Below are 51,480 nucleotides of genomic sequence, written 5' to 3'. Positions count from 1 at the left end.
CTGACACCCAGTGTACATCGTCAATACATCAAATCACTAACAGTGGGCTGTAATTCCATAAGTGAATGGGTAGGCATACGGGTATTTCAAATTAACTGATCAGTCAGTCCTTATAAATGTTTTTACCAACCCTCGTTATTACTCCTTAAGTCTTGGCCTAATGCTAAAAGTCTTTATTTGTATTTTGTCCCTCTGTGGTCTTGGCTGCCAGATATTCTGTAGTGGCAGAGTGGTCCCAATCCAGCACTAAAGAGCCCTGCATCATGGAGTCCTCACACACAGAGTTCAGCTGATAAGCCCATGTCATTATCCCTGCTCAGAAGATAAGCTGCTGACAGAAGTGACTCACCTGCTGCACCTTTTATATGCTGCTGAAGAGTCAGGTGTTCTCTCAAACACAGAAGGGAATGATTAGAACTAATTCAGTCATAAAGGGGCAATGGAAATTTCCAGGAACTTTAAATTCTCACAATACAGTATATACTCTGGAGTATAAACAGTATCTACTTTTCATACTGTACATTCTATAGTATTATGTGGCTATATACAGTGTCTATATGGCAAATACACATGCAATGAGTGATCAGCATTGAGTCACATTTACGTTGATGTGTGTCTACAAGAGTAAGTCTGTAAATTAAGCCTTGACATACTGCCCCAAACATCATGCTTTGAATGATTGAACCTTCACTCAAATCTGCCTCCTCCAACAGACTGACAATCTCCTTTAAAAAATGTAGCCTGATTGATTCTTTGGTCTTTCCGACAAGCTACTGTACCCCCTGATAAGGAACATTACTATAATTTATAGTGGTGCTACAAGATTTGACGACAGATTTAAAAGTGCATAGTGACGAGCTAGGACCAACTCTGTATCATCAACTAAACTCACCCATTTTTTGAGGGAAGGATTGAAGGAAGTGGGGCGCAATACAGTATTTGTCCATAAAACTGGCCTCCTGTACATTGGCACCAATATTACGTTAGCAGGGTGACTGCTAACCTGTGCTGAAACACGTCAGGTGATCACAAGCTCAAACATAAGCCTGTTCTATTTTTCACAGGATTCATTCTTTGGTGGTCCATAATCCACTCTGGTTATGTGTGATTCAAAAATTCCTACTTCTTTTATCTCCATCCATCACCTATGACAGGAATTATGGGAAGTGTTTGCTGTTTTGCTCAGAAAGTTTGAATTAAACAGTAGCATGCGCTTTGGCATCCAAACCTGTGGAATTTTCCTTGGGGGGTGTGACGCACTCCTTGCTCCTTAGTTGGCGCAGAATAACGCATTCAGTGAAGTAATCTGGAACGGGGCAAAAATAAGGCCTTTGGCCACAAATACCAAAGATGGGTTTGGCAAAAAGAGGGATGGTCATGCAGAAAAGAGCCTAACCCACACTGTGAAGTATGGTAGTGGATGCGTGATGTTGTAGAGCTGTTTTGCTTCCAAGGGCATGTATCGTGGATTCCATTAAGTACCAGATTTTAGACCAAAACTTTCCTCTTTCAGGAGGCTAAGACTGGCTCTTAGCTGGATCTTCTAGCAGAACAATGATCCAAAATATTCCTCCAAATCCACATGACCACATAATAAAGCTTTTCCAATGGTCATCCCAGGCCCCTGATCTATACCCCACTGAAAACACTGAAGAGGAGCATCCACAAGCAAAGGGTTCTGAGAGAACTGGAAAGATCCATGGAGGAATGGTTTCTGATATCTTGCTGTGTGTTCTCCCACCTCATCAAACATTAGGCCTATAGGAGAAGACTCAATGCTGTTATCTAGGCAAAAGGTTGGTATACAAAGTGCTACACGGAGAGATTAAAATAATTGTGACATCTTTTATATGAGAAAAAAATGATCTTGTGTTAATTTTTTTTGTCATATTACTGAGAATAGAAAACATTGATAATAAAGTAATTTTTTTTTACAGACATGTTTATTCATATTAATTGAAGGCGCCAACCATCCTGATAGTAGTGTATGTAGAGACCTAATGACAACAAAAGTTTCATTTTGGTGGAGAAATTCAGAAAAATGTGTCAGTCTAAAAAAGTAAATTGGATTAGCTCATCCAGGAAATCCTATGACTGACCCCTAACGATAGTGCGAGTACCCCTGTCTTTGGTTTTTCTTTCACTGGTCAGGATGTCTTTTTGGCTGGAGTCAGGGGGAGTGAACAGACACTGTGGATAGGCCCCTCCCTCCACCTACAACTTCTGGTATATCAGGAAGAAACAGGAAAACACATTTACTCCAGGATGGAGGATAGCCTGTCATCTACTTAAATTGGAATGGAATCATCAAAACCTGAACATTCCAGCCAATTTGGTACCCATATTCACTCATGATGCAATTTTTTTTTTCTGAGTGTCAAATTCACATTTAATTTATCTAAGTGAAATATCTGAATGTAAAATATGACTTAGGTCTGCAGAAGGCAGTTGCATCATGGTTTGATATAACACAATGCTGTGAAAAAGTATTTGCCCCTCCTGATTTTCTCTATTATTGCATATTTTACATACTGAATGGTTTTAGATGTGTTTAAAAAAGTATATTAGACAAAAGGAACCTGAGTAAACACTAAACACATTTTTGAAATTATTTAATTTATATAATGAAAAAAGTTATCAAACGCCCATTGTGAAAAAGTAATTGTCCCCTTAGTGACTCAATCAAATAATTAGATTCAGCTGATTGAACACAGCCAGGCTTGATTGGAACCAGCCCTGTTGAATATAAACCTCCCTCATATTTAACCTTACCATCAGAGTGAAGTAGAAACCACAAAGTTTCTACAAGCATACTCTGACATGTTCAATGGAAATTCCAGAATGGATGAGAAAAAAAGTTGTTGAAATATGTTAATCTGGAAAGCGTTACAAAGCCATTTTTTTGGCAACGAAACACCACCGAACCGCAGTGAGAGCCATTATCACCAAATGGAGAACAATTTGAACAATGGGTGTTTGATAACTGTTTAATTATATATTTATCTACAGATCTGAAACCATTCAGTGTAGGAAATATGCAATAATAGAGAAAATCCGGACGGGGGCAAATATGTTTTCACGGCACTGTATATAGTTAAAACTAATAATAGATAATACTGCAATTTCAGCAAAACTACACATGGTCAAAATGTTTGTGTAAAAATCTGGCCTACGTCAGTTACAGTACATAAAAGGCAAGTGTAAGAGAAGAAATAATCAAAAACCCAGTCCAAGCAAGTTATAAAGGTGTCACAGATAACATTCATGTCATTAGATTACGCACTGGATAAGTAAGCTGTGAGCTAAAGGGACATGATGCATTAGTGTGGAGTGTCTTTTGTACTGGGTAATTTAATAGAAAGGTTTAAATCTACTTTTAATTCAAGACAAGGATGGAGAAATGTGGCACATCAACAGGAAATTTGATCACATTAGCTAGTAACAAACAAGGGACATTGCTTCAGCAACATTATGAGAACATCCAACTTAAATTTGTGGCAATGCATAAATTTGCAATTGAGGGGAAATACATTTTCCACAATTTGGTACCATGTCATGTCCATCATATTTAGATTTCTGTGGAATATTATTTACCTTTTCTGGCGTTTAGCAGACACTCTTATCCAAAGTGACTAATCATGCAAACACAAATGCAAAGATCAGGGATCGAAGTGCAATAATTCCCCTGAAAGGAAAAGCAAGCAGTCCCAAGAAAACCAGCAAGTGCAAGAAGTGTAGACTTAATTGGAAATGTGTCCACTATTCTGTTGAACACAAATCAAAAGTTTATTGAAGCAAAAACAAACCTACACAAATTAGCATTAAGATGCATGAAATAAACAATGGCAAAGAACCACAACCCAGATTACCTGAAGCTGGAGAACTGAGGGGTCTGGCGGGTGTATGTGATCTGAGGAACTTCTGAAGATATCTAGGGGCAGACACTTTGGAAGCCTAGTAGGCTAGCATCAAAATTTTAAATTTTAAACGAGTGGAAACAGGTTGCCAGTGGAGAGAGGGTAAACCACATGAACATCAGCATTCTGGATGAGCTGCAGGGCCTGGTGGCAGAGGATCAGTGCCTGAATCAGAATCAGGGTTGAGTAGGTGGAGAAGAACAGCAGATTCCCCCGATGACTGCAATGTGATGTTTGCAGTGTTGCTAATTTTGTCTTCTAGCACCTCAATAAGGCTCACAGTAAAATGTTCTAAGTCAAATCAACTCTTACGGAATACATATGGTCCCAATTACACTAACATGTACATTGTTAGAGTTGAATTAACACTGGACATTTTAGTGTGCTTTTTGCACTATAAGAAGCCAACAGTGGTGTTGCCCATGATGAGACAGGGTTCACATGGGGGGAAAGATATGGCATCAATGTTGAGCATTTCAGTCTTTGACCAGCCATGAAGCTGGAATGGTGGGGATCAAGCAGGTTACCTCTTTCATCTTGAGGCCTCCTTGAAATAACCACTAGCTAAAGATCCCTACCTTAGAAAAGTAGTTCAGATTTGACACCCAGTGTAGACTGCAATGCAGTGGCTATTCAACATTTGGAAATATGGAAATATAAATCAAAACAGTTACGGTACGGTCATTATATCATGAATTTATTACAATTGTTTAATTAATATCTGTACAAATCATTACCGTTATATGTATATATGACATATCAATATATAGTGAGATTCATAATGTTTCGAACAAACATCTTTTTTTTCTTGATTTGGCTCTGTGCTCCACAATTTTAGATTTGTAATCAAACATTACATTACATTACAGGCATTTGGCAGACGCTCTTATCCAGAGCGACGTACAACAAAGTGTATAACCATAACCAGGAACAAGTATGACGAAACCCCTAGAGAGAAGTACCGGTCCAAGTGCAGGGAACAACCGCATAGTTCAACTTGGACCCTGAAGGTTAAACTGATTAACACTAACAACGAGAACGGCAACAACGCAGTCTATGGAAAAAATACAAGCAGTAGTTAAAACAATTAATGCACCTAAGTCACCTACGAAACAGCTGCCTAGTTACAACCCTAAGCTTAACGTCATTTACAGGGGAGTAGGAAGGGATGGGGAGAGGTGCAGCCTGAAAAGGTGAGTCTTTTGAATCGTCGTTTGAAATGGGTCAGTGTCTCAGCTGTTCTGACCTCCACAGGGAGGTCATTCCACCATCGTGGGGCCAGAACAGACAGGAGACGTGTTCTGGAAGTGCAGGTGCGAAGAGGGGGAGGTGCTAGGCGTCCTGAGGTAGCAGAACGGAGGGATCTGGCTGGCATGTAGGGTTTGAATAGCTGGTGGAGGTATGTTGGGGCTGATCCCTTGACTGCCTGGGATTACATGTAGTTAAAGTGTAGCTTCTTAATATTTCATAAAGGGTTTTTATACAGTTTGACTTCACCATGTAGAAATTACGGCACTTTTTATACACAGCCCAGCCGCCCCCCCAAATGACTTAACAAGTGCTTCTGGTTTGTCAGGTGTGTTCAATTGCTTCCCTAGTGCAGGTATAAGTGAGCTTTCTAGTATACATGAGGTTGAGAAATAAGAAAAAAGCATGAGACATAGACCAAACCTTAGGCTTACCAAAAAAGGGACATCACTACAAAGAAAGAGGGCACTTGTGAGCTTGGTAATTGCAAAGGGCCTGGTAAGCTAAGGAAGACCTCTACAGCTGATGACCGAAGAATTTTCATCAGGATTAAAAAAATATCCCCAAACACCTGTCTGACAGATCAGACTTCAGGAGGCAGGTGTGAATGTGTGAATGACGACTCTGCAGAAGTCTGCAGATGACTTCACAAACAGAACTATAGAGGCTACACTGCACTGCAAGATGCAACCCAATCATTAACCACATAAACAGGATGACACGTTACAATTTACTAAGTACTTAAAAGAGTAACTGCAGATTTCTGGAAAAAGGTATTGTGGACAGATGAGACACTGATTCACTTCTATCATAGTGATGGCAAGAGCAAAGTGTGATGGCCAAATTAAAAGCACCTCCCTCATTCATGAAACATGGTGGTGTTATGGTTTGTGCATCCATGACTGCCACGGGTCTGGCTCACCTGTTTTCATTGATGACGTAACTGCTGATAGCAGCAGCAGAATGAATTCTGAAGTATTTTGTCTGCTCAAGTTCAAGCAAATGCCTCCAAGCTCATTGCATGGTGCTTCGTCCTACAGCAAGACAGTGATCCAAACATACTGCTGAAGCAGAAAATGAGTTTTTAAAGCCAAAAACTGGCCAAGTCATTCACCTGATCTGAATCCAACTGAACATGCATTCATCATGTGCTAAAGAGAAAACGTAGTGTAAATCCAGTGTAGTATAATGGGTAAGGAACTGGCCATCTATCCTAAAGGTTGCAGGTTTGATTCCCAGGTAGGACACGACATTGCTTTAATCTATATCCAATGGATGCAATGTGAATGGATAAGAGTGTCTGCTAAATGGCTGTAATGTAATGCAGTACAGGCCCGGCAGAGCAACACCAGCGAAATACTCAGCACCTTGTGATGTTTATGGGTCACAGACTTCAAGCAGATATTGCATGTTTCCAGAAAAATATTTTTTTTCCCACTTTACTGAAGACCCCCTAGGCCACCTGCACAAAGACCCCAGGGTCCTAGGACCCCAGTTTGGAAATCCATACATCAGCTGCCAAGGGAGTACATTTCCCCCCTTCAAGTCAATGGAACCGAAGGCAATGTATCCCTAAAAATGGCAGTGAATAGTATGTTCTATCAATAAACACACAAATGTAGTGAGGGACTGACGGGTAGCTGAATAATGAGTCAAAGACCTGCATCCGATTCGAGGAGAATACACATGCCCTAGCCTGCAAGGCACACTTTCATTATCTCTCATTGGGAGCTGTCCCTTTCACGATTCACAGGAAAAGCATTTGTGGTATTGACTCATATCAATGACAAAGGATAAGTGCTCAGTCATCCTTTCACAGTTAAACCGGTCCTCTGGAATTACAAGAAGCAAATCTGCACCCTGGGGATATAAAACACAGAAGGGCTCTGCGCCAGCATGTCAAAACTTCCTCCAGTTCCAAACTGGCACTACAATAGCTGGAGCAGCTGGCAGCAAAACCTGCTTATTTGGATGGCAGGTATACCATCCCGCCAAGTTAAAGCTTGGTGGGGCGGCATGCCCCATACCTATACAGCACTGAGAGTTTGGCACATATCAGGGGTTCCAACAGAAATATCCACAATGACAACAGACTCTCACCCTCAAAAATATAAACTCCTGTACCTTCTGACCTTGTGCAAAAAGACAGAATTCACAAACAACTTCATACGTCGACACAAGAAGGCACCAAACTTAGGAGGTGATTTAGCGTTTTTTTCCTTCTTTTCTTTGTCTTCTTCTTCTTCTTCTTCCTGCCAAATTACATCATCACAAATGGATTCCCATTGGACATTTAGCTACATCCGCCAATAAAAACATTGGATACACACGCTGAATGGACATGTATATATTTAAACAAATACATTTTTACCTCTGGGACCTTTGAACAACGGAAAGGCTTGGGTTAAAATCCCACCTGAGGCTCAGGCAGACCTCTGACTCGTTATGCAAGCATGTTTGCTAAATAATAATAGTTTCAATCTCTTGCTTTTAAACTGTATAATCATTGTGGGAATTTATACAGTTGTTGTTTATATTTCTGAAATCCATTCTCTATCATTTCACATGCAAACTCCACATTACTGTATATCATCATTTCATGACGACGGATGGATATTGATTGTCTCCCAGTGAGCACAAGCCTGAATATAGATGGTATCTATATGATATGTCTTAAAGGATGGAAATCTTGGTTCACATATGTTTTCACATTAAATAGAATTATTTCTACTTATCACTAATTTTGTTCATGTTTTAACTTGATATAGCCTAGCTATGTCCTAGCTGGCCAGAAAAGGATCACATTTCATCCAAATCTAGTGGGTCTTTCACCGAACATATACAATGTAGATATATGTTACCACCAAGTCGCTCTGTGAAAAACCGGCTAGATTTGGTTGAAATGTAACATTTTTTTAGACCTCATTAGGATGAGAGATAATTTTTTTGCTAAATTTTAAAGGTCTTCGCTGCAGCAAAATTACAAAAGGACTAGAAAATGCAGGAATCAAGTTAAATACAAAATAGACAAAATGAAATCCCAGTACTATAAAGATGCTGTAAATGACTATTTGCACCAGCCCCACAAATTGTGGAAAGGTCTGATGTAGATGGGCTCATCAACCACAATAAAGGCAAAATCTTGTGATATTAGTCTGAATGTTAATGATGTTCTATGCCATGACAAGATAAAGATGGCTAGTCATTTTGATATATTGTTTTATAACTGTGGCCTCATATCTAGTCTCACAGTTACCAAGAACCTCTGGACAGTTTAGTCATTCTTTCACTGAGAAATATTATAATGATAAGAACATATCTCAGGGCATGTTTGAGCTGTGTGTTACTATGGAGGCCAACTTAATTGCTAACTTAATGTGCTCAATGAGGTCTAACAAAGCAACTGGTCTGGATAAGCTTTATCAAGGGTAATGCTTCTCTCAAGACAAACATTTTAACTCATATTATCAATATTTCTGTTTGTGATGGTACATTTCAAGACAATGGCCCCAAACATACTGCAAAAGCCACATAGGAGTTTCAACCCTAAAACTGGAAAATTCTTGACTGCCCAAGCCAATTACCCAATCTGAATGCAATTGAACATACAAATGGACAGTGATGTAATGCAATTCCTTGCATTGCAGGATGAGCAAGCAGTAGGCTGAAATATAATTTTCCTGTATTTGCTAACTGCATTTTTAATGTATTTAACCTTCTTCTGTCGATTAACTGATATAATTCAAGGTTGTATCAATTGTTGACTCCTGATTGTAATTAAGTTTTGTAAATGTAGTTTTGTCCAGAATATCACAGTGTTACAAAGAATTATGGGTAATTCACCGAATGAAGTGTCAGGAAAAGCAGATATAAGAGAAGAACATTGAGGGCGGTGCAAAGGACTTATACGGGACAACCAAATCCTCTCCAATTTGAGCTAGAGCACACATTGAAGTGTGTTAGGTAGTTGCCCAGTGGTTTGAGGGATGTGACGCTGATGTTATCTGTATGTCCTGACCTTCTCAGCAGATCTAATTTAATGTGTCATATTCCTCACATAATTCAGACACTGCCAGACTTGGAGCATACAGCCAGCACTGGCCACATGTGGTAGTGTAGCCTAACACCCCCTCCCACACCCCCCAAGTCACTTTATGGTATATAAGTTTATGTTATACCTATATGATAACATAAACTCCCAACCTCCATGTGCTTAGTATGTGGTTAGTGCCTATCAGAATACATGAGAAAATATAACGGCTACTTTCATGCAGAAATTCACTGTATGAGGACAGAGGACATTAAAGCTGTTAGAGCATGAAATCGATACTGTCTCTTGTTTTAGTGCAATGCAATTTGGTCACAGCTCTGAATGCAAGACATGCTTGAAGGATGACTAATATACACACCCTATTGACGTTAATGCCAACATCATATCCGCTGTTCTCCTTCTTTTATTATTTTCTTTTTTGGGGGTGGGGGGGGGGGGGGGGTGGGGGGAGATGAAAAGCTGATGGGCTGATCTGTATCCCCCTTAGTGGAAGGGCAAAGGGTCTCTCCTTTGATGTGTCATATTCAGAAAACTGAGGGAAGTTCAAAAGTTTCCAAATGACAGATAGTTTACACAAGCAGGGAATTCTATCTCAGTAATTGTGAGCCGCCAGTCAATTCCCCCATAACATTGTAGAGAACAACATAAAGGTAATGCTGATGATGACGAAGATGATAATGATCCTGCAGTGACAGAATAAAGGTATGATGACAAAAGAAACATTGCACAAGAAACGAAAACAGGAAACATAAAACCAGGTTGCATGTTCGCCGTCAAACCCTACAAATTTCATTGGGAAATTTTTACGATTTTCAACATGTACTTACATTGATCTAACCACCCTAAAAACTACAGAATGCCACTCTCCATAATAAAAATATTTACACACAAAGGTGATATTTAGCAAATTGCTATAACCCAGTACATTACATCTTTCCTTGTTTTATATAAGGTTAATGTTCTTTGTACACTGTCCCTGTTTAAATAAACTAAATAAATAAAAATAAAATAAATACTAGCCCACAGTGCCATATACTGTATCCCTAGATCAGTCTGAAGAGGAGCACATTCACTATCCTACCTGCAATATGCCCCAGGTGATTTTGAGTTTGGTATACATGTGATATAGTCATTTCCGAATGTGCACATTAATAAAAAATATATTTAAAAAAGTTTTCCAGGGGTAATAGAAAATAACATCAAGTATTATGTTTATGTAAGATATGCTACCAGGGTATACATTCTGCTGGAGACATTCAACGTGACCATCATGGCACAGTTATACTTAACACTGAATAATAACACTGAGCATTTTACACACAACCCAGGTGCACAGCAATTAGGACTAACTTGTCACCGCTAAAGGGTGTCAATAGCATCTTTCTACTCAGAATTCCACCCTGTCATTTTCCGGCATCAAGTCCAGTACTCTATACTAGGGTTTCCCATTTCAGTCTTTCATCTAACATTACCACTCAGTAGCTGCAGACCCTCACCACAATAAAATAGATTACAATGAATGAATGATATGATTGAGATCTTTACCCAACATCCACTACAGTCCACAGCAGCTATTTCACATATTAGTTCATCAAAGAGGCTGTGTGTGAGGGGGGGAGGGGTCCTTCTAAAACTCTACCCTTACTACTCCCACAGTTTGCCTTATAATTCAGCCAATGTTTTTGTCATGATTTAATGTATTTATTACCACACTGCCAAAAAGAAGGCAAACACAAACATCTCATTGGCCACAGTATATATTTAATCCCATGCTTAAGGGCTTGTTTTAAACAAATCTATATAATCATTCAGTGCACTCCGACACCAGAGCCAAGGCCAGGCAGTGGGCTCACTGTCCTACACAGATCTTTGCCTGTTCCCTAGAACCGCTGCCCAGGTTCCGTCCTACTAAGACAGTCTCTAGACTTCAACCTTCTTAATTAAGCTTTTTAAAGAAAGTAGGGACATTTGTTCTGCTAATTTGAAAAAAACTAGACCTGTAAAGTAGTACATTAAACCAAACAGTTAAAAATTGGATTGATTAACACAAGCTCAATGATGCCAGAGGCAACTCTTGTAAATGAACTAAATACTCATGACCATGTTAATATATGTTTGACTGAAAAGTAGCTTCAATCTGATGAATATAGTGCCTTAAATGAATGGTCTGATTATATTTAACCATGATGGCATCTCTGTTCCTTCAATAGCTGTCGTCATACGTCTTGGTGTTACCTCTGATCCAGATTTCCCATTTGAATCACATATAAAACATCTCCAGTGTTGTTTTTTTTAGGTATATTTAAAAATAATTCTATCACTATACATTGCAGAAAAACTAGTCTATACATATGTTCTTTCAAGATTAGACATCTGTAATGCTATTTTTTCTGGATGTGCAAAATCTTCCCCAACTGATTCAAAATAGAGTTGCTCATATTTGTATTAAATCAAGATTTGAGATTTGACACATCAGCCCAGTGTAAGCTTCTCTTCATTGGCTACCTGTTAAATTTCCAATTGACTTTTCCAGATTCCAAATAGATGCCTTTCTTATCTTTTGAAGCTTTACATGGGTTTGTACCTGGACAACCTTTTTCCCTGTAATCCCACACAAAAACTTGCAGGGAACAGGCCTCCTTGTTACTTCAAGTAGCTAACAGTCCTATAGGTAGCAGTAGAGCCTTCTCCATGTTTGGGGTGCAGACACACTCTATATTTACATAGTCCTAAAACCACATTTTAAGCCTATAGTTCAGGGGCCATAGAGCCTGGTAAACAGTGATGTCACTAGATTACGCATGGTACGTATCTCTGTGTCAAGCTGATCCAGTCATGCTCTGGTGGTGACTATCTCAGGGATGCCCTCATGGCTGTGTTAGCCTCTTATTCCTCCAGCTATAGCTATAGCCTTATTCTAATAGTGTTTTCATTATTGCATACACACACCACTATTGATCCTGCTGTGCTCATCTACATACCCGAACCCGCTAATGATAGTTTCTCTCCTCTTCCCCATTTTGGGCACCTGCCCAGAGCTGTAGCCACAAGACCGATGGTCCACCAGCTCCACTTACATTTCTTACATGAAATCCATTTATATAGCTGTGCATTACACGGAAGTCCCACCAGACAATCAAACCTACAGCCTCAGGGTTATCCTGTAAGCCCAGTTCTCTAGCCATAATGCTACACTACCACCGCAGCTGTCAATAAACACCTTGCATGAACACTATAGATGTAGGACAACATAATGGAAATGCCACCTGAAATAGGACTTGGAAACTAAAATAACTGAATCACAATTATAAAGTCAGTTCTATAAATGAGTAATATTATGTTGTTTGCCAATTAGCAGCATGTGGCAGCAATAAAAAAGGCTATCAAGAACTTTGATTCGTGAGTTTGCAGAAGATGAAGAAACTAAATAGTTCAAACAGACAGTGTATGAATTGCTGGAGCATCAGTCACAAAACATGCAAAATTATTTAGTGTGGCAGGGGGAACAGTGTCGAAAATGATGACAATGTATTCCATCTGCATCAGCAAAGAGGAAAACGATCGCAAGTCAAAGTTAACGACAGAAACAGGCAAACACCAATCAACACAATTCTTGTTATATTGAACGGTATCAAAAGATGAAGAAATCCTGGTCTACTTCATGGTGAGATTTTGGGTATTAAACCCTTTTTATTTACAGTTTTTCAACGCAACAAAACAGCACAAAACACATGCAACTTGTAAAAACAATGCAAAGTATTAAGATGATAAAAAGTGATATTTAAAAAAATTGAAAATACAAAATCAATGGAATATGAACAGAAATGATACATAATGATCACTGCCAACTTCACTTTGAATCAAGCATACACAAAATAAGAAGATATTCAAAAAAACTGGCATATTTTAGAAACTTGCAGAGGCTCATTTCAACACTTTTCCTCATAAAATAGGTTCAACAAAATTTCAGTGCAAGCTACATAAAAAAATCTTTCAAACAGCTTTAGCAAAACTTTGCCAATAGAGGCCTATGTTTTTGTTGACACATCCTGTAAACCTTTCATTTCAATATGTACCTGTGTACCATTATGTACCTGTGTATCCTGCTAACATGTGCAGTCACAGCTAATGTCATTGAAAATGCTCATTTGACAATAGTAGAAGATAAATAACTTAATACTAATACACTAACAATACAGTGAATTCATTTAATCTTAACAGACACACCCATTACAATTCAAGCTCCAAGTGAGTTCCTACGAACACCAGTCAAGAGGGCCATTGATATGATGCATAATAAAAATAAATAGAAATAAAAAATATATATAATGAGCACAAATTTGTGGTCCTTCAGGTTTCCCACTGAAACACAAAACACTTGGGTAAGAAGAATCACTACTGTAGGTTACACGTCTATGTTGGGAAGAATTAACAAAGAAACACTACCTATTGTAAATTATACATTTATGTTAAAGAGCTATGTTTTGGGTAAAACAATGGGCTCCAAGGTATGGATTTTTCCAGTAAAGTGCCAGTTTCCCTTAGGTATTTTGCTGTGTGTTTAAGTAAATAAAACTCAGGCAGAAGGCAAAAGGTGTTTTACAGAAGAAATTAAGAAAATGAACCTCTACCTTTAGTGCCATAAACTATATTGTAAATTCTGAAATCCAGAATATAAGGATAATAAATGTACAAGCTATATTTCTGTTTGTCAAAATATACAGTATACATTTCAAAATATATAATTACAAGTATTATTATATATATACATACATACTGCACCAATTTATTTTTTATCGTAAAATATTTTGTGCGCAATATGTAATATACACATGCATCAGCACTGCAATAATTTATATATTTTCAAAAATGCACAGTATATTTAGACATATAATTGACACAATATAGCCTGTATATTTTGGATTTCACACACAATATATAATGACCTTTAATATGTTTTAAATGTCACCAGGAATTGTATCATACCCATTTGAATGAGGGAAAACTCCTTTAAACATGCCCTCCTCACCTTTTGGCCTGCAGATTACCACCAGCATCAAAATTATCCCAACACATTTTAAACCCCTGGTATCTGTGTTTGCATGTACTGACAACTATAATACTAACAAGTATGCTGAGTAGACATGATTGTGGGGATAAGGAGTCTAGAGCTACTGCTGAAGTATGTTAAAAGGGCCAAACCTGCTCATGTGAAGCATTACAGTGAAAACATTTCTACATTTTCAGGCTATTCATGTTCAACCTTAAAAGCTTCATAGGCAATTTCATATGCCTTTGATTTAAAAATGTCCCTCACGTACTACTAAAATTCAGTTGTACTGGTATGCACTACTTCCAGTGTCTCCCACACCAGTTTGAAAGGCTGTTAGTAGCTCTCTGAAGAATACTGAGATAGTGTACTGTACATGTGCCATAGTTGTACACTCTCCCTGAATGGCACGTAGTATTATCAAAATGTTGAGACCTGAGATAGCCATTGTTGCTTTTCAGTGTTTGATTGTTCCCAAGCACTTTAGTTGCGCAGTCCATTTGGAAATACTGTATAAAATATGTCAGCTGTCCACAACGGTTGATTAGGTTAACAATTCAAAAATTAGGTTGTATTTCATAAGGTCAACCTGCAATTGCTAAATAAAAATTTAGTAGAATTTGACATAGTGCTGTTGTTATAACTGGCTACAGTATCATATAGCTCAAAAATAAATGTTATACAATGCTGAGAAGTTATCACCATGTAAAATTCAACTAAAATTTCACTCAGCAATTACCATTTCAGCATTCTAGTTTGGTGAGCACCATATATTGCTGTATGAAACTGGTGACATCGCATGCCAATAAACAATTAAACTTTACATAATCCATATTTTTAAACATAAATATTTTTATCCCCCTTTTTATGACTTTTTTTCCTGCCCTCCCCTTCACTGCAATATCAGTGGAGGAACCATCCCAATCCCAAAAACTGACAGGATTATTTTAACTTCACCAACATTAACATGATACCCCTTTTCTCTTTGAGTAACACACGTAAACTGCATGAATTAGAAAAAAATATATAATGAAAAAGTCGACATAATTCTTTCCATAATGCAACCATTCAATAAGCCAGTTGCTGCAATACCTTACAATCTCACTAGGCTGACCAGACGCCCTCTTTTCCCCAGACATTTCTTCTTTTTGGGACTCACAATGTCCATCCAGGCTGGTTTTTAAATTCCTAAAAATGTCCGGATAGGTTTTGTTTGTTCAATAGACTGCATATAAACAAACTAAACAATGAAAATAGCCTAGTACATAACATCCGCCCACCCAGGTCCTTTATTTAAAATCCAATATATGGTCACACTAAATGGCACTGTACCTGGATATTCCAGTACATTAAGCGTGTGTGTGTGTGTGTATGTGTGTGCTCAGGTGTGTGTGAAACACGTCCTTAATACAAAAAAGTGTAATATCACAGCAGTAATTAAATACGATCTATACTTTCAAGAAAATTTGATTTTAGAATAAACAGAACTCAATTAAACACATTTCTTAACTTTAAACCTTAGTTTCTGACATGAATATAGTTAGGTATATGCTGTTCAATAGTGTTGCATTTGCAATTATAATAATATTATTCTTATCCTTCTTCTTCATCTTCGTAATCTTCTTCAAATCATTATTATCATTATTATTATTGTTAGGCATTATTATGCTCATACTCACAGCTACTTAGTGTGTTGGAAGAAAAAGAGCAGCTATTATTCCAGAAGGAGAACGCATGCAAGTGTGTAAGGACACATTTTCTGTCCGTGAAACCAATTGAACATCACTCTGAGGGAGCACTATAATAGTGAATTATAATAGTGAACAGGGAGTGTGCGGTGTATAGCAACGGAGTGTAAGAGTCATACAGCGAGAGCTAGCCTGAGTTAACAAGGCCATTAAAATTCAAGATTCTCCATTCAGCCAAATTCAGCAGGGATAACTTGCAGTGATACAGACTTCAGAGCCATCAGAAAATAACTTACGCTGAAAAGAAATCAATAGAAGTGCAGCAGAACACCAGCTTGTGTAGAAATGGCGATAGAGTAACGACCACAAAGAAAAACAGTATTAACGTATATACTGCTCAACCACCCGTACGATATGGACCGTGTGGGGGGGGGGGGGGGGGAGCAGGGCGCGGTTACACGTTGGTGGAGATCTTGTACTTGGGTGACATGTTGTTGTGGAACCAGACGAAGCTGAAGATGACGGCCATGGTTTTGGGGATGCTCTCGTCGTAGGCGAAGGTCATGGCCTCGTGGAGGGGCACCTTGACCACCTCGCCCTCCCGCAGCTCGGCTTCGCCCTCGGCCACGGCCACGCCCACGTGGTTCTCCTCCGACACCTCTGCGTAGAACAGGGTCTGCTTGGCGCCCGTCACGCCCACCCCCGACCTGACCAAAAGCACAGAACAGGGGGAATCAGAAGCTGGACCCTGCTGCCACACCCTGCTGACAGCCCTATCCTATAATGACCCATGTGCATACCTGTAGACTCTCATACCTCCAACACATACACATACACACACAAACAATACACACGAGTAAAACACTCACACACGCATCTACTCACAGTACAGAAGCGCACATGGAACCCACACACACACACACACACTCACCCGACACAAACACACATATGTGCTCACACACACATACACTTACAGTATACATCTATACACACGCACACCCCACACCAACACATGTACTCACGCACATATACACATACAGTATACATCTACACACACACCTGCACAAACACAAAGGAAAGCATAGATGAAGTGAGGGGGGGTGTGCTGGCTATGTCTCCTATGTCTCCGGGCCTGACAGCACACAAACTGATAGGTCACTGGGTCTACAGAGAGTCTACGTCTACATCTCTTCCCTATGATTCAAAATACTCACAGGAATATCAGTGTTTACTTCCATCTAATGCAACAGATTAAACCTACCCTTGACTCTAACCAATGACCAGCTTCAACCCTTTATATTGACCGCCAGGCGACTGCATTGTGTTTTTGTTGGTTATTGCACCCCACAATGACAGGCAGTTGTCCCTCAAGGGTCTGAGTCCTGCTTTCAATTTACACTACACAGCCATTTCCATGGTTGCATCGCCATGGCGATCTCCCAGGTGACCTGTGCATGGAGGCTGGCAGTAGGAGTCTCCTAGGCTTTTCTGCCCTGCCGAGAGACAGTTTGTAAAAGGTGTTCTCAGCTTCTGGAGAAATAAAAAGGAATCTTTTTATCAGGCCACTACATTACACTACATTACAGGCGTTTAGCAGATGCTCTTATCCAGAGAGACTTATACAACTATTTACATAGCACTTTACATTGCATCCATTTGTACCACTGGATATTTACTGAAGCAATGCAGATTAAGTACCTTGCTCAAGGGTACAACAGCAGTGTTCTACTGAGGGAATCAAACCAGTGACCTTTGGGTTACAAGACCAGCTCCTTACCCATCATACTATACTGCTGCCGCACTACACCCTACGCCCAATGCCCATTATACTACACTGCCGCCTCACTTAACCCTACGCCCTACGCCTCCGCCCCAATTCCTCCATAAACAAAGACAACAATGAATTCATCGCCGTGGGGAACCACACCACGTCAGGTTGGGACAAATAAAGAATGTATCATTTAAATGCTTCTCTATCGACTATGAGTTCGTATCTGGATCAGTCCCATAACACGGTTCCTTTAAAATGCAGCAACGGTTATCATTGTCCATATATCTACAGTATATATCCATACTATGGAGATGAAAATGTTTTAAAAACAATATTAACAACCCCCAAAAGCATGAGCTTTACTGGCGTTACTTTACCGTAAGCCAGCATAAAGGCAATAAACATTCCGCGGCTTTTATTTACCTTCATCTTTCACCATCTCATTCACGGGACAAATTAAAATAAATGGCCCTATCAAAAAAGAAAAACAAGGATGTTTTACTGAAACCAAATGCAAGACATTCCAGTTCGTGTTCAGACATTATCCAAAGCAGACACACACTGCCAGAACACCAAACCCACTCCATGGCCCGCAGAGGAAAGAGCTCCGCACACAGTGAATATTATGAACACGGCCTCACAGAGGCATATGGGTTACCATGACACCCACAGACAGCAAGAAAAAAAGAAAAAAAAGGTGCTTTCGGTTGAATGTGCGCCAAGACCGAAACTCCTGGATAATAATTAGGACACCATTATTATTATCCGGGATGCCTATCATAAATTTATTTTTACATGCCATCCAGACAGTTTTCACTTGGTTATTAGACAGCTGAAGTCACGGTGGTTACTGTTTAAGTCCTTGTTTTCCTGTGGCTCCACAACACACTTGTGTCATCTGCAGTAGAAGACTGATGTTCAGTGGCAAGTAAGGGTGCTATTTTGGACAAGAATGGAATAATAACAATAATAATGACGAAGATGATGATGATGATGATGATGATGAAGTGCACAGTTGTACATGGTGAGATGCATGATGTACATCGGAAGAATGGCGGTACTGGATGATGGCAGTGAGGTATTAATTCCTGAGCCAAACAAAGGGGGCATGGCTGGAATTTCGGAAGGTGGACTTTCAGAGAAAAGGGTCCATGTATGTGTGTACGAGTGTGTGTGTGTGCGTAAGGAGTGAGAGTGAGTGTGTGTGTGTGTGTGTGTGTGTGTGTATGTTTGTGTGTATAAGAAAGGAGTGAGAGAATCTGTGTGTGTGTGTGTGTGTGTGTGCATGCGCGTGTCTCTAAGAGAGGCGTGAGTGTGTGTTGATGCAGGGTGTGTGCAGGCACCTATAGGAGGTGATCTTCCGCAGCTTGGCGACGGGCACGTCGTAGCCACACTCCTGCAGGACCCCCTGCCGGGCGACCTCCTCCAGAGGGAGGTCGGGCTTGTCCACCGGGCCGGCGCAGAGCTCGTACGTGACCCCCGCCGAGGCCGGGGGGAGGTCTGGAGCGCTCCCCGTCTCCCCCGTCTCCGCGCCCGTCCCCTGCCCCTCTCCCTCCGCCTCCTCCGCCGGCTGTTTCTCAGTCTGCTCCTCCGGTGCCACCTCCTCCCCCTCCTTCTTCTTCTCCTCCTCCGCCTGCTTGGGCTTGCTCTTCTCCCACTCGCAGACGTACACGGCTGCAGAGGCAAGAGTGCAGAGAAGGGGTCAAAGGGCAATCCGAGGTGTCTGAAAATGAAAACCTTCTGGAAAACCTCTGGACTGAGCGTGGGCATAGATATGACCAACTCAAATACATTTTCTTGGGTTCATTCTTCAGTATTCATTTTTGATAACCCCACTGCAAAAAAGCCTGCCCTGTGTTTTAGTCTTGCAATGAAACTTAAAATCAAAAATTTAATTAAAAATCTTATTTCCTTCACTCAAATAGAAAACATTAGTTTACTTTGTTATTTTATGCTTGACAAGTGAAATTATCTCACCCATTTGGCAATCTTTTTGTATTATTTATCCAAAAAGTAATAGAAATAAGATTTAAAGTCTAAATATACAACTAAAGCACTTGTTAAGATTGAATTCTTTTTTTGTTATTATTGTTTGTTGCAGGGCCATAACAATTGCCAAGGCCTTTTCCCACATTTTAAATTGAGAAATGTCAGTTGTGGCTAAACTGGGTCGTGGCAGTTGTTCCATGCCACTGTGGCTAAAAGGGCACTGAGGGAACCACTGGACCAGCACATTGAGTTGCACCCGCTGTCGGAAATGTGCTTTATAAATAAAGTTTGATTGATTGATTGATGTTCCTCTACAGAAACAAAGAAGAAATAATAATATGAAGACACTCAAGGATATATGGTTGGTTTTTAGGTGCCCAGAGGGACAGAATTTGAACTCACCAAATAGTGGCTGTCATGTTTGAAGCGGGTGATGAGTATTGCAAGGTCACAGCTTTTTTTTTTAAATAGCGTATTATGCTTTGGATAAAGTCCCACACTGGCAGCACACGGGCCCTCACAGTGATGACTCTATGACTGCACTGGCGAAATATGCTAACATCCCATTAATTAAACACTACCCAATACATGAATGAAACCAATTAATGCATTAATGATTAACATTTATTGCATCGCCAATCCCAAAGTACGCATCACCCATTCTTAACACATGACTGGAGGACAGAATGAATCAGATATCAGCTAAGGATGCATGCAGTCATCTGATGTTTGATGGGCAATTGTAAGTCATTTATACAGACTGAGCAGGTCTGCTATAGGACAGGCTGAGTGTTAATTACTACAATGCAAAGCAATTACTGTTACTGAAATTGATAAATGGTGATAATCTTTAATTAATGTGCTCATTCATTAACATGACTTTTATAAAGAAGTCTTTCTCATCCCACCTTCCACATCACCACAGGGGTGCTGCTCCATAATGCCCTGAATTTGAGGGGAACGGGGTAACCGACTGGGGGGCAGGGACCCGCATGTCTCACCTGGGGAGCTGGGTAATGAATACAATTTGTCACACTACAGGGGGCGTGAGTTTAAAAAGGAGCAGAGCCTGATGGGTAATGGCTTTGTAGCCCTACAGGGCTGAATCTAGCCTGAATAAATAATTTCACAGTATATCCATATTCCCATTCTCCCCATATGTACCCTAAATGCACTGATAAAGCTTCATCTGCTCAGAGACATACAGGATGCAGATGCACAGATCATATGTATGAGTTTCATACATGTGTAAATGATATGTACATGCCACATGTCACAAAAATGTACTCAGAGACTTCATGATACCTGGTCCCTTGTCACTCATTACTGACCAAAGCACTATGGGTTCCAGCAAAACAGAACTATGACCAGTTCCCACAGCAAGCTGGCCTGTTCTTCTTCATGTAAGATTTGATTGGCTCTTGTAGGGAGAGGGGTGGAGCCATGTTACCTGGGCGGAATTGCTTGACCAAGACAAAGCAGTGCGATGTTGTGTTGAAGATCAGGATGGAGACACTGGGGGAGAGAGATGAAAGATAAGAAAAGAGTGAACACAAAAACCAGGCCCTCACAGAATTTCTACAGACAGCATTCAAACCAGCACACACATAACAGATTAATCAGCCTTGTGAGGACACAGGTACTCTGTGAATGTGTCTGGGTTTTGAGAGTCATGTTCTGGTCGTTTCATCTGGTGGCCCAGTGGCTCAGCTCCCCGCAACAGAAAAATGTGAATTCACAGTGGCAAACTCTGAGGTGTAGTATTGTGGTCCAGGGACTCGTTTCACGAAAGTTGTGACGTGCGAGCTGAGCTCTGCAAGATGTAATAGATTTCCCCTGCTCTTTTTGCAGCGTTTCACATAGAAATTGTGATTGCAAGCCCAGAATGCATGTCATAAGGGGGTTCATGTAGGCAATCAATAAATCGGCTATCGTTCTCATTCGCCGACCTCATTTCTTGGTTTTGTATCAGACTTTTTCTTTTGTGCAGTGCACTGTAGCACTCGTCTGCTCTAGGTGGGCTGGCCCCAAGTGTGAGAAGCCAAGGTTCCAAGGGTTATCTAAGAGGTGGAAAATTTGGCTTGCGGTCAGATTAAATTTTAAATATAGGCCCACGTCATAATATGTCATTGAAATTTTAATTATTTATTTTATTTGAGCTATTAAGTCTCCCCAGACCTAATATAGCCAACACTTTAAAGTAACGTTGTGACAAAGTGGTGACACAAATCGCAGTTGCTCTAAATGTAGCTGTTGTATGTGCTCCCAAGGTATTTAATCACACCATCTAATAGCCTACTCTGCAACTGGCATCACATACTACTTGTATGTTTACCGAATGGTACCCTTTTCATCCATTGCACCAAGGACTTTTGGGAGACCATACATAGCTTTGATGTTTCACTTGACACCTGTGTTGGGGCTCTGGAAACCAAATGAAATTAGTATTTACAATGCATTGTCACTTCTTACGGACGCATCTGGACAAATAATTCCATTGCATTGTCCAACAACCACGAGGTAGCTATCGGTAGCCACGAAGCTGTCAGTTGTGCAGTGCTGTCAACCCTCACAAAAAAGAAGTTTGGAAAAATATGCTGCAAGTACACGTTTTCTAAACTAAATCCCAGAAAGTGTAAGCTACATATAGTGCACTTCACTTTTCTATCCAGACGTAGCCTAAACGGTTTTATATAAATAATTTAAGTATAGGATGCAGATGTAAGAACACATGGTATACGTATTCCAGGAAATACTTTAGGTATACTTAACATGGGCCAAATAAAGTACTTAAAATATATGAATAAATACTGAAAAATAAAAACAGAAGTAAAAATAAACTTTATGTAAGGTAACCTATACTTTTTAAAAGTTAAAATTAATTTACTATTTTTTGGAAGGGGACACTTGAAGCGAGACAGGTAAGGCTGTGTGCCATGGAAATCTACATTCTTAAATCATCTCATTATCTCCAAAGTTATCTAAAGGGTTAGCATGATCACGGAAGATTCTTTTCTGATATTTCTGTTGCCTGGAGCAGCTCCAAAGGGGAGTGGCTCAGCTCCAAACAGAGTTTTGTGTAACCCTAACCAGAATCCTAACAGAAACAGAGGGAACAGAAAGGAAAATGTCAGCCAGTACAGACATTACATTCCTTGCCGAAAGACCAATGTCTAGCAAGCGTAGCAAAAAATCTATCAGAGTAGATTTCATTGAAATAGAAAAATGACCATAATAAGAATTAACTCTGCCAGTGGCTTTCAAACATATTCACTAATTCTATGAATGCACCTGGGGCTGCTTTTTAACTACAATTAAGAAGCATTATCAGTAACTCTGTTGTATGCTTTGGCAAAAACTGGAGCAGTATTTACACACGCACCAGAATACTTGTTCAGTACACAGAATATCTAAGGTGCAACCCCTCCAGCCATTTTGTTTGCTACGGTTTAAACAATGAGAGGAAACCCCTGGCCTGTCCATATAGGCCAGCAGACAGTCCCACTACGTGACCGTGGGGTTGGAACTGACTAAGAAGGTAAAAATTTACGGCTTTAATTAATACTCAGACCTGCTTAGAATTTCCGTTGGGCCCTTTGAGTAAATTTTAAATGGACTTTTTGAAGTCTCTTTCCCAGTGCAAAATAGTTTTCCCTCCAATAATAGTATGGCTTAGGGCAGTGCACCTATTGATAATAGCTAGCTGTGGAGCGATGGGCCATTCAGACGGGTGAGAGGGGCAGGCCACCAGCTCTTTTCTGCTGAGATTAAGGCCCAAGCCTTTGTCTCCTGGTCTCACTTTAATTATACGCTACTGGCTAATTCTGTGAAGAAAAGGCAAATACCTCAGTCTTAAGAATCCCCACATGAAAGGAGTTTTAGGACTGAGGAGGATGATGCCTGTAGAAGCCAAAGCGAGCAAGGAGCTCTGGATTCTGGCTTCGGTTAGTCTGGGTCTTGCGTCTTCTCTGCACGCGCCATTCTTTTCCCCTCAAATGCTGGAGAATGCGGATGCGTGAACCCCACGCCCCGCATGGCTGTCTCCCAAATCAGTAGCCTCTTGGAACTGCTGAGTGTATTTCCAAAATGTACCAATCCTCACGGACCCCTTGTCTCCCATTACACGACCATTTCTCTGATTAGAGAGAGAATTAACTTATCACTTAACATACTGCACAGCTCGTATTTAGTTTTTAATTGTGTGGAATAAAATCTACTGACCCTGGGGGAATGTGCCAGGCTCATCTGTTCAATGACCTATATATACCTTATATAATACCTCCACCCAACTCATTTTCTTTCATAAAAATGTTCCCATTATGAATGAAACATTTCATGGGTTTTTGAGCTTCCTTCAGATAAAGGGCTCCTGCATGTATTGAATATACACAGTCTTCTGTGCTACGCTGAATTACAATCAGAATTACACCCACAACCCTACTCTGACACACACCACAATCTCAAGCCTACTAGCAGGATTGGACTTTCTCTTTCGACAAAACTGAACAATGTGTTTTTGTTCTTTCAAACATTATCAATATGCAAGATACCAAAGTCTCACACAAACCTTTACAATTGCAGAACTGTAACCAGGCAGGCTCACTATACCCCTTTTCCAGTTTAGAACTGGAACCAGGCTGGCTCATTATTCCTGTATGAGTTGTGACTGTAGAGTTGAAGGCTGGTTTGTCACGTCTTTTCAATTACAGACCTGGAACCAGACTGTCTTGTCTTTTTCCCACAATGCACCATAAATAAGGCTGTCTGGAGCTAGAATCCAAGTGGGCTGACCCAGAGGTCATGTTATCACAGGATTCCGCCTTGCAGCCGCCAAAACTGCACTGCATTTTATTGATGCATGTATTCTGATAACAACAGGCGATGAACCAGTCTTGAACCGCAACAAAATAATCACTCCTGTTTCTTTCAATCATCTTTCAGTGTCTGACATTTGTGTTGCTTATTGATCATAATATTTACACAACTGTTGGTAGCATTGCCAGATTCAAAGAGAAAGCGCTTAATTTGAATGAAAAGAAAACAAGATGTCACTGACTCGAGCTAGCTTTTTAAAAGTAATGCTTTCAATTTGTTTTCTGTGTGTGTCATTTTTGTAGCGGCCAATTAAATCAAACACATCAAAATTTTTTTTTACTGTGTGCAGTAAAAAATAAATAAAAAACTAGTAGTACGGTGAAAAGGTTGTCAACTATATAAAGAAGCGCATTCCAAGTAAGTACGTAGCACATTATCTCCTGCGCAGCAAACCGTCAATGGTAAACTAGGTTTATAGCTATTTTTTTCATGCTGTTCTGGCAATGGTGCTAAAATGTGGTCACTAATGGTGCTGTCTTGTAAGTTAACAGGTTGTTAATGTTTGTCACTACAGATGTAAAATTTTGATTTTGTGCCTGTGCAAGGAAATATTAGCCTACATTGTAGGGTGTTTGACGGTGTGGTCTTGTTTTTCCCCAGACTTCCCCAGTCGTGTGTCTCAGTGTCATCCGATTTTAATTCAGTTATTTCCTCTTAATCACGGCTAATAAGTAGTGCCTGTCACGAGCCTGTTTCCTAGGGAGGGGTTTTGCCTTGTTGGTTTGAGTTTATGTGAAACCTATGCTCTCCTTGTTGTGTACTTAGTTGTGCTGTAATATTATTACTGTAAAAGATTTTAAATAATTGTGTTTTTTTGTGCCAGTGCAAGGCAGTCAAGTTGGAATAGTTGATTATCTTACCGTTAAGAATGCAGTAGTGCCATAAGATAGCTCTGAGGAGCGCTGGAGCTGGGCATAGCATGTGTGGAAAAAACCTACCCACTCTTTCACAGGCTGGCCCAAACATGTGTTTCGCTCCTAGGGTTTTTTATTATTAGCCTGTGTGGCAAAAATGAGTTTTGGTCAGAAATCCAAAATATTGCTTGTTGCTTATATCATCCCACTTTTATTACAAGTGTCATAATAAAATTATGAGCGACATGCATTTATTGTGCTATTATTGTGAGGTGGCATATTACGGCAAAAAGTTATTTTATCAGAACGCAAATGAATTAGTGTAAAATTCAGGAATTCTATGGGCTAGCGCGACCACTTCTGACCCCAGCATGACATTCTATTTCCAGTACATTACTGGTAAGCCCACAAGTCATTGGAAAGCAGGCCCATACCAGCAAAGGTAGCAGTTGAAGTGCTTGTTTCTCACTTGGTTTGACAAAACAAACAACGGAAAACTACACAGAACCTGAAGAAACCAGGTGTGGAGCTAAAACTGCACTAAGATAAACCCATGCCCACCCCCCTCACCAAGTTTCATTGCCAGATACACACCCAAAATGTAATTCTTTACAAAGTGAAATTATTCCAAGCCATCTTTAAAACAGAAGTGTTGTTGAATTCCCTTGTAAATCTCTTGTGTAGTTTGTGCCAAACTGGCTTTGCACTGGAGTCAAGTTTAATCAAAAGACCTCAGGCTCAAGTCTTCGGTGTCGAAACTTCTAGCAAATATGCTAAGCTGGCTTGCTTCAGCAAAATAACCAGCATACAAATGGATAATATTTCAAATGTAATCTAAATCACCCTTGATTAAATAGTAAATTATGTACTATATATGTGACTCATTCATAATAGCAGGTGGGAGACAACTGGTTAGGGAAAGTGGTAGTGGTATAGTGTAATATTATAGGTAAGGTTCTTAGAGCATACGCACATATTAGCATGTACTATTTGCTGCAGTATGTGCTTAATATATTGATTTGTATTTCTGCAGAAATATATGCATGTGTGTATTCTGTAAAGGTTTATGTCCACTGTAAGTTTAATGTACAAGTCTGTGACCTGCATGCATGTTTGTGTGTGTGTGTACGTATGTTTGCGTGCGTGTGCGTGCGTGCGTGCATGTATGTGTGTGTGTCTGGGTCTTTGTGCACATGTGTGTGTGTGTGTGTGTGTGTTTACATGTGTGTCTGCTTGTGTGTGTGTGTGTTTGCGTGTGTGTGTGTTTGCATGTGCTTGTGTGTGTGTGTCTTTGCGTGTGCGTGTGTGCATGTGTGTGTGTGTGCTTGCGTGTGTGTGTGCGTGTGTGTGTGTTTGCATGCGTGTGTGTGTGTGTGTGTGCGTGTGTTTGCATGTGCGTCTGCATGTGTGTGTGCGTGTGTGTGTGTGTGTGTGTGTTTGCGTGTGTGCGTGTGTGTTTGCGTGTGCGTGTGTGTGTTTGTTGGGAAAGCGGAAGCTGTTGAGGAAGCAGGAAGCCCTTCCCTGGTTCGTTGGGGTTTCTGTTCCCATGGCGAAAGCGCCTTGCTAGAGGGTGTCAGGAGATTATGGTCTGGTCCTGTTACACTGGGAACACAGTGTGTATTCTAGCAGGGCTGGGAGGGAAGGCCTTTATCAACAGTCAACACCATTAATCCCAGCCTCAGTCGCTGATAAGGACACCCTGCTCCATTTTTCAGCTCTATCTGAGAGAAGCGATCTCTCCAGCTCAGAACCCCTCCTGCCCACACAAAAGCAAACATGCCACGAGGAGGAAGCTGCTTCCAGGGAGAGCGTTCTCCACTGGCCGCTCCCGCCTGCCCTGCTGAAGGCCGATAAAGGGGCCCCAGACAGGGCGGCTGGTACGGGTACGAGCCTCACCTGGTCACACCTCCATATGACCCCAATCGCTGACAATCCTCGGCTTGCTGGTGGACCACGATCCTTTGAACACTACACAACCGTGGTCCACCTTTAATGGGAAGTTCCACTTGAAACAACACTAACTCAAAATGCAGAGAAAATAAAATAAAAAAATAAAAGTACATTAGGCTCTAATGTTTCCATTTTTGTAGGGGTGTTCTCCTATCCAGTGGTGTTGCCTTACTGAATTTTGATTTGAATGCATTCTGAATGGCTTTTTTCAAGCAAACAAATTACCATTAAAACTATACCCCTGCCAAGCAAGAACAAACAAAACCCCTTAGACTTAGCAAACCCGTCCAGCTTTTCACCAACAAAAGCCACAGCCTTTTAAAGTGTGAATATAAAAAAATTGGAGATTAAAATTGGGCAGCAAATGAGATTCTTAATGTACACTTCTTTAGATTTTGAGTTCTTTTTTCCAGTGGAGGTTTACTTTAAAAGTCTCGAAACATTTAAACCCCAAACAACTGTGGTCTACTTTAAAAGTCCCCTAACATTTAAACCGCAAGCAACCGCACCCTCACACTCCCACCATCAAAGCTCAACCGCACAGCCTCCCCCTGCCCCCCTGCCTGCTCTCTCATTATAGGGAACACCCAGAGGATCGATCATGGTGCTTACGTCACAAAGGGCCCAGTGTGGTTCTAATTAGCTGATCAGAAGGCCTTTGAAGAGTAGGTCTTTTGGAATGTTTTTTTTTCAAAATTCCAAGTCAGTCTTCTAGAACTACATTGCTTTCTATTATCAGCAGTGATTGTTACATCAGCATATAGAATGTTATAAATATTCTAATCACATATTTGTGATCTTACACTTAAAAGGGTTAATAGCCTCACCTTTTAGAGCCCTCCCCCAACTCTGTAACACTTTACTGGGCCAAGGGCAGAAAAAACCGCAGGGCCTCCATCAGCGGTAACACGCAAGGGCCATCCGCTCCGAGAGCATCACACCCCGCCCGCCCACGCGGCGTTCTTCCCCTCCCTCCTTCTCTTGCTCTGCTGCAGTCTTTTCCTCCCTCTCCTTTCTGCCGTTCAGACGGCGAGCTTTTACACAGGGCTGAACTCGCTGCCGGGGGCCCGCTCCTCCAGGACGGGAGAGCCGTTGTTGAACATCTCCCTGGAGAACGCAGGGACGCTAATGCTCCATTATGTGAAGGATTAGCCTATGTGAAGATGAGGCAGAAAGCAGCGCCGCCAGAGTGGATAACAAAGTGCCCCAGAGCTCTCTAGAGGGAGCTCACTCAGTGAGTTCATCGAAGAAATATCAAGAAAATGCATATCCAAATAAAAGCAATATAAGTAAATCACCAATGCACTCTTATTTTATATTTTTAAAAAACATAAAAATACCTTTATTAATACCCACGAAGGAGAACTCTTAAAACTCTTAAAATGTGTTTCAGCTTACCAGCCATCAGCACACCCTGATGCAGTTTAGTTAGCGAAACACTGGTTTTTAAAGATCATGTCGGTTGATATGTTCATTAATAAAGCCACTAATTAATAAAGCCAATAATATAAAACCTGGTATTTTGTTTATACCCGTGAATAATCATTAAAAAATTGTACAAGCTGCTTTGGAGTTACTTGAAATATATTTTTTTCTTTAGACCACAAACCCCCAAATACCCTATACCTGCCATTGTAAAGCCAGCACATTGTCAGAAACGTCTATTTGATATCTAAAATATATTTCACTGCACTTAAAAACATTTTGGGTCATTTGAAAACATACACTACAAATTAATTAATATTTTAAAATCCTTGAAGGTGAACTATCCCTTTAAGACCCCTCTCTGGTCAATAGCAATTGATGATAATTCATTTCATTTCATAAATCAAATCAAGCTGCACTAGTTCTTCAAGCTGTATATAAAGCACAAACACGAACATTAATGAACCAATAAATATTCTAAAATAATAAATATTTTATTAATTATCAATTAATCACACCAATGGCTAATTAAGTGTCAGGCTGTAAGCAAAGCCTGTACAAACAGTGGTCCTCCAGTACCAAGCTGGGCAGCTCTAGCCCGAAAGTATAACATAATAATAATGGTACAGTGGTATAGTACACAAGGTTACTTTGAATCGGAGCCCATTGTTGCATTATGCTTCTGGGTAAAATCGTTAATGATGGTGCTTGCACCCAATGAGTCAGTGCAGCGTTTTTAATATTTTACTCGGAGGAAATCATTTCACTCCACGCCCCTCTCCAGCTCCCATCAGAACAGCTTTTCTCCAAACGCGGATGTCAAGTGTAGAATAAGCACACGTCAACACAAAAGTGGACATTCCAAGTCCTGTGAACACAATACCTTACTTAAGTGGAAACTGAGGATGGGGTGGTAGAATAAATGAAGCCTAAAAAAAATCTTTGTTTCTCATATTTTAATTGTATATTTTGGATTAAAGCAACAATTTGTAACCTTCTGGATTATTTCGTTGAGTCAGAGCGTAAGGTCTGACAGTGAAAATGCAGTAAAGCCTGTTGTACAGCACTTTCCATGGTCAGTCCAGCCCCTGAATTCTGTCAGGGTCGCCGGAAAAATACCAGGGCAGCTCAGCTGCTGCATTGCACCGTTTAAGGTGAACCGGCCTCCAGAATGTGGAAAGAAGAAAAATTCAGAATAAAAGCAGAACAAAAACGAAAAAAGAAAAGCATAAAGGATGTTCTCACCTTTCATGAGTTCGCATGAAGTCCCACGACTTCTTTGTTCCGTTCTGTGAATAAAACCGAGAACAAAATGATGGATTCAAAATGACTTAATACCTTATTACAGGTAATCTGTAATATCCACAGGGGGTTTTGGGATTACAAATGCCCTAGACAAGGACAAGGAAAGATGGAAACGGTTGCAGCTGGACCTTGTTGTGTGGTAGTGAAATTTTGTAAGTGAACCTACCTCCCACCTACATGTACATTTACACCTTGATTTATATTCAGACTTAATCAAATAAATTAAGGGCATAATTACAGCTGATTATGATCATCTGGTTGAGACCATCTATGTACACTCCAAGTACCCAGAAGTCTCCCCATTTGAAGTTAATGGGGAAATCACACTGCCAGCAAGGTCCAGGGATTCTGAAGAACTTACGATATTTTGTTGTGACAAGATTTATCCAGCCCTGTGTGGGCACACCCCTCCCAGGGGCCCAACGTTACCCAGTGTCTATGAGCTCGTGCTGACAATGGAACATTCTGGAAGCCCCATCGCTTCAAAATCTCAACCCCAACAATCCACCACCTGATGGATGAACTATATGTTCATTACCAGGGAGTTTGGAAATACCACAAGCAGCAAGGGGAGGTATGAAGAAGCAAGTATGGTTGACGGGTTCTTTTAAAGTTTCATTTCTTTCTAAAGCTCTCAGGTCATGACACGCTACACTGCTCTTAGGAATTTATATAACGCAGCATAATCCCCGATGTTACATGATTTAGGAATGTGGAATATGTTTTTTCCCCTTTTCAAATCTCACAAGACTTGAAATCTCAAAACACCCACGCACATTTTTGTTCAGAAAAATAGTGAAGCCTTTTATGCTTAACTGCAGGATCCTGTAGGTAATCCGCTGACTGGGGGTTAACTAAGGCTGTGTTTCTGAGGGACACCAAGCCTGATCAATAAGTTTTCCTGGGCTGTGTAAGACCCCGCCTCCAGAACGGGACTACAGAGGACCCTGTGGAAACACACTCTCTGATTGGCTGAGTATGTGTACAGTGGGAACCAAGATCCTGGGTAGGATTGGAGGGATTACGCCCAGTCAAAACAGGTTGCATGCCAGATTGGTCAGATATTCTGGGCCTACAGCCTTATCAATGTTTAGAGGGGATGTCTGTGCTGCCTTCAGATCTTATCCCTGGGAAACAGTCCTGACTATGGCCTGATAACACAATGGAGCACTGAGACTTGCCCAAAAACCCACAGCACACCCAGTAAAGATACACACACGATTCTGGTATGACCAATCACGACAATGCCGGCTTACAGGAGCAATGACGCGTGAAACGCCACAGGTTGTGGGAGACTTCTATATCGAACCACGATTGTACTTGCACAAGGTTTATTATCACCAGGGGTGGTGGTGACTAATTCAGGAATGAGAACCTGTACTGCACATGAAATAACACAGCAGAATGTTCAACCCCTAGGGAACATATTTGGTTGGATGACCGACAAGTCTTCATTTCTGTACACCGACTTAAATACAACACTTTATAAGGACCAGACAGGGGTTTCTGTGTGATAATTTAAGACTCCAATACATCCTGATATTTTAAAATTTCACACAAAGATAGCTGCTACATTAACATTATTGCATTGGGCTGTGACCTAGGTAGAGATAACCTGATGACCTTTGGTTTGATACACACACTTCTGAGTGAGAGAGCTACAACATGCTTTCCATCAAAGGAGGGGGAAGTGCAGAAAATCATCCATTCGGACAAGTGTGCACTTGAATGCATAGTTGCAGGGGTGGAGTGCTGGCATGGTGGCATTAAGACGAAATGAAAAAAAAAAAAAAAAAAACGAACCAAACCTGTACCGTGTCTGACCACAGACATTGCAGTTGTGCTGATATTGAAGCTACTTGTGGGTACTGCAAAGGGGTGCAGTTTGCTTTATTTTTAGTCCTTTTAATTTGCACCCAGCACCAGTGAGACTGTACAGATATTTATTTAAACATTACCACAAGTGCACAGGTCTTTGCAGCACAGCCTGTATCTGCATTTACAACATTAAATTAGCATATTTATAGGACTACGGTGAACTTATTAGTTACAAAGTGCAAAACACTGTACTATTTTTGGACATTGCTCACATAATGTTTAGATGTACACTTTTAGGCCTTGCCACTGTAAATATTTATAGTGGTTTGAATCACCCCATTAAATTAGTTCAAGCCAGAGCCTCCCAGTAGCTGCCAAATTATATTTTCACCCATTTTGTTCATGAAGCCACACTCTCCCATCCCCAGACCCACACTAGCGGTCCTCACCCAGACAGTCCATCCTGTGCCCTTCAAAGTGATTCAAACACACCTGGGTAGGAAGTGTGTAAAAAGGCAAGTGTGCACTTGAGCACATAGTTGTGCAGGTGGGAGTGTTCGGCCAGGGGAGTGTGGTTGGGATGGGTTACCTGGTGAGGTGGGCACACACAGGTGTGTTGTGCATTCACACAATAACTCCTAATGGAAAGTCTGAGGACACACCTCTTACCTCCAACGTGTGAATGCCAGTTCAAATATTCTCTCTCACATTTTTGCTTGCATTCAGTCATTTCAAGTAAGGACACAGTTAGGTTGTATTTCATACAGTGAAAAACATCAGTTCCTTGAATAATCAAACAACAAATTAATAATTGCAATTAATAAAATTATCTTTGGTTAAAAGAATCAAAGACCACATACCCTATATATCCAAGTTATAAGTGCATTAAAAACTGTAATGAAATAACAATCAACACAGTTACCGTGTTGCCAGAGTCTGGCATACTATACTGCTGAACTCATGTTGCGTACATTTATGCAAGAGAAACAATTATACTACATCTAATACATGGAGGTTTTTGGTAGTGTCCTCTTCAAAACCTGAGGCATAAAGGAAATTAAACATAAATTTACAAAATAAAAAAACTTTTAAAAGTTGAAAATAGCCTGTGAGCATTCGGTCCACCAGAGAAGCAGATTGTTCTCAGCTATGCCGGCCGGTGGAGAGGGCACACACACCTGGGTTGTGTGAATTAATCAGCCTAGGTGCTTAAAGGTGTGTTACTCTCCACAGTTTAGGGCCGAGACCGGGAGTGGACACAGAGAGTGTTGGAGTTTCGCCTGTCCCAGCAAAAAGACTGAGAAAAGAAGTGGTCAGTTGAAAAGGTGGTGAGTGCAGCGGCAAGATTTTGAAAAGATTTTGCTTTTTTTTGTCTTTGTTGTTTTAGTTTACAGTCTTTGCCTGGAACTCGTGAGGGGGAAGGGTGAAGGTGTTAGTTTATTTCATTTTGTGTTGGTGTGGGTGTGCCCTCTCTTTCTCCATGCGGCAACCAACAATGTACACCCAGAACTGCTGCATCTACCCCCCAGGGGTGTCACACCAGCGTGTGACATAGCCTAACTCAAACAACTGCTTCACAGCACTCTTGCTTTACCTATGGTATAAAAGTGGTTTCACACACTGCTTTCAAAATGGTAGTGCCATACATGGCTTCATTTCAAATGTGCACATCAGGGGTTGCTGGGTAGCTCAGTTGGCCCTAACATCACCCAGGAAAAAGAGGGTTTCAGTCAGCCAGGACGATAGCATCCAATCGTGCGCAAGTGACCCCTGCTGGTCAGCTGGGCACCTGCAAACTGCCCGTTAAGCCACACATGAAGGGTCTTCCCCTGACTCATGTCTTCTTGAGTGAGCCCAACTCGCGAGCTTGTGATTAGAAGTGGCGGCTGACATCACCTGCTTTGGAGCCGCGCTCATGCTCTTCTCTGCTCTCCAGTACCAATAGCCGAGCTTACAGCAATACATGCTGACAAATTACATTACATTACATTACATTATAGGCATTTAGCTGACGCTCTTATCCAGAGCGACTTACAACAGTGTAACCAAACTCAGGATCAAGTCCACTTAAGTCCATTGAATAAAATGTAGATAAAAAGCCTTTACTATAGTAGCATACAGTAAGGAGAAACAAGATAGTCTGAACCAAAAATTTTTTTTTTTTTTTTTTTTTTTTTTTTTTTTTTTATAGTTATGGGAGAGGGTTTAGGGAAGAGGAGAGAGGTATACAGAGAAGAGGTGCGTCTTGAGTTTCCGTTTGAAGGTGCTCAGACACTCTGCTGTTCTGACCTCCACTGGAAGATCGTTCCACCATCGTGGGGCCAGAACTGCAAAGAGTCGAGACCTTGTTGCTGCTCGTGTAGGGGGAGGAATCAGCCGCCCTGTAGTAGCCGATCGGAGCGATCTGGCCGGCTTGTAGGGTCTGATCATCTTCTGCAGATAACCAGGAGCTGACCCCTTGACTGCTTGGAAAGCAAGCACCAGTGTCTTAAACCGGATGCGAGCTTGCACTGGTAGCCAGTGGAGGGAGATGAGGAGGGGAGTGACGTGGGAGTCACGAGGGAGGTTGTAAACCAGACGTGCTGCTGCATTCTGGATGAGCTGAAGGGGTCTGGTGGCTGATGCTGGGAGGCCAGCCAGGAGGGAGTTGCAGTAGTCCAGACGTGACAGTATCATGGCCTGGACCAGGAGCTGTGTGGAATAATTGGTGAGGAGTGGTCTTATTCTGCGGATATTGTACAGGATGAACCTGCACGACCGGGTAGTTGCCGCGATATTCTCAGAGAGTGCCAGCCTGTTGTCCAGCACAACTCCAAGATTTCGGGCACTCTGCGAAGGGTGTAGGGGAGTGTCTCCTAAAGAAATGGGCAGATGAGAAGTGGGAGAGGTAAGAGAAGGAATATGGAGAAGTTCCGTTTTGCTTGTGTTGAGCTTGAGCTGGTGTTTGGTCATCCAGCTCTGGATGTCACTCAGGCAGGCGGATATGCGATCGGAGACCTGAGTGTCTGTGGGAGAGAAAGAGTAGAAAAGTTGAATATCATCTGCATAGAGATGATATGACATGCCATGGGCGGCAATAACAGGGCCAAGGGACCTAGTATACAGAGAAAAGAGGAGGGGACCAAGGACAGAGCCCTGAGGGACCCCAGTTGTGAGGGGACGAGGAGCTGACACTGCACCGGCCCAGGCAACCTGGAAGGAGCGGCCGGAGAGATAGGACGCAATCCAGTTGAGGGCTGGTCCGCAAATTCCCAATTCTGTCAGGGAAGACAGAAGTGTAGGATGGTCAACGGTGTCGAAGGCAGCTGAGAGGTCAAGAAGAAGTAGGACAGATGAACGGGATGCTGCGTGTGCTGCGTGGAGAGACTCAGTGACGGAGAGCAGGGCAGTCTCCGTCGAGTGACCGGGTCTGAAACCAGACTGCTGAGGGTCTTGGAGGTTATGTTTAGAAAGAAAAGAGGAAAGTTGGTTGGACGCAGCACGTTCGAGAGTTTTAGATAGGAATGGAAGAAGGGATACCGGTCTGTAGTTCTGGGTGAGGCAGGGGTCCAGTGTTGGTTTCTTCAGAATGGGGGTGATGTGGGCTCTTTTGAAAGATGACGGGAAGGTGCCAGAAGTCAGGGAGGAGTTCATCAGGTGGGCGATGAAGGGGATGATCTCTGGTGAGATCAGCTGGAGGAGGGTAGAGGGGAGGGGATCAAGGGCACAGGTGGTGGGACGGTGGGAGAGCAAGAGTTGGGAGACAATTGTGATTGGGAATTCCAAAGTAGATAAAATAAGGGTGGAATAGGCATTAAAATGTTTATTTTAAAATCTGCTCACCAGTCAGCAGTGCTGTACGTGTTTATCTGACTGCTTTGTCAACAAGCATACGACTCAGACGCATCAACAAGACAATAACAGGTGTGAGAAATGAGCTTCCTAATTTACCAATTTCCACTCCAATACTGGATTCCCTTCAACCCCATACAAAGCTTTGCAACTCAGTAGACCCTTTGTAATCACGCTGTAAAAAGCATCAAAGTAGGTCACGCGGTGGAAGCTGTTTGTTTCTTAAGGCAGCTTGTCAGGACAGCTTGTTGCTGTGTTTGGGTGCAGAAGCCAGCTACTAAACCACCTGCTGCAATCGCCATCCCAGTCAGAACAATTTAGGCCTAGTTCTTTAGTCTAGCCTGAGCCTTACACAGAGAGGTGGAAAAAAAGGTACTGGTTGTACTGGTTGCCCCACTCTAGGCTGTAGGCTAACCGTCTTGGTACTAAGATTAGCATTCCAGTATCGATTCAACCGTCCACCCGACTTGAGAAAGCGTTCCGAGCTCATGCTGTAAGAACACACCCACCCACAAATCAACTCTGTCCAGTGCTGAATACGGTCTCCTCCAACGTCCACAGGCAGCAATACGATCTGAAAATCAAAACCTCGAAAGCCTGAAAGAAAATGGATGAAAAAGGAAAAAGGGGGTGGGGGGGGGAATGACACCTCGGTCATGGCGCCTAAAGCCTGCTCCGGCGAGGTTCTTCACAGCTGGTGGGGGTCGCTCATTAGCGGGGCCGCTCGTGGGGTCAATGTGAATGGACCGCCGGGGGGCTGAGAGAATCGGCAGCTACAAAGATTACTTATAAAGATTATGGGGGCAGGACCTCGGCAGCACCTTAATGTGCTTCTGCCCACCCCCCACCCCCCACCCCTCGGCGCAATAAAGACAGGCCTCCTGCACGAATTGATGAGGTGGCGGCGGGGGGTGATCTTGTTCTTTTAGGTGTTTAAAGTCCAATTATCGCCGGCCCGGGTTACTATGCGGCGACCTCGGCAGATGCCGATTTCAATCGCCGTCACGCCGTGACTGACAATGGCGGGCTTTGATTCCCGCCGTGCGTCTTTCAGCCTCCTGGGACTAAAGCACCCTCTCGCCATCCCTCTGCGTTTTTATGCCCCACCAATTTGCCTCCGCACAGATCTTTTCGTGACAGAGGGGTCAAACCATTTTTTTTTTGTGGGGGGGGGGGGGGGGGGTTGTAAAGCGCACATGCAAGTAGCTGCAGAGGTATACATTGAAATTAAGTGTAGAGTGTCGGTGTGAGAGGTCTTATCTGTGTATGTGTGTGTGTGTACGTGTGTGTGTGTATGTGTGAGGGGAGTCCTTAATGTTGCAACAAGCAGTAATAAGGCCCTGTCATTTTTGTGACAGCACAAGTGCTGTACAGTAAGCAGTGTAGGGCAAGTCATTATGGAGATAGAAGGGTCTGACCTCATTTCCTTCTGTTGTCACCAGAGGTGAGACTGTGAAACTAACACAGAACAGGAACTCCGTGCAGGCTCACGACTCATCACTCTCCTCTGGGAATCTCAAAGGACAGCTGCACGAAGGGGCCTCAGCAACCCCAATGCCACATCACAGCACCAAAACCTGGGGTCCCTGACAGTTAGGGATGGTTTGGAGAGCAGCATGTGCGTGTCTGCGCACGTGTATGTGTGTGTGTGTGTGTGTGTGTGCGCGCATTTGTGAGAGTGCGCTCAAGTGGCTGCAGTTCTGGCGGCGTCAGCCCGTGGTCCGGCGAGCGGAATCACGGAGACCCTGGCGGTAAGCTCCAGACACAAAAAAAAAAAAAAAAAAAAGCTTTTCAAACCACCCAACAAATGAGTGATGGCCGCTCTGGTTCCCTTTGCATTCATCGCTAACAACAAAACAAATCGGAGAGAAACGTTAGCTGCGCCGTTTTATCGTCGCCTCCCTCCGGATACGAAACCGCGGTCCCGTTCTCTGCTCTGGCGACGCGGTGGCTGATTTATGAGCCTCTTTCCAAGGAGAACCACAGCATTGTTCCCCATAACAATTCACAATCTCAGTGGGAAGCGACATACAGGACACACACACAATGACCAGAACGCTCGGCTCGCCCTGTCGACATAACCATGGCTCCAAGTACAGTGGGAAAAAAAAGCTTTCTGGCTTGATTCTTTCCCCTCGCTCCGAGACCAAAGTCTCATAGCAGAGAAACTGGGTTGGGAGGAGGGGGAGAGAAACGAGGGGGGGGGAGGGGGTGCTGCAGGGAAATAGCGTTATATAGTCTTGGGAAGCAAGTCAGTTTTCCTTTCTTTGACTGAGGGTGTGGCTCTCAGGGTCTGCACAGGATGCAGCAGTGCACTCTGGGATGCGGAGCTGCACGTACACACAGGGGAAGGGCGCACGGGCAATGGCGGTAGAGTATGCGGTATGAGGAGCGCAAAGTGGGGAGTATGGGGGCTAAACTCTTCCCCTGACAAGATTGCATGTTCAAACATTATGCCTGTCAGACAGTTCTGCTGATGACCAGGAAGGTCTCCTGAGATATTTAAGGCATTTACAAGGGTAATTGCAGATGGAGACCCTCACCCCTTTGATGTAAGCTGTTTATGTGCAGTCTCCCTCTAGTGGTTAATTTGCAAAGAAAATTTCATCATCAAAAGTGGGACATGTGGTAGTCTTCAATTAGCCTAGTTTTTTCTTTATAAAGCTTTGAATCCAAGCCCAGTCCAAACTAAGCCTGTCACCTTAATGCTCAAATCTGGCCCAACTTTAAAGTGAATGGGGATTCTAACCCAGCCTAACACAAATAATATTCACATGGATTAATGTACTTTTTTAGCCTTGTGTTCATAAAGATTTTTAATGAAATTAGCCAATTGTTTTGAAGATACTCATCGATAGATATGCCAATAAACACAAATACAAAATTATGCACAGGCCACGCAATGCCATGAGAAGAAGGTAACAAAAGCATCCGTCAATAAAACATTATGCACAGAGACAAATAAGGACAGCCCTAAAAAGAGTGGATCCAAATAAGTGCGTCATATACACACTTGGAAAGAAGGTGTTCTGAAGAAAACTTAATCTCATAAAAAACACATTGAACACTTGAAAGAATTGAGGAAATATTGGATAGCATTGCTTTGGAATACATCTTATTTAATTTCGGTGAGGCAAGATAGCCTATATTGTTTGTAGTATCGTAACTTGGCGTCATTTTGATATCAATACTGTTAATGGCAGGCCTGGACTGGTCTTGTATGTGTGAGTAACTTGGCATTTTTGTACGTTGAAAACGTGTTTTTTTATGAGACATAATTTCTTTTTGCAAAGCGTTTTATTATGAGAGTGAGAAATGCGAAGTGACCCTGTAAGAAACGGTTGTGGATTATGGCTATCCTTGTGTGAATTTGTACAGTCTGATGAGCGTGTACTGTTTAGCAGTTTCGGTTTGCTATATATGTAACCGTGGCTGTGACAAAGGGTGCGGTGGCGTAAGTGTAAACGCAACAGAAACGCAGGTGAAATATGGACAGTGTATGTACTCATGGATTTGATGGCCATCCAACGAGCCTTGATTGAGAAAAGAATCAGCAAGCCCGTAGAATTAGAGCTCCCTAGGTCGCAACTTGTGTACCCTGCTGTCCTGCTCCATTGTCTGTTATTTTGTGGAGATGCACTTTTAGTGTTTGTAAGGTTTATAAGGCATTTTGATAGGCTTATCTGCAGGTGGGAATCCTGTTCGCTGTTTTGCTAAGCTAGAACCAGAAAACTTGATAGTGGAGAATAGGAGCAGACGCATATGTTCCAGCAGGCTTTGCATATGAGAAAATAACAACAGTGTGAGAGAAATTAGGATGAAATGATGAAATTGCGTAGTTGAAACAATATGTTTTTAGCAGAATGGGCATGTAGGTGAAGGTTGACATGATCACAGACTATAGTGCGAAGTAAATGAAGTGACCATGAGCGAGCTTAGTTTCCTTATGGAACGGTATATATAACAGTCTGTATAACACATTTGCCGTTGAAGTGGAGGGTTAAGTAACGTATGAAATCTATTGCACTGATGTGCTTTTCTCATGTTCAGTACTAGTAGTTATACTTATGAATGAGTCATGATTTTAAATGTAATGTTTTAATGGGGAGTTGCAGAACGTACATACGTAGTAATTGTTTGTATGTGGCTAGATAGAGAACAGGGCGAGGTAACATGAATGTAGAAACGTGGCGTTTGCTGATAAGAAGGTTTTGTGCAGTAGCCAAGTGAAGAAATACAGTTAGTAGAAATGGCACAGTGGTGAAGTGGTGTAACTTTTTAATAAAAGGAATACATTTGCCGTCATGAAATGCATATGGGTGGCCGTGAGTGAGTTTTGGTAAAGAAAATATAAAAGCGTAAGAAAACATTAGTGTAAAAGAGGAAATTATCTGCCCGAGGGCGAGGCGGGATTCAATCCTTCAACCGGAGGTTTACCAGTCTGTGACTTTGTTAGTGCAGCACCATGACATAGCTATGCAATGCGTGAAATATCATTAGCAAACCTGTCCGTGGTTTTAAAGAAGAACACAGGCCAGTAAGCACAGAAGAGCTCCCGTTGAATCCATATGGCTTTGCAATATTGTAGCCGGTTAATAACTGAACGTGCAGACGGTACGTCATAATGCAGTGTATACGTTCGGTGAACGGCGGGTAGATATGGTGCAAAAGCAATAATTGAGAGGTAGTAGACAATTATTAGTGAGGGTAAAAGCAGGTTAAAGAAACATGTCCCTAGCTGGGCTTGAACCTAAGACCCCATGTTCCCAAGACTGTAACCTTACCCACTAGCCCACAGGCAGATTAGCTGTTTAAACTGGAAATGTTTCAGAGTAAAAAGGTATTGGTATTTTGCATGTGTATGCACGTTTTTGATTGGGTCGTGAGGGTGAGGATTTGGCTGATGTCGGTAAAATGTCCAATGGGGAGACATGTTATTAGTGGGATAGGCGGCAGGAAAATTAAGAATGAGAAGAAGAAGAATGAGAAAAAGAAGAAGAAAGAGAAGAAGAAGAAGGAGAAAACGCAAAATCCCCTTAGTTTGGGGCTTTATTGTGTGGACATGTGAAGTTGTTTATGAAATCTGTCTGTTGAAATGGGGTCAGAATGTACAGAATTTAATGTTTTTAAGGGCTGAGTGTCTGTGGCTGTTGTGGTTATTTCTGTGGGGAACCCTGAAAAGTGCCAAACTCTCGGTGCTGTATAGGTATGGGACATGCCCCCACCAAGGCGTAACTTGGCGGGATGGCATACCTGCCATCCCAATGTCCCTTTAGCTCTTGTCGGCGAGAGTGGGCAATTCATCCCTTCCTGAGTCATAAGCCCCCACCCCACCCGAAACTGATAGCCAAGAGACAGTCCTTCAAACTCCCAGGGACCAAGGGTCACCACACAGCCTGGCACCATGGGGGGTGGGGCTTAAAGGTCAGCACTGACCACACCATCTGTCAATCACCACACTAGTCCCTCATTCCTCTCAAGTTTTGAAATCCCAAGACAAAGCTATACCCTGATTATGCTCCAGTCATCTGAGGAGAACTGTGAAAAGGAGCTGATTTTGCCCAGGATCTATTAAAGTGACAACAAAGAGGGGGGCAGCCCAAATTACCCAATGGCTCCACAGGAGGAAAGCTGAAGAATCTGAACCACTGCTGGAGTTTGTCTGATAACTAATTGGCTGCTATTTCTAAATCACAAATGTGCTTAATTTATTGCGTTGTTGAAGAGAAAAAACATTTCATAGCAATATAATTTCAAAGTGTAACAGGACTAAATGTGACAAATTCCTGGGGGTGAATAATTCATAAATAAAGTCCCTTAATAAGCTGTGGGGCCAGAATTGTTTGGTTAATATAGATGCTCTTATAGCAGGTTTGAAATTTACAGTCAACTGATCGGCAGTTCTGCTTTACCTAGTACTTTGAAGTAATACACAGACTTTGCAATCTTCGAATATGCACTTCCGCCAACTGTTGACCTTTGCCAATGACGTCTTTTCCTCAGTAAAAGTTCCATGCGGACATCACCTTGAAGAGGCTTACTGTTGCTCCAGAAACATCAGCCAGTTGAGCTGTCTTAGTGAAGCTCCAGCCAAATGTGCACCAACATTCACCTCCATTTCAAAGTTAGTGAAGTACTGTCTTACAGCCAGGATAGCCATTATCATAGCTAGGCAACCAGACCTGTGAACACTGTTATACATGACATTATAAATGCAGGGATATCATTTGCTTAATTAGTGCATGAGCCACTACAGTATGTGTTAGTCCCTGTATTGCATATACAAATGCTAGCCTAACACATGGGTGTGGCTCTGCTTAGATGCCCACCCCCAGACACAGGGAGGGGGGTGGGCATCTAAACAGGCGGGAAAAGGGCAATGATGTCACTGCAAACAACAGGATGACAACAGGGAGAGCGGATTGAGAAAACAAGTGATAGGTAGAGAAAACAAGCAACAAGGAGGGTGCTGGCAGTGTCTTTTCAAACATCCGATGTTGCCATAACTGGCTATAAAGCTCAAGACCCTGCAAAACGCCACACCCATCCATTTACCGAATTACGTAATCCTGTCGGGCGGCCAACAAATTCACAGCACATTGTGTGAAAGAATCTTGATGACAAACACCTCCCTTAACCACATCCTTCTTTCAGCAAACCTTACCACACATTCCCTCTCAGGGAACCCCCCATCCCCACAAATTTTGACAAAGTCAGTTTCTGGAGATTTGCACCCTCCCTCCCTTCTTCCTTCCATCCCTCCTCCCGCTCACTGTAAACAATGGCAAGAAATGTTCTCACTTTTGTTTTTTCCTTTTTCTCCATATCACCATGATCTTCGGAAACACATTTCTGTCACTCCCCTGGGTCTCTGTCTGGATTTTTTTTTTACAATGTGCAAAATCTTGTAAGCCTGTGTTTGACATTTAAAATTCCAGGCTAACTCTTTCTTTATTCCACCCCCCAGACTTCAGAGAAGGTTCTAGGCACACTCCTGTCTTCCTACATGAGACAAAGAACAGAGTTTGCCTGTTTGAAAGGACTGTTTTGTCACAAATGTTCTTTTAACGTTCCTCCTTCTGCTGTTCTAATTCTGATGGTTTTGTTCTGTTCTACCCCATCATCATTTCTCTTCAGGTTTGGTAAATACCACTTGTCCATAATTGTGTGGCAATAACTAATTTACAACAATATTGCATTTCCTGCTTCTTACACATAAAGCTTGGCAAAAATGATCCACTCACTGTGGAGGTAGTGTTATTGAAAGCCTGACTGATGGATAGGCATTTAGTGCTGTTATTAAATAAAATGGCCTTTCATCGATAAAGATTGATTATTTACCTATAAAAGCTAGTAAATGTTAAGTGCAAAACTGTTACCTACATGAAAATGGGTCCATATACAGCACATACATACATATTCTTGGTGATACTGTGTTCACAGAAATTATTTAATAATTTCACTAAATAGTTACATGTATTATATACATCCATGCTATTATGCCATTGCAAATTAGACAAGCTTCCATGGTGTAGTATGTTAAAAAAGCAACTGTACTGCTGCCTGTAGGGAGTTACGGATAAAGGTGGCAGGTAACCATTAACTAAATTGGTGGTCCTCATCCACAATGCGGTCAGTTTCAAAGCTTTCAGATTAAAAAGTTGCTTCAACAGCTTGGACTGACCACAGTCTGTTCATTGTTGCCATACGGTTGAGGGATGGAGCCAAGTATATCGGCAGGTCAATGAAACGGTCCACAAAATGATCAAATTAAGGTTCCATCTCAGAAATGCCACTCTGACAAATCAGCAGACATCTGCGCTTGTGAGCAGCAAAGTTGGCTCAGAAGTAGCTATTGGCCTAATATCAGCCTGGATACATTTTACCATCTTACATCTTACAGTATGATTATGTCACCCTTCCGGAAACATTTGTGCATGTGTGTGTGTATGTGTGCGCGTGCATGTGCGTGTGCGCATATTGTGGATATACCACTATTTTTCCAATAAATCTTTTCAGACAGTGCTGTTAGGGCAAATTAACATGGCCAAAACACAAAATTGCTGCAAGCAGTGAAGAAAGGGGCAACAGGCCACACAGCACTTGATTTTTAGGGTAATGGCAATTGAACAGTCAGATCCTTTCCTTCCACAGCATGCCTGTGTATTTGCTGGTAACAGTTCAGAACAACACAGCACCCAAGACGAGGACTTTTGCTTTGAGGCCAGTGGCACGGATTTTAAAATCTACAGCACAGTATTTCAGGACATTTGAGCTGGATGGTTACAAGGAAGCACTGCATATCTCAACTGTTTGGCATCCTTGGATGCAAGGGTTAGTGGGAAGGCTGCACCTCGTGGGAGTAGAGTGGGCGACATACGAGGAGGTCTTTTGGAGAGTGGGTGGGTGTTATGGGCTGACAGTATTGGGTGCTGTTTGGGGGATGGGTGTTTGGGTGGAAGTAGGGGCTGCTGCGTCTGGGGGCTACTGGGGAGGGGCTGAGTGGGAGAGACTGAGCATTCTCAGATGGAGCTGGCAGGGACATTTGTGGCACAGTGAGAAATGACTCAATCTTGCAGCTCGGAGGAAGCCGAGAAACAAGTGAGACAAATCCACACAGCATTTTAACATACCACACCCCATATACAGAACAGCAACCATAATCCATAACCGAGAGCCTGCAAGCAAGCAACCGCTCGTCATTACTACACGCGTCACTCTTAAAATAATATTCCAAACCTGAAAAAGAGATGGCAGCAGAGACATGAACGCAAAGATCTACATTTAAGTGAGGGGAAGTGTTGCAGACGGCAACCACACAAAATTCTGGAATGTTTTAACGAACAGGTACAAAAGGCTGCACCATTTACAAACACCCCCCAACCGTGTCAATGCCAGTTCCCAACATATTAAAAATGCTAGTCAAACGGATGTGCGGTCAAAACACGGCTAGTCAGTCTGCTCATGCGGAGTGTTGTTTGTCGGTGTCTCCGGAACACCTGGATGGACAGCACCGGGAAATTCCGCTCGTGCTTGGTGTTGGTGACTCACGCCAGCGGGTCGGCACAGCAGACACAGAGAGGAGGCCTGATTTTCAGCTTCAATGCAAGGAAACATTAGTGCGCCGCAAGATACGCCAAGACCGCAGGCACACGTTTCCTGGAAACAATTGAGACAGAAACACAAACAGGTGCCCCACGCCCACCCCCAGCAACAACACACCCGCTTAACTTCCTAAAGGCCTCTGATGAAATGCCACGATTTCATGGAGGGCACGCCACGTACTGAGTGGTCCAAAAACGTGATGATTATGACCTGGAAAAATCTGCTGAACGCACTGGGCAATTGTTCCACAGGAAGGAAAACGAATAACGACCCTTGCTGGTAATGTATAACTGCATCCTATACTCTACATTCGGAATGCCAGTATACGGTTATTCTGTACTAAACCTGAATTGGTATGCAGTCTCAAATGTTTTCCTTAAATATGGTATAGGCTATATCTGTCCTTTGTAGAAAGAATCTTAGGCAAATTTCAGATGGTTATCTCAAATAGCCCTTGAAATATTGTCTTTCAGGCAGTCCATTTTGTGGAATTCCTGTACCCATTCTACCCAGTGGCAAGACACTGTAACTTTTTATCTAAATAAGTTACAGATCGGGGTGGTATTAGTCTAAAGCTTAAACGTTTTATACAAGTTTATTAATATTGTCGGATTGGATTTTTTAGAACTGATCTTTTAATTTCACGCATTAATTACTTTAAATATGAATTCTGACCCATATGAACCTCAACATTAAAACGTCTTAAAACGTTTTACAAAAAAAGTGTGTAAAACAAAAAAGTTCATCATCATTTCGGAATTGTACTCATATAAGCCTCCCTCGTCATTATGTCCTATGCTTTTGTGTGAAGCTCATAACTGCACTGGAAATGTTTCGATAACAAGCCGAGAAATTGTTCTGAGAGAAAAAAGATTAGGCTGTATGAGTAATGTTCCGATGTGGAGTTCGCATTTAAAGCATTACGTTGACCTCCACTGACGGTAATCTTTACAAATCTTAACATTTGGGGTCATCTAACTATTTCTGACAAACTACCCCAGTTAAGGACGTTGAAGGCTATTAAGAACTCCAATGCAGGCATATACAATTATGCGTCTACATGAAGATTGCATACTCTGCTTACTCACTTGGCCACATACGTTGTTTTGAAAAAGGTGGGGGGCTATTTTTGTTTCTTCTCTTTGTCGCGTTTTCAGAACCAAACACTGAAAAGAGGAACACTTCGGGAATGCTTCCCAGTTACTCTGCGCACGCACAGCAAGCATTCGCGAGCGGCAAGGACACTGCAACTATCAAGATGACCTCCGGATGTCCATGCATCGATTCAAGTGCACGCACTGAGGACCTTGAAGTTGGCCAGCCAGTTTGACAAATGTGTAATTGCCGGTACATAGTTCGCCAGTGAAAGCGCTTTATTGATCAAAACGGGAAAAGGAAGCTGACCCTATATGCATATTTTACAACCAAAAACCCTCAGGGATTTCGTTTGATAAAATATTAAAGGACGAACTAAATATTTCGCTTAGTGACACTGAAACGACAAGAGGACAATGTATACTGCAGGATAACATTCGTTAACGTTAAGGCTAGTCACATTTTTCACGAAGGAAATCGATGGTATAATGTGCTCGCAAAGTATGACCTTATTTGCTACAGAAAAGGCTATTGGAATGGTTGTAGCCTATTCAATGATAACTAAACAGCAGCTTGACAGTTCGTATCGGAGTACAAATCCAGATGTTCGTGATACTTCTATGGCAGCTACCAAGCTACAACACCAAGCACGAAAATGTACAAATAGCTGGTCTGCTTTGTTAGTTTGCGTAACTGTTAATGTCATAGCGAATCTTACATTTATTGCTAGAAATAAAGAGCATGTGCCCAGACAATACCATATAGCCGTCACCTGAGACACAAAGAGGACTAATTCTCGCTGGCCAAGTTGCAATACCTGTTATTCATTAGAGGAAACGAATACATCTTTATAAGCATGGGCAGTGATTACAAACACGCGCGTGGGTCTTTCGTTTTGCGCAGATACGAGAGCTATTATAACCTTACAGAGCCTAGCTAGATAACAGCTAGTACTAGCATAGCCAGCCTTGAATGGGGGTTGGGCTGCTCACAAGATAGCAAGCTTGCTACATAACGTTAAATGAATGGAGTGGAATACACATTTCTCACAGATAATTCACAAGAGGACTGTATTGACTCACCTGACTATAATGCACCCTGAACGGTTTCAGGTGATTGGAGCTGGTACATGGAACGACCTGGATATTATTAATCTGATCCATTATTCATATAGATCCTATCCAGCTGCCCACTTGATCTTCAAATCTCACCACAGACGGCACAAACGCAGAACAGGATAACGGAGGAAAAATGCCTACGGGTACCTATGAAGGACAGTCCACAGAAATAACGTTCGAATTCAAAGCAAATCCAGTCAGAAAGGAGGCTGTCGTGATTTATATATAGCATACTACGTCACATTTACTAAAATTATAGGATCTACGGAAAGTATGATATGCAATGCATTATCTATATCACGCAACGCCTATCATGCATAATGAATTATATTTCATATAACACCCACTTATAGAGGCAGATTCGAGTCTCAGAACAATCAAGGACACGATTGAGAAACAATTCGGTGAGAGTAAAGTCAAATCCAACGGTTAGAGGACATGACATACAGTATAGCCTACATATTTAGAGGTGGAACGTGCACCAAACAGTAATCTCTTGGCCAAGCCTATTATTTGAAAGAGAGCATCTAAAATGTAGACTAGTGTAGAGATATACTGCCGTACTTCACCATATGGCTTGATTTCAGTATGTTTGATTTCTCTCTCACCAAAATAATATTTACATTATATCGATGTTTCATAGTTCATGTTTAATATTTACATGTTCAGTTACATAATAGTGGCTGCATTCAGTGAAATCAATAATAGCAACTGATGTGCATAGTAATATAATATTAGGCCTAATGCTAATAAGGTTCTCCCCCTTAATAAATAAAAACTGAATTAATCAGTCTCGTGGTGATTTCCTTAAATGTGCTTATAGAACATTTTAAAATATCGGACGTCCAATTGGTTCGTTTCTCTTCTCACGAATCTTTCTCTTTTAATAATATTTTTAGCACTTTATGCGTTGGCTTCCAAAGCTCCAATGGAATGCAAATATAACATTGGTCGCGCACGCCAGGTAAAAGACTATTGGTCCGCGCTGGCGGTCCCTCCAGCTAACGGTTTCATTCCGTCGCTCACACCTCCGCTCCCGGCTGTCTCCGTGGCGGGCATATATCAGATGTCTACAGTGCAGTGCGTAACACATAGATCTATTTCAAAAGCAAACATTGACGTCTTTGCTCTGCGTCATTACTCGGGAAGCACACCTGGTGGCTGTCGATGAATGCGCTGCGTTATTTCACAAAATTGTCGTCGTTCTGACTCGTGCAGACAGGCCCTGGCAGAGTGAACTGACTTCATTGATTATTATTAGGCTCTGGTTCTCCTCTATGCAGGTAAACAAAAAGAGTTATAGCAGTATGAGGAATGAGCCCTTTGTGGTTCCAGGTGACCCAAAATTGCAGAGGTTTATCTTGAAGTAATAGGTACCATTTTTTACATTGGCAATTCACCAAGTACATACTGTACATGTGAATGTGTGTAAGCACGTTTATTCAGTTTCACTTTAAATAGTGAAATGGTCCCAGGTGGTGTTTTTTCCCCAGATATCAAAACACTAACTGTTGTACAAAAATGATTCATGTAACAGCAGATGCCCTCTCGTGTCCTACAGTACTTTTAATCGTTCAGGCCTCTCCATGTCAGGATTACCTGCTAATCTGTACAGGGAGTTATGTGCAGTGTAAGAGGTTTGACTTCAAAAGACTGATAACAACGATACTGAACCAGGCCTCTAAAGGGATTATTTCTGTGCTGAAAACCGGCAGCTAAATGTGAAGATGTTATCCTTAGTTCTCCTAATTAAAATGATGAAATGTTCTTCACTTTGAAACTGTGCCAGTTAGATACAATTCAACAGTCAAACATGACGCCTAAAATTGCTTGTTCTCCTCTTAATGCACAGAAAGAACCCGTGGAATGTCCTCACAGTCTTGTTAGCCTACAAATAACCCATGGCTGTAAATACTGGTCCGAGGTGAAATGCATGGTTTAGGTGTATTTTTAAGGCAGGGATCCATTTAGTGCAGTCTTATCTGTCCATCTTTCAGACTGGAAAGCTCTGTTTAACCAGGACTCGTGTCTTCTTATCTCATCGTACGGCTCTGATTACGATTCATTCGTACCAGCTGGGGTGGCTTAGGTTGCCTCTGTCCTCCTTATAATCCCACCTTTCTCTTTCCTCTGTGCCTCGATGATAAATGACTTGACATGCCCTTTGATGTACCCAAAGGTTACAGAAAGGAAACAAGAAATTGTTTAATCCCCTTTTACTGGGAAGCCCTTTTTCTGCTTTGCAATGGGTGCAGGTCACATCTTCATCATGAGTGCCCTTTAAGAAAAATCTCCACAGTTCACCTCGCCGTTATCGTTTTGCACACGTGTGGTTTGTCTAGATGTTTCTTTGCCGCCTGGAAAGTCAATCAATGAGTATTTTGAAATTCAACCACAAGGTAAGTGTTTTTGTAGGGCATTCACTTTGCATTGAGCATTAAAGTTCAATAGCCTGATTTGAATATGCATGTTAGATCCCACCAAACATGTCCATGGGTTTTTATTTTTTGTGCGTGCCTTTTAATTGACAGACTGTATTTGATACAGTGAGCAATCAAAATCTGATAAGATGCTCAGTTCCTTCCAGAGGTGAGATGTATTTCCTGTTATGAATATGCATTTAATTATGGGGTAATATTCTGCACTGTGTATGAAGGCTGGTCTGTCATTGTCTGGCAGTTCTGTCCCATTCCCATATTGGCCTTTGTAATAAAACAAAATTAAAATCCTGCTTGAGTTTCTTCACCCCAACAAAATTGACACTGATCCTAATGCAGTAACAACTTTTCAAGCGATACATCTTTTGCTTTGGCCATTAATGTATCGTTTGAGCCAGACAGGGCCTCTCTCGCTCAACTGAGCTGAATTTCTCTCAGAGGAAGAGGAAGTGGAGCGAGAACTGATCACTCTGTGAGGACAACAATGATGGACCCTTTGCTTCTCACAACTAACAACTCCCATTCTTAACGATCATATCTGGTCGTATGTGGAAAAATATATTTAAAAATGTAGGAAAATAATATATTCAATATAAAATAAAAGTAGTATATTTACAAAAAAACATACTCCGTCCAGCCTCTTTGGAACTCACATATCAACATGTTGATTGTCAGACCTCTTTTATAGCTGATTAGCTCATTGGTAATTTTTTCCATTAGTTGAATTAACTGGTAGATTAACTGGGAAACCTCAAACCTGTTAATTACATCTCACTTGAAACACTTTTTAAACATACAAATACATACAAATACATTGCCAAGATACTCAAACATACAAAGCACTGTTTATAAGTCTTTAATTAAAACTTGTAAAATCTAGGCCTGCTGTTAAAAGCATTATATCAAAATGAGACCAAAACAACAAACAATATTGGTTGTCTCAGCTCACACAAATTAAACAAGCTGTATTCCAAAGCAATCGCGAAATTAAATTATACTATTATACATATTTAGCTAAAGTTTATCTGACCCACATACACACAGTACATTAATGGAGCAAACATACTGTATGTCTGGATAGGTTTGTAAGATTCAATATTTATTTAATAGGCCTAAATATCTGTAAATCTTATCTGTATTTATGTATTCATTCCTCTCCCCCCTTTCACTAGTGTAAATTATTGTATGTCTTGTTATAAATTGTTAATGTGAAGCTGATAAGCTGCTGGGGATAATGAAGTATTCTATATGTATTTATTGATCCATTGATCCATCCTCTTTTAGCATATTTTACAGAATTTATTTTAAGTTGCAAATATAAAAGGACATTTGGTAAAATCAACTTGACAACCAAGTATAAACATATCCTTTCTGGAGTGTAAGTTTTCATCAGCTGTTTAAGACAATACTTAGGAAATATAGGGTAACATTGCTCTGGAATAAAGGTTGTTTAATTTGTGTGACCTAAGATAACTAACATTGTTTGATGGCCTCATTTTAATATCAATACCTTCAATGGCAGGCCTGGATTTTTCAGTTTGCTTTATTTAATTGTTAATTGATTACCTATAGACAGTTATTTGCACAAGTACGTTTTTCTTCAGATATAAGATATCCTCAGAATATAAGTTCAAGTATTTTTTGACGAAATACAAGTTTATACAAGTGCAACATATTGCTTTTGAAAATATTTGCAAAATAATTATCTAATTGTGTTTTTATTGAATGTCCCCTGTAGTGTAGGTTTCAGCACAGTAGAATATATGGTTTTTATTATTAACACCAGAATTGAGACACCAGAAAAAAAACGAATTAACAGGTCTATGGAGAATATATTCTTTGGAATCCAAAGAGAGCTGCAGGACTGCTTGTAACCCTCTGTCCATGACCATGTTGATTGGTTGGCCATTTGATGTAACCCAGACTGCAAATGAGTAGACAAGTTTTCTTCT

At 41.5% G+C, this 51,480-nt stretch overlaps 1 protein-coding gene across 1 annotated transcript; it reads right to left on the bottom strand.

Annotated features, from left to right (window-relative positions):
* Positions 1 to 12,878: 12,878 nt before the first annotated feature.
* On the bottom strand, positions 12,879 to 47,500 carry LOC118229080 (uridine diphosphate glucose pyrophosphatase NUDT14-like). The gene is made up of 5 exons (XM_035420763.1): positions 47,055 to 47,500; positions 30,064 to 30,107; positions 21,165 to 21,229; positions 19,069 to 19,399; positions 12,879 to 16,661 (listed from the first exon to the last, which is right to left on the bottom strand). Exons 1-5 carry the CDS (start codon positions 47,133 to 47,135, stop codon positions 16,409 to 16,411), a joined length of 774 nt encoding a protein of 257 aa, XP_035276654.1. The 5' UTR covers positions 47,136 to 47,500; the 3' UTR covers positions 12,879 to 16,408.
* Between the last annotated feature and the right edge of the window lie 3,980 nt (positions 47,501 to 51,480).

The sequence above is a fragment of the Anguilla anguilla genome, chromosome 6 (assembly GCF_013347855.1).
Source record: "Anguilla anguilla isolate fAngAng1 chromosome 6, fAngAng1.pri, whole genome shotgun sequence".
Taxonomy (NCBI): domain Eukaryota; kingdom Metazoa; phylum Chordata; class Actinopteri; order Anguilliformes; family Anguillidae; genus Anguilla; species Anguilla anguilla.
This window is presented reverse-complemented; position numbering and strand designations above follow the sequence as displayed.

What these genes read in the sequence shown, in the direction of transcription:
- LOC118229080 (XM_035420763.1), bottom strand. Translation starts at nt 47,135, where the DNA reads ATGGATCAGATTAATAATATCCAGGTCGTTCCATGTACCAGCTCCAAT. An exon ending in TCAGGGTGCATTATAGTCAG is followed by an intron (nt 30,108 to 47,054) that starts GTGAGTCAATAC and finishes TTTTATTCACAG; the next exon opens with AACGGAACAAAGAAGTCGTG. An exon ending in GGTCAAGCAATTCCGCCCAG is followed by an intron (nt 19,400 to 21,164) that starts GTAACATGGCTC and finishes TTGCCTCTGCAG; the next exon opens with CCGTGTACGTCTGCGAGTGG.